Genomic DNA, 66,032 nt, shown 5'->3' with positions numbered 1-66,032 from the left:
TATGCACACAGAGACAAACACACATACAGACACATGCACAGACAAATCATATAGACACACCATATATATGTACATTCACACATATATACACTATGTATCATATACACACACATACAGACACACTCAGCCACACATACCATATATTTATACACACACGCACATTTATACAATGTACATTATACACAGAGACATATACACAGACACACCACACACCATATATATACATGCATGCATACACACATACACAACAGCACACATACACAGACATACCATATCCACACACAAACACAACCAGAACACACCCAAACATGCACATATACACACATATGCACACAAATACACAGGCACACATGCCATGCAACTGGGAGGAGCCCAGAGGGTGGGCATTTTCTTCCATCACCTGCTGCTGGCATGGCGAGAGCTGTGTTAGGGTATTCTTGCATTGCTATACAGAAATACCTGAGGCTTATAAAGAAAAGCCTCAGGTTTATAAAGAAAAGAAGCCTATTTTGACTCACGCTTCTGCAGGCTGTACAAGCATGACACCAGCATCTTTTCAGCTTCTTGTGAGGCCTGAGGAAGCTTACAATAATGGCAGAAAGTGAAGGGACTGCCAGTGCACCACATGGTGAAAAAGAGAGCAAAGTGGGGAGGGAGGTGCCACATACTTTTAAACAACCAGATCTCACATAAACTCAGAGCAAGAACTCACTCAAGAATTACCACGAGGAAGGCACCAAGCCATTCATGAGGGATCCACCCCATGGCCCAAACACCTCCCACTAAACCCACCTCCAATACTAGGGATTACATTTCAACATGAGTGTCAGGAAGGCAAACATCCAGATCATATCATTACACCCCTGGCCCCCAAAAAGCTTATGTCCTTACACTGCAAAGCACAGTCATCCCTTTTCAATAGTCCCCAAAGTCTAAACTCATTACAGCATTAACTCAAAAGCCCAAAGTCTCATTTGAGACTCAAGGCAAGTTCCTTCCCACCAGTGAGCTTGTAAAATCAAAGACAAGTGATTTACTTCCAAGGCAAAATGATGGTACAGGCTTTGGGTAAACATTCCTGTTTCAAAATGCACTTCCCTGTGCATACATTCTTAAAGGTTCTGAAGAGAAATAAAATCAATACATTCTGTACTACATTTCCCCATAGAGTTTCCTGGAACCTTATCAATTTTCCACTGCGTCAACCCAGTATTCTTAGGAGGCAGAGCACGAATGTCTGAAGACATTGACGGGGCAATAATTCTCACAAATCTTCCCACCAGTCCTCAGGATCAGAATCTCATTGTAGTTTTATAAATGACATGGCTTCCCCAAGAAAAGAAGAATGACAATTTTCTGGTTGCTTTCAGCCGGGGACCCAGCCTGCTTCCCCACACTCTACATTTTGTAGAGGTCTGTGCTTGAAGTCGGAGCATGTGCTTCATAAATGTTGGAAAGCAGGTTTTCCCTGAGGCTATCACCACCTGTGGCATGATTTACACACTGTGCTAGGCGAAAATTAAATATTTACTGTCCGCAAAAACACAGTTCCCTCCCAATGCGGCAGGGACAAGGGAAGCTTGCACGCATTCAGACAGCACAGTCTCAGTCCTAACAGCTGGGTCATGTCAGGTGAGGATGAGAGTGTGTGTGTGTGTGTGTGTGTGTGTGTGAATATCTCTATGAAGATAAGTGCCAGTAGGGACTTCAAGGGCCTGCCATCCAATTCCCTTGTTCTACTAAGATGGAAGTAGGCAACAAAGATGGGAGCTACCCAAGTTCAATGCAGCCAAATTCCTTTCCTCCCAGTGATGCTCTGTTGGGGCTCAGAAAACAATACCCCAAAGTGAAGGCCTCAGAAGGAGAAGTTTTTATTTGACCTCCTCCTGCCCTCTTGTCTCTCAGTCTCATTCTTTCCCAAGGCGAGCTAAAACAATAATCCCTCTTTCCCAAGGCAGGCCATAGAAACCAGAATTCCTTTTCTCTAAAGCCAGCCACAAAACTTAAACATATTCTACATAAAAACTGGCCATGAGGAAATTATCTGACCTATCTTGCTTGACTGCAGGTCATAAGACTCCCATTCCAGAGTGAGTCGCGCCCCACACCCAGCAGGAAGGAATGACACTCCGAGAGGCCAAGAAGAATCTAGGCAGACAGGTCATGCTGGATTTCCCACTCAGTCTATCAGCATTAGGTCTTACCCTTTCTGTCCAATCACATTTTTACATAGCAGTCTATACTTTGTTAAGCCTAAGCATAAAAACAGACAATTTCCCCTGCATCTTTGGGTCTTTGTTCTGAAGGCTCCCTTATACACACATTAAATAAATTTGTATGCCTTTTCTCCTACCCATCTGCAGCATGTAAAGGACTTTCAGCAAACTTTCAGTGAGCTGAGTTCTTAGCCCCTACACCTTTCTCAGTAAATGGCCTCATCCCTAAGGAAGGTAAGCAATGGAGCACCACCAGGCAAAACACCTTTCCTTCTGACTTTACACGGATCATTCATTCTCCTCCCATCCCCTTTACATTCTCCATTCATCAATTTCTCATTGCTAAATGCTCTGCCTGCCCCTCCACATCCATTTCCCACCTTCTGCATCCAGCACAGTCCTCCCAGGGGACTGACCCATATGGACCACACTGATGGGCTCCAGGACCTCTGGCTCTGGTTGGGTGTGATCAGGGGGAGGCACACGCAGGAGACTGAAAGGAGAGAATGGATGGCTGGAGCCCTGTCACTCTGACTCTCCACACTGGCCCATCATCCTCTCTCTGTCCCGTTGGTCCAGTGGATGGTAACAGCTCCCCAGGCCTACAGGCATGGCTCCCACCTTGCTGGACCACCTGCCTGTCAAGACCTTCACCTCACACTACCTTCCCCTGAACCCTTGCTTCCTGTCCTGCTCTCACCTGATTCTCCCATCTCTGAACTCTTCAAGTTCTCACGTGTCCCACAGAGCGGACCATCCTTCATCTTCACACAGGATGGTGTTCTTCCCCAAAGACATCAACAAGCACTTTAACAGAGGGGTTCAGGTACTGGCATGGTATCTCTTGTTTGCACTGAAGCATCTATTGATCTTTTTTTAAAATTTTTTGAGATGGAATCTCACTCTGTCACCCACGCTGGAGTGCAATAGTGCAATCTCGGCTCACTGCAACCTTCACCTCCCAGGTTCAAAAACTTCTTGTGCCTCAGCCTCCCGAGTAGCTGGGACTACAGGCACAGTTGGATACTTTTTATATTTTTAGTAGAGACGGGTTTCGCCATGTTGCCCAGTCTGGTGCCCACTTCCTGGCCTCAAGCGATCCGCCTGCCTCGGCCTCCCAAAGTGCTAGGATTACAGGCATGAGCCACTGCATCCAGCCTCATCCATTAACCTTTTATGTCATTAAACTCTTAGGAACATGTGACCAAACTTTAGTGTCCCTAACAGTTTCCCAAAGTCAGGGCCACACAGAGCAGAGGAAACTCTCAAGCTCTCCAGTTGTCTTCAAGGCATTGGCATCACCACTTAGGTCCTACCCTGAGTAAACTATGGAAGAGCCTTGATCGCATGGGTCCTGCTTGGAATCTGACAGACCAACTGAAGTAAAAGACAACTGGGAGGGATGGGCAGGTATGGTTTCCCTGGCTAGGGTTTTATGGCATAAAACTTTGAGGGGTATTTGTTTAAATAAAATTGCAGCCCCCATAGGCCATTCATTAGCAGAGAGCTGCATCTTCCTGAGAAACAACCTTGACCATGAAGTTTTGCTTTGATTGACTCCTCTCATCCCACCCCCTTGAGCCTGCCACAGCTCTCTGCATCGCAGAAGTGAGATGGAAATTTACCACATCAGCAAAACACCATTTTCTGTTGAGAGCTGCCTTGGGTGTTGCAGGATTCCTAAATAGAAACTGGCTGAGTGCACAGACATACACTGAAGAAAACATAGATTGTGTGTTTTTGTAAAAGGATAAAGCATATGAAGATGATATGACACATCAAGGTCATTTCCAAGTAGCTATCTCTAGATGAGCACTCCTGCAGAACTTGCTGCAACAATGGAAACCTACCATGTGCGTTGTCCAGTAGAGTAGCCACTGGTCACACGTAGCTATTGAACCCTTGCAGTGTGACCAGTGCAACCGGGAAAATGAATCTTATATTTTATTTAGTTTAAATAATTTAAATAGCCCTGTGTAGCTACAGTATTGGACAGTGCAACTCTAGATAGTTCTGTTCACGTAATGCATCTACCTAATGTGAAATAAAAACTGGCCAGAGGATCCCTTTGAGAAATCTTACTCCTGGAGTAAGATTCAGTAAGAAGAACCTATTCATAAGTGACACCACAAAAAAATCCCATAATCTGATAAATGAAGAATAGTTTGAGTGTGACTCAACAAGCATGTAGTAAGTTGGAGAAACTTCTGTGGAAATTATTTACCATAGTCCTCCAGATTTCAAAACTTCAATTTCAATTATATTTTATATGCAACCCCTTGGACTCTCAAAATTGCCACAAAATATTCTTCTTATAGCAAGCAAATCACAAATATTTATTGTATTTAATATATAGCCTTTCTTAATATTGACCGGTTTGATGTCAATATTTACTGAACACTTGCAGTATATGAGGTGCTGCAAAAGTTACAAAAGGCATAAATGACATGTCATTTGCCTTATCTTAGGATCTGACTTCTGTGGTGGTTTAAGGAGAATAAATTATTAAGTGAAGAGTATAGCATTCACCCATTAGCTCTGCCTAAAGAGACTCAATAACCTTCTTGTCTTTCTCTTCTCCTTGTATCCATTCAAGAATGATAGTGAAAAGTCAGAACCATTTTGACAGAGAATAAAGAAATTAGTATAATAAATGAGTCTCATTTTTAACCGGCTGAATTGGCAACTTTTTCCCTTGAAAAGACTCTTAGGAATATGATATAGCAATATTTATGGGTTTTTGAGATTCTGCATTTCAGTTCTACTCCCTAGAATCTAGGCAGCCAATTTTCTCACATTAGGGACATGGTCCTAGAAGAGATGACCTTTTTTTTTTCAGGGTCCTCTAAGCAGAGATGATATTCAAAATAGATGACAACCAGTAAGCCATGAATACTGCCCAATTAGAACAGACATTGTATGGGCACTGACCAATCAGAATGGATACAGTATGAGCATGAGCCTATCAAAACACCTGCCTAGCTCCACATGGTGCCAGGAAATACCCTTTGATATGGTTTGGCTGTGTTTCCACCCAAATCTCATCTTGAATTGTAGCTTCCATTATCCCCACATGTTGTGGGAGGGACACGGTGGGAGGAAATTGAATTATAGGGGTGGGTTTTTCCCGGGCTGTTCTCATGATAGTGAATAAGTCTCATGAGATCTGATGGTTTTATAAAGGGCAGTTCCCTCTTGCCTGCTGCCATGTAAGATGTACCTTTGCTCCTCCTTTGCCTTCCACCATGATTGTGAGACCTCCTCAGTTATGTGTAACTGTGAGTCCATTAAACCTCTTTTTCTTTATAAAATTATTCAGTCTGGGGTGTGTTTTTGTTAGCAGTGTGAGAACAGACTAATACATCCCTTCAGTTAGTTGTTAGTTCATAGGACAGTCCAGGGTAGGGCTGAATGTGATTTAAGATTATAAAAGTATTTTATAAATCATGGTAGTGTAAGACTTCTCTACCATTTGTTGGATTAGCAAGCAGGAGTGAGGGATGAGAAACACCATGACAAATTTGCATCTATTACTAAGTATCTGTAAGGAATTCACTAAAATCCTGACACATTTTAAAAGTCAAATTCTACTTTAGCAATAGCATGGTTGAGCTTGAGGGCCTCAAAGCAGTTGCTAATTATAACCAGCATAGAAATCTGCACCAACCAGTTCAGAGCACGGTCAAATCACAGTCTTGCCTCTAGGTTAAATATGAAGGGGTAGAACGAGCAGTGAAATTCACTGACTGTATCTACACGGAAAAAGAAAAATATTCGGCAAAGGCAGCAATTTATTCTTCATAACAACATTCATGTTAACTTTCAGTGAGGGGAATGTACAGTCAGCAAAGATAATTGTGAAGATGGGATGGATTTTTTGCCGAAGGCTCTTGTTTTCCTTCTCAGAAAAGGCTTGATTCCTGAACACTGATTCTTTAAACTACCACCTGAATAGTGAAGAGTTAAGAAAGGCAATACACATTTTTTGGTGTTTTTATAAATTAAATACTACAATGCCCATTTCCAGTTTTTTCATGGTGTGCAGAGTAGGTGAGGTCCATCCTCTGCAAAGCATAAGCCACATCTATTTCATTTGAGGAGATGCAAATAGGTTTGATAAGGAGGCAGATAAAAATGAATGTCTTCATGTAAATATTCAATCATAAGATATTTAGGAACATGCACATCCACGTTAGAACTGAATCTTACTTTAACTGAGCTCAGTTTTGAAGTCAATTGTAGATTTTTGGTTGACCCTAATTTTTATACTTGTTTTTCATTGATAATATGTAATAATACCCCTACATATTAAATATACATAAATATCATCTTCATATGCTTTAAGATAACAAAAACTTTTGAAAGTCATGGTAGAATACAGACTTTCATCTACCATTTGTTGGATTCACAAGTAGGAGTGTTGAGTGTTAAGAAAAATATAATGAATTTGCAGCTTTTACTTAGTAACTTCATGGAATTCACAAAAACCTTGAAACCTCTTAAAAGTCACATTCTACTTTGAAATCTGGAAAAATCAATTCCTTCTCTCACTGTCAAGTATCAGTTCTGATGACTCTGACATCTCCTCTTCAGGTAATGTTGGCAAAGCTGCAGGCCAGTCTCAGGATGGAAAGGAAGGATGTCATCACTGTGTTGTAAATTGTCAGCCAAGTGCTCAGTGGAGCTTGGGGAAGTCTTTGCTATACTACAATTGTATTCCTGACCTCAGGACTGGCCAGATTAAAAGAAGCCTGTGGATGACTTGCTGGCCTAGGTGGACATTGATCAGCCTCCTGGCAACAGAGGAGGAAAAAAAGTCAGTTTAGTGGGTTGAGATCACTGTAAAATGCATACTTGAAAAGGAAGCTTCACTCATCTGTTAAGATAAAATTAAGGTACAGAGAGGAACAAAAATGTTAAAATAAGCTCTTCCTTTCTTGCATTATTTCCGATAACACACAATATAGAAGTTTTCCAAGCTCAGGTCCTAAAGAGCAATCCAATTCCAAGAATCAGGATTTGTGAAGTTCTTGCTTTACTGACTAGATTTTTTATGAAAATATAAAATATTTCTAAACTTCTTAAAGAGCATGCATTGTTTCTAGAGGAGGGGGACAAAATTGAAGAACTGACTCCAGATAGATCACCCATCTGTCTCCTTTCCCTATCAGGGAGAAACATAGTCTTCCCTCTTCTCATTCAGAACTGTAATCCCAAACCAACCATTTAATCCTCCAGAGTAGCCAATGCCTGTCTCATAACATTGCCCTATTAAAATGTGTGTAACACCTTTTTCCTGCCAGTCCTGAGAATGGCAGCTCAGGTTCCAGGACACAGAAGCTGCATTTAACATATTAAATAATGTAACTGGGCATGATAAATTATTCAGATTGCGATGGAATGCTAGCAAGTCTTGAGGTTAGAATTACTCTGGTTAATGCTTTTAATTTGTTGACTCCCGGTAACACAGAGAAAACTGGACAGCAGATGGAACTATGTCAGCAATGCTTTAAGATGTGTGCCTTCTGCTGCGAATATGCTAGAGATTCCTGCGTTGTTTGCTTTTGTTTTCACTGCTGGGTTGTGCAAACATTGCTGTTTTTTAAGTTTATCAAGTATGTATTTCTGTTTGTTTCAATGAGGGGGTGATTTGTGGGGAAGACTTGATCCAGGTCTCAAGTTGTTCATATGCCCACCTTCCGAAAATGACAGAGACAGAGAATTTCCTAAAACAACCAGAAAAACACACTGACAGTGAGTTAAGGTACAGGACAAAGAGAGGAAAAGGAGGATTCTTTGTATTAAATATTGACTAAAATACAAAACATTTGCAAATCCCCTGGCTTCATATAAAAATAAAAAAAGCATGCCTTTCCCAGTAACTGATCATAAATTTTAGTAAGAATTTCTAATTTTACTTATTACTTTTACCCTAATGTGTTTGAGCTACAGTTACACCCAAATTCATTCTATTTAACCAATAGGGAAACTCTTGTCTAGAAAACCATGTCAGTACTACATATTCTAACTGTAGATTCAGTCATCAGAGAAATAATCAGAGAAGAAAAGTGTCATATTGTATATGCCAGTTTTGAAAATCGATCTCTTTTTTTCCTCCTGACCCTTCTTACAATGTAATCCACGATTGAGTCTCTACAGTCTAGGATTCTATTTTTTCATTTATGTTTAATGTAATGTGCTTTAGGACCCATCTAAAATATGGAAGGTTTAAATAAGAGTGTCCCTGGTAGGGTGCCACATGGACAGTAGAGTATTTGGTGTCAAGGCCTTTCATTTGGCATTGATCACGGCACCACCATAAGCATCTCAAACTCTTCTCTGTGCTTTGCAGCAAGGTCAGTAGAGCAGGGACACGAGGTGCAAGTAATTCTCAATGCACAGTTGCAGGAAGACTTCTAGATATCAGAGAACACATTCCCTTAGAAACAATGCTATACATGTCTGTGGAGTTTTCACCCTGGGACAAAAAGCAGATCACCTCAAAGCAGATCACCTGGAGAAAGTGATAAAAATACTCATTCTTTGGCCCTATCTCCCAGACAGTCTGATCCAGAAAGTCTGGCGGAGGCCCAAGAGTGTGCATTTTAACAAGTACCCAGTGTGTTCCTGGCACAGAGCTGTACTGGGAGCTGCTGCTATGCCAGCAGGGTACCAAGGCAGAGGTATTTATAGGCACTGGGTGCACCTCCGTGATCAGCAAGCATTCTTTGGGAAAACTGGAATAGAGAATTCAGGAAATACATCTACCATTTCTGCCAGGTGGTGGCAAGAACAAGGACTGCCCCATTTCTTGAGCAGGAAGTCTCATGTTCAGGGAAGAAATTGGCAGGAGAGCGTGCTTAGAGATGGAGATGAGCAAAAGAGGGAGCTCCAGGCAGCCTGGGGGCCAAGAGTTCTAGGAACTGGTGCCTCTTCCCATTGTCTACAACCCAGCATCCTCCTGAGGACCGGGCCTATGTCAGCCATTGTGCCTGTAGTTCCTGGCCACAGTGCCTGGTCCTTGGTGGGTCAAAACTCCAACCCCAGCCTGTCTCCCACGACACTGCTCCTGAGACATGCCCCCACTTTTCTGAAGTTTTCTAAGGGTTCCAGGCACTGGAAGCATCAGGGGATAACTAAGGTTTGAAAACATGGTTTCACCACTGCATCTTGTCTTGCTCGTCTCCATGGCAGTGTGTGCTTTTGGCATGCTGGCCCTTAACTGAAAGGATGCCAAAGGGGCAGGAGTTACGGGAGGCCGGGGCAGCAGCAAATTCTGTCCTTTCCTAAAATATTAAAGTTCTAGTTTCCTGTTTTAGTAACTGTCGGATGTTGTTACAATTGAGCTGGGTGATTCGTGACAAAGATGCTATATGCAGAGACCCACAGCAGCCTTGAGATGTAGACACAGATGTGTACAACTCAGGGAAGAGAGCTGGAGGGTCGTCATATTGAAGGTGGCGGTACAAGTAACCTGGAAACCTGCTGCTCCTCCTAACGCCATAGACCACCCTGAGCTGGGTGCCTTCCTAGACTCCGGACTCAGTGTCCAGACACTTCTCTACTTGCGGAAATACAGCTAACTCCTGGCAGAGAGAGCAAGAACACGGGCCCCACCAACCCCAGTAGCACCGACTCCAGGTGGGTAAGTACAGGCCATTATGAAGGCCTCAGGACGCTGAGCAAAGCGAAATCGCTGAGTCCCCGTCGGGCAGGGTGAAGTTATGGAGGAGGCAGACTGGTGCTTGGGGACCTGCCACTCTTCCTTTTCCAAAACTCCTGATTCACCTCTTGCTGTAAGGTAACCAATAACCCTTAAGTCTAGCCACACTGAGTTGAACTAAAAAACAGAGCTGCTTAAACACCTCCTCAGCCCTCTGAGTCCTGATGTCTAGAGGTGAAGACCATGAATCTGGACTTCCCAAGGGCCTCATCAGCGACCTGTGGGCCAACCCTGGCACATCAAATTTCCCCATCCTGGGGGCGTATTGAAGCAATGGACCCCTGGAGAAAACCAAAGTGCCCCCAATCACAAAGGGGCAGTTTGATACGAAATTATTTAACTTTTCTAAATGACCCAAAACATGATGCTATTTTTAGGTTGTTATCTATAGTGATCTAATCATATTTTTGTCATAACCAATTGGGATTAACAGTAAAGGAATTAGGGGTCAGGTGCAGTGGCTCATGCTTGTAATCCCAATGCTTTGGGAGGCCCATGTGGGAGGATCGCTTCAGGCCAAGAGTTTAAGAACAGCCTGGGCAAACAGTTAGACCCCCATTCCTACAAAAAAAAAAAAAAAGTTTAAAATTAGCTAGGCATGGTAGCAAGTGCCTGTAATTCTAGCTCTTCAGGAGGCTGAGGCAAGAGGATCCCTTGAGCCCAGGAGTACAAGGTTACAATGAGCTATGATCGTGCCACTGCAATCCAGCCTGGGCAAGAAAGCAAGACCATGTCTCAAAAAACGTTTTAAAAGGCCGGGCACGCTGTCTCATGCCTATAATCCCAGCACTTTGGGAGGCTGAGGTGGGCAGGTCACCTGAGGTCAGGAGTTCGAACCCAGCCTAGACAACATGGTGAAACCCCATCTGTACTAAAAATACAATTAGCTGGGCATGGTGGCAGGCACCTGTAATCCCAGCTACTCGGGAGGCTGCGGCAGGAGAATCGCTTAAACCCGGGAGGCAGAGGTTGCTGTGAGCCGAGATCACACCACTGCTCTCTAGCTTGGGTGACAGAGCAAAATTCCATCTCAAAAAAAAAAAAAAAAAAAAAGCGAAGGAACTTTGTCTGTCTGCACATGCATGCACCTTATAGTACCTTGCTTGTGACAGCATAATGCTCGGCATGGAAGGTATTCTCCACTTTAATGAGTAACTGTTTATTGAGCACCTAGAAATGCTGGACTAGCCTGTGTGTAGTCAACTGTCATCCATTAGTTAAGTCCTCCAGAAATTGCTGAGTGTTAACAGATCACCAGTTTCAGTAGAGGAGAATGCAGCATGAGCAGAGAGCAAGTGTATGTGATCAGCAGTTGCCGTCCTGTTCACAAAACTGACTATCCTGCTCTGAAATCTATTAAGACAAAGCAGGAGCTTTAGTTGCTATTATGCCTGCCATGTCTCCATGGATAGACCGTTTATCTGACCCAACTAGCTCTTCAGCAGCCGTGATCGGAAAAGCATTTGCGTCAGGCTGGCTCACAGCTTGAGATCTTTCAGTCTAATCTACAGGCTTTTCAGGACCTGAGCTTCATGCGGGGTGTCTGCAAAATAGTGCAATCTGTAGTCAACAACCCTGAACTCTAACAAGCCGGCTTCTCGGGCAGGAGTCCTGCTGGGCCCCAGCTCTGGGCCTGGGAGGCCTGTGTGCGGGAAACATGCGGCAGCAGCGCGGGAGCCTCTGACAAATTGGAGTCATACTGAGGCATGCCGAGAGGAGGATGAAAGGAAAACTGAGATGGCGCTCTGAATAGCTCTCAGCTGCGTCTCCTGGGCCCTATAAGGAACTAAGGCTTATTGCAGAATGGAAAAAGTTTTGAGAAAAGAAGGCACAGTTGCACTGTTTTCACACCTTGGAACAAGGAATTCAGAATTCGGAGGTTTTCGTCAGCCCACACAGCAAGAACCTGGCAACAGAGGCCTGGCAGGGCTGCAGGGCCTGGGGAAGTTCTTAAAAGGAACCTCTGTGCCAACATCACCTTGACTGCTTCTACAAGCTGTGGCTTCGCCTTTCTGGCAGCTCTCAAGTGGCCACTTGACCACAACAAGGTCTATGTCTTCTCTGGACCAAGGAAATGGAAGGGAATGGCTGTGTCCCCAGGCCCAGCCTTTCCCCTGTGGCCCATTTTGCTCATTCCTCCTCTAAGTGCCTCCCAGGAAACATGGCCCATGGTACATCCTGTATCCAGGCTCTCCAAATGGGCAACGTGGAGGCCGTGCCTGGGCCCATGACTGCAAAGTCCTTCTCTGGTCATAATCAAAGATAGACCTCTTCTTTAGTACTTTGTCCTAAAGTTCCCCCACAATGAGTAGAAAGATCCAGTTATTTAATAACCCTCACTAGTTTCTAGCCCAGCCAAAGATAATTCAACTTCCTAGAGTCCTGATTTGTTCCTTAAGGGCCTTGGCACTCTCTGATGAGGTGCCCGGCTCCCCTAGAAGACGACAAACCCTTCAGGAAATAAGAAACACGAGGATATGTTACCAGTCCCCAGGGCTCAGCACCTCGAGGGTCACTGTTCTTTTTCCACCAATTGATTATTTAGCTGGGTCCATGTTTCAGTAGCAGAAACCTCTTAAGTTTCTCCCCCTGTGTATGTTCAAAAGAACACTACAAGCATCAAGAAGCACCACTCCAAGTTCCAAAACATCATTCTCCACTCGGGTATCCAAATGTACCTCACATTCCCCTTCCTCCTCATTCATACTAGATGCATTTCAAAGAGAATTACATGGCATGACCCTGTTCTGAATCTCCTCTCAGCTTATACCCTCCCCACAGCACCAGACCTGAACACTTTGGCTTGTCTGATAGAAACACACTTCATAGACAAAGATAACCACAGAAGGGCTGTGGAAATCATGGTTGGCTTCAATGTGCTCTTGGCTGTCCGTGCTTGGAGCTGGAGAGAGCCCTGAGCCAGCCACCTCACAGCCCAACAATGACTCCCTTCCACCGCTACCTCTCACTCAGAGACTGGTCCTTCTAAAGGAAACCTGTTTGCATCACCTTCCCTTCCAGCTCCAAAATAAATGCATCAAAAGATATATGCAAATTAAATGCATCAAAAGATTTCCATCAGGGCCAAAGAGAGCGGCCCTGATGGAAAAAAACATTACCTCTCCATTTTCCCAACACCCAGCCTGAGGAAAGTCACTGGAACTTGTACCGGGAGCTAACGATTTGTTACTCAGGCACAGCTTCCTTTATGCCCCAGGCCCCCCATATGTCTTGTTGTCTGGCTACCTGTGTTGACACTAATATTAATAGTATCACTTAGGTTTCCCAGTACACGACTGAGCATCAATCAGCCCTCCCTTTCTCCCTCCAGGCCTGAAAAACACACATCACTTGCAAGATGTAGGTTATTGAGCTGAATCCCAATTGCAGGGAGGAATATTATTTCCCAGAACTCCCTGGAAACTCAGGTAAATACCTGTGCCAAGAAAGAATGATCAGGGGCCGCAGAGGCACCTGCTGAGCACCATCCCTTCAGGTAAAGCAGCTCCTAACAGAACAAACCCAACCCATCTGGCCCAGTGTGCTATCCGAAACCCAGTCTGCAAGTTTACCTTTTCCAAAAGCTAAAAGAAGATAGCATCTATACTTATTGGGGACAAAAATCACAGAATCGCATTGAAATACTTCTTGTTCGAAGTTGCATTTGTACAGGTCAGAAAGGGGTGTTAGTTATATATATTCTACCTAATTTATGATTCGGGATGTAAAATGAACTCTAGGCCGGGCGCAGTGGCTCACACCTGTAATCCCAGCACTTTGAGAGACCAAGGTGGGCAGATCACGAGGTCAGGAGATCGAGACCATCCTGGCTAACATGGTGAAACCCCGTCTCTATTAAAAATACAAAAACCTAGCCCAGCGTGGTGGTGGGTGCCTGTAGTCCCAGCTACTCGGGAGGCTGAGGCAGGAGAATGGCATGAACCTGGAAGGCGGAGCTTGCAGTGAGCCAAGATCGTGCCACTGCACTCCAGCCTAGGCGACAGAGGAAGACTCCCCTCAAAAAAAAAAAAAAAAAAAAAGAACTCTAATTCGTTCATGTATGATAACCAGTGCTGACTCTACATCAGCAAATTCACATACTATATTCTCAGTGCTGCCAGTTGACTGTTTAACTGAACCATCCTGTGAAAAGACAGTTCCCATTGAAACATTGCCAACCAACCAACCAGTATGTAAAGCTAGTACCTCTCCCTGGAACTGCAGACTGGTGAATTTAACTACACTTCCAGCGTCTCCATGTGGACATCTAACAGAGACCTTAGAATCTACAAGCTCCAAATTAAATGTCTGATCTTTCCCCCTAAACTGCTCCACCCATAACATCCCTTATCTAGGTTAACGGCAACTCCAGCCTCTTAGCCATTCTGGCCATATTCCTTAACCATCAAGGACTCCTCCTCTCTCCCCTAAAATTCTAACTGTGATAGGATTTTTTCAACCCTCAAGCTTATCAGCATAGAACGTGCATGCAGAGCAAACCACATTTTCTCTGTCCCGACCCTCAAACCCAGTACATCCTTCCATGAGCCCAAAGACCCCAAGGGTCCAAGTACAGATGAGCACCACGTGGGAGCCGGGTGACCAGCAGAGCAGAACGGACTTGAGTCCTGGGAGAACATGGCTCAACGAGAACAAATGGCACATTATATATGCTGCTCACTCTTATGCCAACTCAGGCGGATATGTCCCAAAGCAAGTCACATCCTCCCAAAATGTGAACCCAGAGCTGTTACCCAGAACCAGCCCTGATCTTGGAGCCACTGCTACTGAGGGCAAGAAACAGTCCATTTCTCAGCCCCATCTCTCTACGCTGACCAACTGATGTGGAGGGGAGGAAAGGCAACGTGCCGCCATCATGAATACACAACATGCACCGTTTTAGAATCACCCACCACAAGGTAAGAATTTTTAAACAGCCAAAAAAGTCCAAAAAGGGGGAAAACGGTCTAAACCACCTGTCGAGGAGGGCCACAGCTACTGCTTCTTTGTTCAGGATCACTAGATTCACAGGATTTTGGAGGGAGAGAAGCGGTTTCTGCAATAAAAGAACAATTTTAGAGTCATTAAGTGGCAAAAACCAAGCTGTGTGCTCTAACAATTCTGATTTATAAAGAAACACATTTGCTTTTATGTAGTACCCCTGGCATAATCCTTAACCATAAATACTTGTTTTAAATTCCCTTGAGATCCCATCCCTTTAGAACGTTATTTCTTTAAAGAAATAAAAATATGGAAAACTAACTCAAAATCGATTTCTTTCTCAACACATTAGTTTCACCCAGAGACAAAAATGATCTAAAGCTTCAATAGCTGATCAAGGAAGATAAATGCCAGACAAATGGAGATAGAAGAGACAGAGATGTTTGATTTGGGCCATGATTTTTGTCAAGATAATTAATTGCTCAAAATACTAATGAATAAATATTCACTCACAGGAACCTGCAAGAAGCTGTGGTCAGATTATCAAAGGAAACAGTCCATGCTCTCCGGAATTTTTTTAAATCTGAAAGATGCAATCTAGAATACACATGGGAGGCAGCCATGGTAAAATCAAAAACACGGGGCTGCTGAAAATAGAGCTCCAATTTTTGTGGAAAATGAAGGTGTTTAGGCCCTTCAGTAAGAATTGATTGGCTGAAAACCTTCCCATGGAATTTGGTGTTCCCAGCAGCCTGTGAGGGCAGGTGTCCCATTCATCCTGGAGAGGAGGGATGTGTTCGGCCTTCAAAACTCGACTGCTGCTGCTTTCTGGTGACATTGTCTTAGTGATGGCCTCATCCCATTATCACTCTGTATTGTCTCATGGCAAGAAAATGAGATACTACAGCAAGACTCTCCAAGAGTGGGTCTAGTTTTCCAGCATTCCCAACACCCTGTTACATTCAAGGGGAACAGATCTCTTACTTGACTCTACTTGAAATTGGGAGGAAGTTACCCCCGATGTATTAAAATACCTCCCAATGTTTTAATGTAGAGGGCTTTAAACAAAAAAGAAAGCATGGGGAAAAAACAAAAATTTTTAAAGGTTTCAGGGTTCTTCCTCACTTTGTTTTAAGCATTAGACAAATAGTTGGATTTTTACGGTTAACCTACTCCTAGAATATTCCAAGTTCTAGAATTTCTTCTAAAATTTATCCAGAAAATAATAACAACCATTGTCAAGCTGTCCTCCCTGTGCAGCTGGTATCTAGCAAGCCAGCCCTTCTTCCAGCTTTCTCTTTTCCAGGTCTTTCTACCACCCCGTCTTGTCTACTCACCTGTGGTCTTTGGTTCATCTGAATTGTAGCCAGAGTCTTCATTTCCACTTTCTGTCTTAGTTTGTTTGTCTTCTCTTTTTCAGATTTCCTACAATTAGACCACTTTAAGTTCATGTTAATTGTTTTTTGTTTGTTTGTTTTTGTTTTTTTTTCTTTTTGAGACGGAGTCTCGCTCTGTCGCCCAGGCTGGAGTGCAGTGGCCGGATCTCAGCTCACTGCAAGCTCCGCCTCCCGGGTTCACACCATTCTCCTGCCTCAGCCTCCCGAGTAGCTGGGACTACAGGTGCCCGCCACCTCACCCAGCTAGTTTTTTGTATTTTTTAGTAGAGACAGAGTTTCACCGGGTTAGCCAGGATGATCTCGATCTCCTGACCTCGTGATCTGCCCGTCTTGGCCTCCCAAAGTGCTGGGATTACAGGCTTGAGCTACCGCGCCCGGCCTCATGTTAATTGTTAACATTAACATTGCCAAACGTTAATTGGCAATGGATACCTATGTAGTTCACATGGTTACTCTCAAGAGTATGCTTATATGTGGAACTTAACACAGGCAACCTATAGCTCTGTCGCTGTGTGGCAGGTGTAGACGTCCGCCTATTCACACATTCCCATTATGGGGAGAGATGAAACTTTATCATGGTCCATGGACTCCACTCCCCAGTTGCTACTCAACTCTCAGAAACCATTCATCAAATAAAGCAAGAGTCAGTAAACTATGACCCACAGACCATATCTGACCCACCCCTTGTTTTTGTAAATAAAGTGTCATTGCAACACGGTTACACCTATCAGCTCACATATTGTCTACGACTACCTAAACATGTAGCCATAGTCATGTTATAATAGCAGAGTTGAGTCCTTATGACAGAGACCATATGGCTGGCAAAACTAAAAATATTTACTATGCAGCCCTTTATGGAAAAAGATGTGCCAACTGCTGAAATAAAGCAAAAGTCGGTGCAGCCTCCTAGGGTTTGGAGGCTGGAAGGAAGTCTGGCAATGGATAGCCAAAGAATTTAAAATAGTCATACTTGACCTCTAAGGAGGTATGCTAGGGAAACAATCAAGGATATGTACAAATATGTACTTGAAAGAATGTTGATTTGTGAGCTATTTATAAAAGCAAACCGCAGACAACCAAGTACCCAATCAGAGAGGACTTTTAAATAAATGACGAGAGTTCTCTAAATGGAATTCCATGGCACCTGTCAAAATTATGACATATGAGAGCTCTCACACACTGCTAGCTGGAGTGTAAGCCTGTACACCTTCTTTGGAAACATGTGGCACCGTCTAAAGCTGAAGATATGCTACCTTCTGGCCCAGCTTTTAGGACTAGATACAGTCTTCCTTGGTATTTGTTAGGGATTGATTCCAGGACCCCTGCAGATACCAAAATTTGCAAATGCTCAAGCCTCTGATATAAAATGGTGTAGGATTTGCATATGCATATAACCTACACACATCCTCCCATATACTTTGAGTCATCTCCCGATTCTTTATAATACCTAATACAATGTAAATGCTATGCAAATAGTTGTTATACTGTACTGCTTCTTTATTTTGTATTATTTTTTACTGTTACTATTTTTTTTCAAATATTTTTGATCCATAGTTAGTTGAATCAGAGGATGTGGAACCTGCAGATATAGAGGATCAGCTGTATTCTGTTTGGTCAGAACCAGAAATGAGTACTTATGTTCACCAAAAGACTCCTACCATAATACTCAGAATAGTTGTTGTTTTTGTTGTTCTCGTTGTTTCTTGGTGACAAGGTCTCACTCTGTCACCCAGGTTGGAGTGCAGTGGTGTGATCTCGGCTCACTGTAACGTCTGCCTCCTGGGCTCAAAGGATCCTCCCAAGTCAGCCTCCTGAGTATCTGGGACTACAGGAAAGCACCAACACACCCGGCTAATTTTGTACATTTTGTGGAGAAGGGGTGTTTCCATGTTGTCCAGGCTGGTCTCCAACTCCTGGACTCAAGGGCCTCACCGCCTTGACTTCCCAAAGCGCTGGGACTACAGGAGTGAGCCACCATGCCTGGCTGGAGCATTAGTGTTTGCAATGGTCCCAACCTGAAAACTATTCAACCACCCATTTAAAGCAAAAAGTAAAAACACATTGCGTATGTGCCCAGAACGTAGTATTACATAATAATGAACCACTGACGCCCACGTGCCACGGTATGGATCAGCCTCACAGTGAGAGGCTCACAAAGGCAGACATCAATGGGTATACACAAAATGACACCATTGACACATGCCCCTCATCTCCGGGGATGTGGGAAAGACGTCAGAAGAACGTCGCCTTTGGGGAGGAGGGGTAGGCAGCAATTTGACAGGGGTCTAGGGGACTTTGGGGATGCTGAGGATGTTCTAGCTGTGACTTTCAGCCATCAAGCCCAGGCGTTTGTGCTTTTTGCGAAACCTGATCAAGCTACACACCTGCCACTTGTGCACTTTTCTGTACTATCTGTATCTATCTAAAACTATCTTATACTTATTCTGTACTTGTAAGTATCTATCTAAAACTATCAAACAAATAATACAAAAATGCTGTGTGCAAGTATTTGTTAATAGAAATAATCTTCAGAATGTGCCAAGTGAAAAGAGCAAGCTATGGAATAATGGTTACTATGATCCAAATCTCACAACATGCTTTGTGTGCATACCTGTGGGTATATACATGAACTATGTATGTAGGTACATAGTTAGTTAACAATAATTTCTTTGGAACTATAGAAGTGTGGGTGATTTTTTTAAAACTATTTCTTGTGCCTATCTTTATATTTACTTTTTTCTAAAATAAACATGCATTGATTTTTTTCTATAATAAACATACAACTATATATATATATTATTTTAATTATTTTAATGCAAAAGAAATCCTTGAGCAGCTGGAGCGAGCACCATGGACATCGTGAAAGGGGAAAGCAAGTGGGGTTGGATTATCCAGTGGGCAACCCCCATTGTCCTTCTGGAGCTTAATGCAGTCTCGCCTAACTTTAAGGGCTGCATAGAGAAGGACCCAAGCCCTGAGTCAGGTCTGCCCAGTTCACATTCAGACAAAAAACTCTACAAAGCATACAGCAGTGAGTACCTGGCATGTACATCAGGCACTCAAGATACACTAGCTTTTCTCATGCACCCAGTGTCATTATTCTACAGTTGTTGTTATCCTCTACCCATTATCCTGACTAGCTATTGATCACTTTGCTGTGCTTTCAAATCACCTAAGACCCCAGAGAACAGAAATGGAAGATGTTGGCACAGTCAACAACGGTGAACCAAGAGTCCAGGCTTCCGTTCTGCCAGCGGTAGCAATCAAGAGAAATGCCAGAATAATTATCAGGGTCCATTTTTCTTCCTCTTCCCTTGCCCTAAGTCAGGCCTCAAAGGAGGAATATTTTCAGATTGCTGCTTGATGGTGTCCTCTCTCCAAACTTCGCGATCGCCAGGGGTCAGAGGGAGAAGGGATAGCCTCTGCCACATGGTGATGGTGCACATTCATTCACAGAATGTAGCCAAAGGGTGTTTTAGAATCTCAGCACTTAAAAATGTAAATATTCTAATAAAATACTGATAACTACATGTGTTCTTATATTACCCACAAGAAACAACAGCTGTCTAAAAAACCCTTCCCTTGGTGCATATATGGCTATGTTAATATTGCAGACATTTAAAAGGGTTACTGGCTACTTATTATAAGTCCTTGACACAGTTACCTTAAAAGTGTTTGTAGCTACTTCTGGGCAGCCTGGGAAGGAAAGGAATTTTTCAGTCCTGTCCACTCCCCATGGCTGAATGAGCACCGAACACTGCCTAATTTGTCTGCCTGGACAGTTTCACGTCTCTTGCAGGCATCCGCTTGGCTTATTGCTCTCCACTACCCCAGAAATTCCAGCAGGACCTCTGCTGGTGGCCCTGGCCTGCACCCAAAGCAGGCAGGATGACAGTCACGGTGCACAGTGTCCTCTTGTGGAAAGAGTTGCAAATGCCAGACACTAAGAAAATCTCCATTTCCCTAAGTGAACCAGAGCAAGTCAAAGGTAGGCAGTGGCAACCCACCTATTTCATTCCACAGTTAATGTTGCCCTATGAGTTTGCGATTGGCATACGTGTTTTTCAGCATTGTCTACTTTCAGTACTTAATTTTGGATCATATAAATCCAAAACTCCCACAGCTGTGTGTATGTATTGTTGTTATTATTGTTGTTGTTCAATTTTTTTTTTTTTCAGACAATAGATGTGGTTTCAAACTTACCTTTGAAATTGAATACGAAATCCTGCAGAAGAGAACAAAATTACATTAGAAAAATCAGGATACTTATTCTAAAAATTGAGTCCCATTAATTTTTACAGACTCCCTTATTTTAACAGACCTAACATTAGTACTTGTGACCCAACGGGTATTATTAAGTTTTCCCATACCAAATTATCAAACGACTTCCAAGCATAGGAAAGTAGAATTCACTGTTAACTATTAGAAAAATAAATAACTCCTAGGTACCTGAAATATAGACTATATAGTACTTACCATATTTCAGATACCTAGGGGTATTTACTTATTACTTTGTGAATATTGAATTTGACTAGTGAGACTATAAAGACTCCATATATCAAGAAGAGATGTTCTGTGTTAGCAATCACTGCTGCTCTTCATTCAATTCTTACCCTGTGCCAGCACCAGGCAGGCTCTGTACAAAGTACTAGCTCATTTAATTGTTACACTAACTCAAAAGTAGGTGTTACTGTTTTAACAGACTAGACACTATTATATTAATATTACCATATTTCTCTAATTCAAAGATACATTTTCAATCATATTTACCAATAGTATCAACTGATACAGTTGTGCCACCCCCCCAACAACAACAAAAAACAAAACAAAACAAAAAAAAACTGTCATTAAATTGCTAATGTTTTTAGTCAGTGGATTCATAGACTGACTAGAAGGAATCTATTTTGAGCTATGTACACATTGTGAAATGATTAAATCAAGCTAATTCATATAACCATCATCTCACATATTCATTGCTATTTTGTGGTGAGAATATCCAAGATCTATTCTCTTAGCAATTTTCAAGTACACAATACATCATAATTAATTACAGTCATCATGCTGTACAGTAGATCGACAGAATTTATTTTTGCTGTCTAACTGAAACTCGAACCCTTCGACCAACATCTCCCCAACCCCCATTCCCACTCCCTGGTAACACCCACCATTCTACCTCCTGTTTCTACAAGCTTGGCTTTTTTAGATTCCACCTATAGTGGAGATCATACAATACTTGCCTTTCTGTGTCTGGCTTATTTCACTTAGCATAATGTCCTTTAGGTCTCTCCAGGGTGTAGCAAAGGACAGGATTTTCTTCTTTTTGAAGGCTGACTAGTGTTCCATTGTGTCTATATACCACATTTTCTTTGTCTATTCACCTACTGATGTACACAGGTTGATTCCATATCTTGGCTATTGTGAACAGTGATGTAATGAACATGGGAATGCAGATATCTCTTCAATAAGAAGACGTCATTTCTTTTTGATATACACCCAGGAGTGGGATTGCTGGATTATAGGATAGCTCTATTTTAATTTTTTTGAGGAACCTCCATAGTGTTTCCATAAAAGCTGTAACAATTTACATTCCCACCAACAGTGTGCAACCACAGCTTCACCAACACCTGTTATCTTTTGTCTTTTTTATAATAGCATTCTAATAGAGGTAAAGTGATATTGTGGTTCATCTATCTTTTGAAAGAGCTGATGAGTTCATTAACTTCAACTGCTTGTATCAAAAGTTCAGAAGTATGTACAAATGTAAATGAACAAAAAAGTTACCTCTTTTTCTTCTGCAGCAGAAACAACAACGGCAGCAGCATTTGCAGCCACAACAGTGGCAGCAGCCGCAGTGTATTGTAAGAGCACACGTCAGCGTCAGAAGCATGGTGCCTGCTAATCCAAGTCCAACTTTGCCCCAAGTAGGCAATGAAAAACCTAAGCCTGGTAAACTTGATAACATACCTGGAATATTAATACCGCCTCCGGTGCCTAAAGGAGAAAAAAACATATTTTAGTGATACTTGCACTGCCTAGAATCACAGATTCTGCCCCATTACAAGTTGCATTAAGTGTTCTAGTAATATTATAACCATTTAGCCTGCTATGGCTAGGCGTCATAGGCCAAGCTTCTTTCAATGTGTTTAATTATTCAATACTCTACAGTACCTTCCATCACAATATTTATTTCTGCCAGTAAACAACTTCTTAGTAACCCAGTCCAGGTGTTGGTTGTTTAATGTCTCTAATATCCCTGAAAGGTAGATAAGGCAGGGCTGGGCTGACAATCCCCTGAGGCTGGCATAGTGATGGTCACGTTTGACATCCTTTATTTAATCAAGGAATACTTTTTGAGCACTAAAATGGACAAGACTGGAATAAAGACATTTTGTTCTCCTTTCCAAGTCCCCACTCGTTGAGAATCCAGAGCCCAGAGGAAACCAGGGTATTTTGAGGGAAGGTCACTTCTAAAGGAACTTAGGTTCATGGCTTTCACCCCTGCCCCATCCAACTCCCTGACTCCTCAAATTCATTCCTCACACAGTCATTGCGTTTTCCATAGCTTTTCAGGAGGCACCTTCCTTAGTGTGTATGTTTCCCTCTTACTTTACCTAGTAGTCATGGAGGCGGCAGGAAAAAAGGGTAAAGTGAGGCAGAGCAATGAGGAAGCAAGACAGATGTAGGGAGAGAAGGAGGGAGGAAAAAGCCATTTTGATTATTTTCCACCATGTCTTAGGCAGAGCTGTCGTGGCTTCACATGATTATCCAAATTCAAATTTAAGTTAATTAAAAGTATGAGTCATTAAATATTCAGTGCCTCAGTTGCACTCGCCACATTTCAAGTGCTCAGTCACCACAGATGTAGAACATTTTTATCATCACAGAAAGAGACAGTATGGGAATTACACTGATGTTCCAAGAGAGTTTTCATCCAGCCCTTCACTTCTCCCTAGCGCACCATGCTGATGTCAAACCACACACATTTAAGTTGATCTGTTTAATTGTGAATTGCTATTCAATGAAAGGCTGTCACTCAACCCTGCATCCTTGGGTAGTATCTTAATGTAAATGCATGCTATTTAGGTTCTAGAGAACCCTAATATAGGATGAATGGATGGATGAATAGATGAATGGATGGGCGGGTGGATGGATGAATAGATGAATGGATGGGCGGGTGGGTGGATGCATGGATGAAGGGAAAGATTAAGAGACAGTTCTCAACCCTGCATGCTTGGGTAGTATCTTAATGTAAATGCATGCTATTTCATTAGATACTAGTCATTAGAAAATATTGAAACAGTAGACTTCCTATGAAGGAACATGGGGTTTGCCTTGAAATCAATGGCCATCCACCACTTTGGAACCAGAGACTAGAGTTCAAAAACAGCTCTTAGATGTTCCTCCTTATAATTTTCCTGGAAAATTGACCTTGCAATAGTAGTTTGCTATTCCTGTGTCAAAGTTAAATGACTCTACATGGAGAAGAGAAGTCTATGCACCAGGCAGTCAGCTACAGCTGAACCAGGTCTAGGGATCACCTTTCTCCCCATAGTAAGATGCCCAGAGCAGAACTGTAGGATTGTAAGGAAGTCAAACTACTTTCCTAATGCTGTCTATCTCCACCTCTCCCACCATCCAAGATGAGCTGGAATAGATAGAGACTTGTAAAGGGTTCTCCCAAAAATGGTGAAGAGGGAAGGAACAGAATACACCCTTCCCATTCCACACCTTCCCAGTTCCAGAGTTGAAGCAGTGACACAAGGCAGACCCTTCGCATGCAAAGGAGCACATTTATCCCCTTGCTCCACAGACAGCAGAATCCCAAGCATCACCTGGAATATCACTGCACATGCAGATTCAAAGCCCACCTCAGGGGACACAGAGTCAGGATATCCCGAATGATACCCCCATGATTCTGAGGCAGACAGTCGGTGACCCCCAATTTGGGGATCCCTTGTATGCAGCCAAAATGTAAACACTGCCCAAGCTACCCATGACATGACAGGATGCTCTCACACTCCCCCTCCCACAGAAGTGATAATAAAATGATGAAGTCTAGGGTTGCATCAACGATCTTCACAGTCTTGAGTTGGAGGTTGGACCACCATGTGGGAGGTTTGTGACTGAGAAAAAACTTTACGTTTCCTGTGGATGGAACCAGTCAAATCTCATGACCAGCATTTCTTGCTGCATTACCTTTGGCCTCTGGCTCACTTGCCAATAATGACTCCTGTCCCACCAGGCTGTTCAGGGGTGTGCGTGAAAGTTCTGAGAATGCTGTAAGTTACAGCACACAGGCCCCAGTTGGCAGTGGTCATCCTAGTTCCAATTTAACGGACTCTTACCTAAACTGAAGTTTGCAAATATAACAAGTTTTCTTAATAAGGGAGCTGGCTGGGGTTAACCAATGAGGTCTGGCTCAAGATTTAAGAGACAGGCTTGAAATTCTCACTGGCATAAGACAGCATGCTTGTGGACTTACTCACACACTCCCTATCGGTAGACTTTTCTTCCCCTACTAGACAGAAATATGGTGTGCCAAACTTCCTGAATCTGGACGTGACATCTCCTCTAATCTAGCACAGAGACAGCCTGCCTTAATCTAGCACGGAGAGGGCCTGCCTTAATCTAGCACGGAGAGCCTGCCTTATTTTCAGGGAGTGCATGTTTAACAGAAGGGAAGGGACATTTTGCTGGGGGTGGTGGCTGAGTCAAGGGAGAGACTGAGGGCCAGAAGGACTTTAAACACTCTTTTGTCCCTTAATTTAACCACAAAGTTCAGAAAGTGATGCCTGCATTCAGTTAAAAGCCCCAAACTCTGACCAAAATGGAGCTGGTATTAGGAACCATATCACTCACTCTTTCGCTTCCTATTTGTTGTGACCACACTCCATTGGAAGGCAAATGTTCCAAGGAGTTTTATGCCTAGGTGAGACTTAAGCTGAAGTCTCCCTTTAATCCAGTGGAGCCCAAAGTGTAGTGTATAAGTCAGCAAGAGGCATGAGTTAGTGCTGGGGCTACACAGATAGCCCTTTCTTATTTTCATAACCATTTCAAATTTATCATATATAACACATATATGTATATACATAAGTATACCCATATTCATGGATATTTTTGTTTAGTATGGGGCTAATTTTTTTAAAAAAGAGTGCATTTACTGTAGATTGAAAAATAGATGGTAGCCATATATTATTGACATATCAAAAATCTGACAATGGACAGAAAACAGACTCTTGGAATGATGTCATCCATAATCCAATCTTCATGCAGACAAGATGCTCAGGACAGAGGAACTAAGTAAATGGCACAGGGAGCCCAGAACAGGAAGCCACAGGGCTCCTGGCTCATATCTTTCCATCCTGCCATGTGTTGTCTCCAACGTAGAATAATCCTTCTGAGGAAAAGATGGCCCAGAGATGACATAAACATATTTGCATAAAGTCTACAGCGGGGTGCTGGTCTGTGCCTTGTAACTTCTGGAGGGTGTGGGTGTGGGTGCGCCTGGCTCAGGTGAATGGCGGGTTTGCTGGAGAGGATGAGCATGCTATAGCTGAACAGTGACTAACGAAGATTAGCTCCAAGGTCAACGCCGCTTGCCTTTCTCCCTATGCTCCTTCACACCACTGTGTGCTTGTTAGGGCCTCATTACTGACTTTACCATGTGCTTTAACCTCTGCTTGGAGATTGTCCTTTTCCCATCTGTGAAGACAAGGAAAATAGCATTTCCCAGAGGCTTTCAAAGGGATGCATAGAGGTTTTAAAAGGTATAGAATTTCTTGAAACCAAATGTATTAATATAAAATGTCACCACCAACATGTGCCAAGTACATATGAATACCAAATGTCACCACCGTCATGCGCAAAGCACACCCCTGTGCCCACTAGAGGCGACACAAGAGATCTCTGAATCAATAGTGTGAATGATAACAATTACTCCCTTTCCAGTCCTGTGTGCTCTGGGACAAGGACTGTTCTAAAACTGAGGCTCAGAGAGGGTAAGTAACTTGTCCAGAAGACACACAGCTAGTGATTGGGTGAGCTGGGATTGGAACCCAGGTTGTCTAATGTCCAAGTCTGTGTAGACACAGCACTTGATCGGGCTGGATGGGAAGGTTGGACCTTAGAGATTTTTTTCAGTTCAGTAGCCCCCAATCCTGGCTGCCCATTAGAGTAACTTGGGAACATTTTTTACAATTGCAATTCCCAGGCTCCACAAAAACCCATGAAACAAAACCCCCAGGAGGCGCCCGAGCCTCAGTGTATTTATGAAGAAGGCTCCTCTGCTGGCTCTGACCCGCAGCCGGGAGAGAGGACTTCTCTATTCTTCTCCTACCCACTTTACAGGCGAGAAAACTGAGGCCTGAAGATTGCTGACTTGCCCAAAGTTGCACCATCAGTGCCAGGGCAAAGGCCCAGGACTGTCACTTCTACTACTCTTCTCTGTGCCCAAAATTGCCATTTCTCAAAACGGTAAGCTTATAACCAGCAATCACTACATTCTACAAGGTGCTCATGTGTCCTAAAAACATGACTTCATTTTAACCATTTCACAACCTACACACAAATAACTGCACAAAGAAAACCATTCCGACGGGCAGATGGCTCTGACAGTGCTTCTCCCAAGTCAGGGTGAGAGGGCCTCACTCTCTAGTTTTGGATACATCTGCAGTGCTGGAGGTTTGTATCACTTCTGTAGTTAAGAAAATCAATTTCTGGCCAGGCGCGGTGGCTCAAGCCTGTAATCCCAGCACTTTGGGAGGCCGAGACGGGCGGATCATGAGGTCAGGAGATCGAGACCATCCTAGCTAACACGGTGAAACCCCATCTCTACTAAAAAATACAAAAAACTAGCCGGGCGAGGTGGCGGGCGCCTGTAGTCCCAGCTACTCGGGAGGCTGAGGCAGGAGAATGGCGTGAACCCGGGAGGCGGAGCTTGCAGTGAGCCGAGATTGCACCACTGCACTCCAGCCTGGGCGACAGAGCAAGACTCCGGCTCAGAAAAAAAAGAAAATCAATTTCTAAAAAATAGTTCTGAACTGAGGGTTAGTCCTCCCAGAATGCTTTTCTCTAAAGAAACCTTTTGAACTATAAACCAGGAAGTACTTCATACAACCCTGTGACTTGCCCTGATTGGATAGGCTTCCAAAGCTGACGTCATTCTTCTTTCAATGACTTGCAGGGATATTTCAGAAATGAAAACAAATGCTTTGCACTTTTAGGAAATGGGGGGGAAAATGGATGTTTATGTGATTCCTGAAGAAGACTGAATATAGCCCCATTAACACTTGGCTCTCTGGAAACCTGGCTGTTCTCCTTACAGCCTCGTCTGGTCACCAGCTCTGCCAGCCAAGGCTGCAATGAGGTCTTCAGCTAATAAAACTTACATAAAACACATAACATGCAGCCAGCCCCCAGCTGCACTGGATCTTGATGAATAATTTAGAAACAAATTGCCCTTTTCCAAATGAGTTCAATAAAGCTAGACTCATTGCAAGCACCCTCTGAGCCTCCCTCTCCCAGCAGCCATGCCTCCAGCTGCCGTCATTAAGGCACTAGTCCTGGTCTAAGAAGAATTCAGCAAATTAAACCTGATGAAGGGAAATTAAGTGCTCCCTTTCCCTTCCACTGCAAAAGAAAACATTTGCAGGCAAGCCAGTCTCTAAAATCTGTCTCTCTAAGGTACCATCAATCAGGCCAGAGCTCCTGCTGTATCATTACCTTGTTAGGATATATGCTTTAACCAGTACATTTTATTCCATTTGGTGCTAACGGAATTTTAAAAAATCTTCTCTTTCAAAGCCTGGACCATCCTTTACCACATTTAAGTAGACTAATGTGTGATATTTAAGGTTGGCTCCCTGGAAAAATGACTGATTCCAGGTGGAGACAGGAGAGTACAAAGTGAGTCTGGGAAACCTAATGGGTCCAGGTGCTCGAAAACTAATAGGGGGAATGTCAGAAGGACGCCAGCACCAGCTTGAAGGGACACCGACTGGCCACGTCTGGAGCAATCTGAGTGTCAAAATGAAAAATGACAGGAATAGATTAGAATGTATTGAACAAAATTGAGTCCCTACTAAAACTGTGAGGGGAAAAAAGGAAGAAAAAAGAAAAGGAAGAAAGGGGAGGGAACTCTCTTGTTTAACAAAAGAAAGCCAATTAATAGATATGGAAAGAATAATGGAAGCAGGAAATCACTCTTTACAACCACCATAGAAGTCATTGATTCAGGCACTGATTCATCAATGAATGTAAAAGTTAGTAGGTGGAAAAAGAACAAAGTCGTCTCCTTTGCAAGGACATGGATGGAGCTGGAGGTCATTATCCTTAGCAAACTAACACAGGAACAGAAAACCAAATACCGCCTGTTCTCACTTCTAAGTAGGAGCTAAATGATGAGAACACATGGACACATAGGGGGGAACAACATACCCTGGGGTCTATCTGAGGGTGGAGGGTGGGAGGAGGGAGAGGAGCAGAAAAAATAACTAATGGGTACTAGGCTTAGTACCTAGGTCATAAAATAATTTGTACAACAGTCCCCTGTGACGTGAGTTTACCTGTATAACAAACCGGCATGTATAACCCTGAACCTAAAATAAAAGTTTTTAAAAAATTTTTGTATTAGGTGGGTAAACAGGATATTCCCACAATATCTACTGCTTACATATTAATTATAAAGGCAAAAAGGTACTTTTATGTTGGATCAATTTAGGGTATGCCACCTTCACCAAAGGGTCAAACTTACACCGATGAAAACTGCGATCCTGTGATCACATGATATTACCTATATCTTGCCAAAAATCTATAGCCTAAATCAAAGTATGCTGAAACATTTTAGACAAATCCAAATTGACCCACATTGAGAGGCATCGTGCAAAAACAACCTGTACCGTTCGAAAATGTTTATCTCAGCAAAGACCCAAAAAACTGGGAGAACACCAAGTGAAGATGAAGGCAGAGAGGAGGGTGACATTTCTACAAGCTAAGGAAGGTGGAAGATGGCCAGCAACCACAGGGAACAAGGGGAGAGGTAAGGGACAGAGGCTCCCTCCCAGCCCTCAGGAGGAACCAGCCCTGCTGACACTTCCAGCCTCCAGGACTGTGAGAAAATCCATTTCTGTTGTTTAAGCCACCAAGCCTGTGGTCCTCTGTTACGGCAGCCATGGGATCTCATGTACCCTCCAAGTGGCTCTCACATGGTGGGCGGAGTTGCCAGGTGAGCAGTTTCTGGAGACAGACTGCCTGTCATTTACTCACTCTACAGGTGAGTAGAGATTGCCCTGTCATTCACTCACTCTACAGGTGAGTAGAGGTTGCCCTGTCATTTATTCACTCGACAGACCTGGGCGAAATCCCAACAGCACTGTCCCTGTCACTTTGCCTTTACAATAGGAATAACAGCAACACTCACACGGCTGTTGGGCAGGTTAATTCTATGAATACTTGAGAAATGCTCAGAACAGTGCCTGCTAACTCGGTAAGTGCTATAGACTGCTGTTTATTATCGTTACCATTATTATTTGGCTTTGGCTATGGCTTTGTTCTGAACTTCGGAAGATGTCAGGTAAGGGTGTAGTCATGGTGGGAAAAGCTTTAGACGAGAAGAAAAGCTCTTCTCAGCTTCTAGACCCAGCTCTGCCACGTTGGCTGTGTGACCCGGATGGAAGCACAGAATTTCTCTAGGCCTCGCTTCCTCTTTTGTAAAATGTTAAGTTAAAGTCAGTCTCCAACACCCCGGGCCCACTCTGTCCAGGCTGACTCAAAGCACACAGGCTCTATGGGCCCCTTCAAGGAATGTGGTTAGAGTGTCTGGTACGCCAAAAAACCCACAGGAGATTCTTTAGAGGGATCTAAACTTTAAAGTTATGTCACTTAGTCAAGTTAAACTATATACATATAGACTTGACACTTTCAAATATGCTGTGGATTTGCTGGGGGAAAAAATGAAGCATTATAATTCCACTAAGATTGGAAGAAATTCAGGCAGATCTGAGGCTCTCCTGCAATAGGAGGACCTGCTTCATACTGGCTCAGTGGGTGGAATCCACCTGAAACAGTGGTGGGAAAAAGCTACAGAAAAAAATGTTTAACTCAAGCATTTCTCTCCAAACTTGATGCTCTTTGATGATAAATAATTGGCAAGATTCTAAATGGCTTTCAAATGTAATAAGAGAAAAAACTTTACGATGGAATTTTAAAAGCAGATGAGGCTATAAGATATTAAGCTGCATGATTTATAATCCTTTGGGTATATACCCAGTAATGGGATGGCTGGGTCAAATGGTATTTGTAGTTCTAGATCCTTGAGGAATCACCACACTGTCTTCCACAATGATTGAACTAGTTTACAGTCCCACCTGCTACAAAGACACATGCACAGATATGCTTATTGTGGCACTGTTCACAATAGCAAAGACTTGGAACCAACCCAGATGTCCATCAGTGATAGACCAGATTAAGAAAATGTGGCACATATACACCATGGAATACTATGCAGCCATAAAAAAGGATGAGTTCATGTCCTTTGTAGGGACATGGATAAAGCTGGAAACCATCATTCTCAGCAAACAAACTGATCACAAGGACAAAAAACCACACACCACATGTTCTCACTCATAGGTGGGAATTGAACAATGAGAACACTTGGACACAGGAAGGGGAACATCACACACCAGGTCCTATTGTGGGGATGGAGGGAGGGGGGAGGGATAACATTAGGAGATATACCTAAAGTAAATGACGAGTTAATGGGTGCCGCACACCAACATGGCACATGTATACATATGTAACAAACCTGCACGTTGTGCACATGTACCCTAGAACTTACAGTATAATAATTAAAAAATATATATATATTATTAAGCTGACAGCAGATGTGATTGGCCTTATCATCCCTACCCGAAATCAAGGTCATCATATGGTTTTTCCAGGCATCGTGGATGAAGGAGTATTCTACATAATAGTGAAGCATGAAATAATCACTCATTTCATATAAAGCGGAAAGTCTTCACTTACCTTGGGGACGCCGAATCACAGTGAGATTTACAGTTGCAGACTTGCGGGCCTTCAGGCTCTTCCAGGTAGCCACACATGTCAAAGTCCCATTGCTCTGTGGGGTCAGAGCCAGGATGCTCACTGCACTTTGAAGGTTGCTGGGCTCCGGAACAAAATAATAGCTTGAATGGCTGACCAGGAGACCGAGCTCCCAGGAAATATCTGGGAGCCGGGTCCAGTGCGAGGCTCGACAAGTGACTTTACGAAGCTCACTCTCAGCGACTACAAGATTAACATTGGGAATGAACAACTCTCCCATAACTAAAGAAGAAAAGAGACAAACACACTGAAGTCGTGACCGTGCCTCTCACTTTCTAAGTTTTCTTTTTCTCTCTTTTTTTTTTTTTTAAGTTTTGCTTCAAATTACATTTTGTGAGACCTATTTTCCCAAGCCCAAAGGGGCTGTGTCTCTACTGGGAAATCTTAACTCAGATTTTATCTGGGTCTTTTTTGCACACCTGCCAGGGTCTCTGAAGAAGGTGAGGTTGCTCACAAGAAAGCACAAAGTTACATAGAAAACGCTTCATAAAAGTCAGAAACCAGGGGGAAATAATCATATGGGAATGAAAAGGGAGAGTGCATGCCATAGGGGCTATGCAATCCCTGAAGTGAGCTACAGAATGATCTTGGGCTGTCCAGGGAGCAAAGCGAAAAAGAGAAACGAGCTTCACTTTCTTCTCACTGTGACGAGGACACAGCCCAGAGTGGGACACAAGTCTCCCCTGGAGTTCTGGTCAATCAGATCCATTTTTATTTATTTCTAGGGGCATATGGTCTTAAACATAACTTCCTGGGATATTGCGTTAACACAGGTTTCTCATTACAAATTAAATCAAAATCCAATCTAATATTTACAGAAATAACTAACCCAAATCATGTGTCAGAATAACTTAGATAAGTTATTTTTTATTTTTTATTAAGAACACTCTTGCATAGGTCAGCATTCATACTGAAAACAACCCATATGAAAATAATACTTGTTTTCACAAATGTGACTAAAACAACCTGAGGATTGGCCCCAGTAAGGACAGCATTAGTGAAATATACATATATTTTATATATATATATATTTATATATTTATATATTTTTTATATATATTTATATATATATATAAATGTCCAAGCAAAAACATGCTGAAACTCTGGACTACACAACATAATGGAAAGAATACTAAACTAAGAATCAAAAAATGTCTTCCCAATCTTGGTTCTGCCAGAAAATTGTCATCACTTTGGGCAAGTCACTGAATTTTTTTGGCTCTCTTTGTTGTACTTACTGAATGAGATAGTTTGACCAGATCAGCACTTCTCAAATATTTTGGTTTCAGTACCTTTTACACTCTTCAAAATCATTGAGGACTCCAAAGACCTTTCACTTATGTGGGTTTTATCTACCAATATTTATCATATTTTATATTAAAGTTAAACAATTATTTTAAAGTATATATTTAGAAATAATAATTTATTACATGTTAATTTTGATTAACATATTTTTATGGAAACAAATCATACTTTTAAACTAAAATAATAAGAGGAGTGATATTGTTTTATACTTATATAAATCTCTGCAATGTCTGGCTGGATTCTCATAGCTGTCTCTTCATTCAGTCTGTTGCAATATACTGCCTTGTTTGAAGGATATAAAGAAAACCTGACTTCACACAGATATGTAGTTGGAACAGTGAGGAGTACTTAATAGCTTTTCAGATAATTGTGGATATTCTTGAATACTGTACCAAAACTTACTTTTCTTTCTTTTTTTTTTTTTGGAGACAGACTTTCGCTCTTGTTGCCCAGACTGGAGTGCAATGATGCCATCTTGGCTCATGGCAACCTCCACCTCCCAGGTTCAAGCGATTCTCCTGCCTCAGCCTCCCGAGTAGCTGGGATTACAGGCATGCACCACCATGCCCAGCTAATTTTGTATTTTTAGTAGAGATGGGGTTTCTCCATGTTGGTCAAGCTGGTCTCGAACTTCCGACCTCAGGTGATCCACCCCCCGCCCTTGGCCTCCCAAAGTGCTGGGATTACAGGGGTGAGCCACTGTGTCCAGCACTTTTTTCTTTAAGAGATGGAATTTCACCATGCTGCCCAGGCGAGATGGTCTCAATCTCCTGGGCTCAAGTGATCTGCCCGCCTGGGCCTCCCAAAATGCTGGGATTACAGACATGAGCCACCATTCTCGGCTGAGGTTTCTTAAATGATTTTTACACAGTGGAATCTGAAATTCTATCAAGGAACTTTCATTTTCTGTTACGTTAAAACCCATTGCACTATCTGGCACTTTGAATGGACCTTTTATTCTAGGATGAATTTATTACACTTCAGTCATCTGGAAAATGCTGTTCTGCTGAGTCATGCAGACCTTCCCAATGTACAGTGGAAAGCTCTCCTGTGCACTTGTGTGAAGAGTGAAAAAGGCAACAATAATAGGAATCTTCATATTATTATGAAAATAATCATGACTTCACAGACCACCCTGAAAGGATCTCAGGGTACATCGAGGAGTCCCCAGACTACAGTGAACTGGGTCAGCTCTGAAAGATCTTTTTGCCCTGAAATGTTAGCTTCCCAATTATTCCTTCCTGAATATTCCCTTGGAATAAGAAAGGCAGTTTTGCTAATTCAAGGGCTACTGTAAATGCAACAAGGAGAGGAGAAAGCATTTGTCCCTTAAGTCTAAAGGATTTTGTGTTTGTTTTGTGTGACAGAGATGGTTTAAGGTGACAGAACTGGGAGGAATGATATTGTCTCAGTTAATAACAGAAGCTTTTGAACTCAAGTCCTTGCAGCCCTCAAAACATAAGAGGTCTAGAATTTGGTGTGTGATTGATTGGTGGATAAGGCAGCAAGTGGACCAACCCAGCAATCTGAAGGATTTCCTTTTTCTGTGTACAATTGGGATTCCACTTTCCCCCACCGGCTTTCACAAAGGTTATCCAGTAGCATGACGAACACTTTATACAAAAGTGATACTAGAATATTCCCATGGATTTCAGATGACTCAATTTCGAGTTATATCATCTCTATTTTGTTGACAAATAAGGAGGGGAAAAAATTATAGAATAATTCATGGTTGTTTCCTCTTTTTTCAAGATTCTTTCTCCCTTCAGGGAGACCCTGTTGCTCAGAGAACATTTGCTCCTCTAAGAACTACGTACCATTCAGAGCAATGAGACGAAGATAAAGGGACTCAGTTCTGTCCAAGCTCTATGGGTTCCTCTCGCAATATTTTGGAGAAGTCTTTGCCTCCTCTAGATGCTTGCTCTTTCATCTGTATTAAAACCAAAAACTACCATAATTACCAATATATAAAAAGTCATGTTAGGGGAATTCAGACAAATTTGTAGACTTGTGACTTTGGGAAAAGATGCTACAAAACCACATGGTTTCTGAATGTGATGTGTCCTAAGTATAGCAATAACAAGCCATGCCTGTGATCCTGTTTCCCTGCTCCAGCGATGCCCTCCTCCTCTCTTGCTTTCCCATTCTGTCTACCATCTACAGACCTGGAAAGCACATCTTCAATGGCACCTTGTCCATGAAATCATCCATGAAGGCTTTATTGACTCTGTCAGCTACCCTCTTGATTGGAACCCGAGTTTGCCTCCCTTCCATCTCACTTGCCAGCATCTGGGTGGCTGGCATCCCTATTATTTGTGCAACTTGCATTATCCACTCTTCTTGTGAGGTTCTAAAAGAAAGAAATTGTATCTTATTCCATTCCTCTTTGAGTCACTCTTAAATACCCAATACAATGGCATGCTTTTATTGGGAACACAATAAATAATAGCAAATGGCCATACAGTGATTGCTATGAGCCAGGTGTGGTAAAGGCTTTACATAGACCTACTCATTTGACACCATGGCAGCCCTATGATGAGGACACTAGGACTCAAAGTCATTAAGTAATTGTGTCCCAGGTCACAAATTGTCGTAAAGCGGTAACATGCACCCAGGCAGCCAAGCCCAAAGTCTGCACTCCTGACCACTAGAACACTCTGGCTCCCAACTTAACGTGCAGGGAATTAAATCAGACAGGACTTTGGAGTCATCAAACCATCTTTAGTCATTTTTTCACCTGATCCACACAGCAAACCCTTGAGGTGGGCTGGGAAGATTCATCTCCAGGTTAAAAATGAAGAAATTGAGCCATCACAGGGGTCTCACTGATAGATAACTGATGAAGCCAAAAGCAGAATTTATATCTTTGATTCTTTTTTCCTCTGTTCTTTCTCTTATATCACAAATTATCATAATAAGAATCTGGGCATGCAAAATAGGCCAACAGTCCTAAATAGTCTTATAAAATCACTTATTTAGAAAATACAATTGTGCCCCTAATTAAACTACACAAAATTAAAAACACACAAAAGTAAAGACACACTAATTTAGCTAAATTTCTAAAGTAAAAAAAAATTTTTTAAACACAAATAGAAATAGGTAAACATGTCTCCACCAAAGGTTATAAAATCTGATTTAATAGCAACATAAATATGAACAAAATCTTTGGGAATTTCTTCCAGACAAGTAAATACATAGAGATAAGAAATAATTTATAAGATATAATATATTCTCTTATAAGAAATGCTGCCATAGAAATCAGGAACTCTATATCTTTAAATAGAGTATAAATACACTTGTAAAGAATGCAAAGTGATTAAATTTTGGTAAGACTATTCCAAATCTTTGTAAAGCATCCTTTTACTTTTTTACTGTGAAACATTATCTTCAGCACCTCCAAATTACCTCTAAAATGAAAAATAAGCTATCTATTATTATAAATTTTGTTTATTCTTTCCTTTTCTCTCAACGACTTGATATATTTGGTGAACACACAACTTTGACTGTAATGACTTATCCCACTGTAATTGAAGGCAGGGTACAGAAATAAGTTGGGGGGATTCTGCTGGGAAGAGGAAAAAGTTAAAGCATCCCTCAGAGTTGATAAATGATGTAAGCAGAGAAATATGGTTATGTATGTGGAAAAACTAGAGAAAGGGCAGTGATTGCCAACTGTCTCTAAATCAAAGAAAAATGACTGCTACTAGCCCCAGAAGAATTCCAGGATATATTTCCAGAAAGGCTATTAAACACTGAAATGGATTCAAAGGGGAAGTGATAAAATCTGTCTCTACCAGTCTTAACCAGAAAAAAAAGAAGGAAAGCAAAGATGGAAGGAGAGAGGGAATGAAGCAGGAAAAAGGGAAAGAAGGGAGGAAGTGAGGAAGAAGGGGGATAAATCAACAAAACAATAAACATTAGTCCATCCAGAATAATTCTAAGCCTATTGCCAACTGAAGGCTAGAGCACATAGGAGGGAAGGAAGAGAGGGGGAGAAGGGAAGAGGAAGGGAGGAGGTAGGGAGAGCATGAGGGAGGAAGGAGGCGACAAACCACAAAGCATTCATCAGTTCAGAATGATTGTACGTCAACACCAACTGAAGGTAGACCACATCTGCCATCATACGCAGCATGAACTTTAGAAGGTTCTTCCTGCCCTCTGACATTTAACCCGATGGACTTCAGATGTGGCATTCAGAAGCCACCTGCATACACACCTACACAGCAGATCCATACACAGCAGATCCATGCAGGCGACTGTTCTGGAGGCTGCATCTGATGTTCCCCGAATCACTAGGATGCACATTGTGGATGATCATCTCCGAGGTGAAGTTCCCGCCCTGGTCATACCTCTGAGAGGTGAAGTGGTCATTGGTGATGATGGGCTCCATAGGCCTGATGCTCAGCACCACCATGTCATTGACAGCCCACATGATGAGCTTCCAGCCCTGGGAGACACTGCAGTTGAAGCGAGCCTGGGAGCCCTTCAGGACTGTTGCATTTTGGGGGCCTTCTATGACTTCATTACCAGATCCAGAACCTGGAAGGTAGCCAATGTTTCAAGTTGGTAAATGAATGTATCTCCATAAATCAACTGTGTGCTGTAACCTTTCTGTATTTATCAGTGGTAACCCCCAGGGTTACCATCCAGTGGCTCAGACTCTGTGTCTTTTGGATCCTAACACCAGCTCTCCCCAGCAGACCAGGAGCTTCTGGTGGAAGCCACTGCCATGCCCTCCTTTCCACTCTACCCCCTAACTCTACAGCTGTATTGGGTTGAATAGTATTCCTCAAAACACAGGTCCACTGGATCCTCAGAATGGAACCTTTGAAAATAGGGTCTTTGCAGATGTAATTAGGTAAGGATCTCAAGATGAAATCGACCTGGGTTTAGAATGGGCCCTAAATCCAATCACAGGTGTCCCTACAAGAGAAATGCAGAGTGAGATTTGAGACACAGAGGCCTGCAGAGAAGAACACCATGTGAGGATGGATGCAGAGACTGGAGTGATGCATCTACAAGCCAAGGAATGCCAAGGATTGGAGCAACATCAGAAGCTAAAGAAGAGGCATGGAAGACCTTCCTCAGAGTCTCCACAAAAAACCAACTCTGCCAACTGGTAACATCCCAGGATTTGCATTCACAGCAGTGGGGCTGGGACCCAAACTCAAATGTTTAACAAGCACCTCTGGAACACTTTGCTTTGCTTACTGCAGGCCTTTAGAATATCTTCATCCCAAACACATTTGGGCACCACATTCTGGTGCTCTTAGATTTAATGTATAAATAGACCCAAAGCCTAAACGTCACAAAACAGTTCTTAGGCAGGCAACACACTCTGATACTGCCCATTCTATTCTATTCCATTTTATTCTTTCAAACACTGTCATGGCCAGAATTGTAAAACACATTGTCTAGCCACCTAAAATAGAGTAGATATGTTTGTAAAGTACAAAACATGCAAAACGTGTCTACACAGTTAGAAGTCAGAATGACGGTCACTGGGAGTGGGGTGGAGTGCCTGGAAGGGAGCTGTCCATTGAAGGTTCTTGGGCTCAACGTCAATCATACAAATATGCTCGCTTTGTGAAAAGTCATCCAGCTATACCTTTATGACATGTGCCCCTTTCTGTACGTCTATTATTCTTCAAATAAATGCCTTCGAGTCACTGCCATCAGGAATGCAAGAGGAGCTTATAATCTAGTTCGGGACACAAAACTAATACCCCCGAAGCAATGGAAACTAAACAAACCTAATGAAAACCAAAGCTGGCTGTGAAAACCCCAGTTCCTCCCAGCATCCCAGACTATACTCTATGCCTCTCGCATAGAAAGTAGTCTGACCAGGAGACCCAGGCCTTGCACACAGGAGTTCACTCCAGCTGACACCGTTGGAGAGCGCTGGAGTGTGTCACACACAACAGAACCCTTCCCCTGTCAGTAAATGGAAACTGGGATTCTCACCCTGAAAATGGCAAGGGTTAGGAGGCTTCAGGGAGGAGGTGATTTCTGAGTCAGGTTTTCCTTGAAGGCCAGATAGAAATTGAGGAGGTGAGAAACCAGGGAGGGGAAGGGACATTTCAGCAGGTGCAACAACTTGTGGGAAGGAACGGAAGGCAGACTCCCAGGACAGTGATGGCCCCGATGAGGATGGGGGGAGATGCCATGCACCTGAACGACTGCTCTGGGAGTCGAGTTGATGCAGGAGGAAATGAGTCACACAGAAGAGGTGGCCATGGGAAGGTCTGCAGTGGGAAGTGGCTGAGAAAGACTCTTCTGGCAGCTGTGTGTTCCAGCGGCCTCCTGTGGCCCTTGTCTTCCCCCAACACTCCAAGTAGACATTGGTGAACAGCCCACAAAGCTCAGGCGACCCCTACCTGCCAACCCAGCCAGGACGACCAGCACGGTCAGGACAGCTTTCCCATAGCTCTGCACCTCCATATGTTCTTCCTGGCCCTGGGAAAATAAAGCAAGCAGTTAACCGCCCATCACTGACGAGCATCTACTGTTCAGAAGTCTTCTGTGCCACCCCTCCCCCGCCCCCCAGCTGGTGTGTGCCCGTGGACACATTAGATCGGCACATCACAGTGTAGACAGTGGCAGCCTCTCTTGAGAAGTGTTAGAAAGCACAGGCCGGGTGCGGTGGCTCACACCGGTAATTCCAGCACTTGCTGAGGCAGGTGGATCATCTGAGGTCAGGAGTTCGAGACCAGCCTGGCCAACATGCCGAAACCCCATCTCTACTAAAAATACAAAAATTAGCCAGGTGTGGTGGTGCGCACCTGTAATCCCAGGTACTCAGGAGGCTGAGGCAGGAGAATCGCTTGAACCCGGGAGGTGGAGGTTGCAGTGAGCAGAGATCACGTCATTGCACTCCAACCTAAGTGACAGAGCGAGACTCTTAAAAAAAAAAATGCACAGTTCTGGGTCCACCTCAGACCTCCTGAATCAGAAACCCCTGGGGTGGGCCCAGAATTCTGGATTTAAAGAAGCCCTCCAGGTGATTCTGGTGCCTGGTCAAATTTGAGAACAACTGGATGAAATGGTCTTACCCCACCTGCAAGCCCACCTGCATCATGAAGGGATGCAGATGGTGTAGACTCACCTCTGAATGACTGACCAAAATGCAGAGCGTGGGCTTATTACATTTGTTTCAGTCACTAATCATTGAGAAAAAAACTCCTGCCTTCATGAGCTCACATTCTCAAAAGGGAAGACAGGCAACCAAATGAATACATAGACGACATGGCCTATTAGAAGGTGGCAATAGCTGTGGGGAAAAACAGGACAAGGAGGGGGACCAGCTACCACTTCAAACAGGGTAGTCAGAGAAAGGCCCCCGCGAAGGTGCACCACGCACAGCATATGAGGTTAGACAACACCGCACTGGACACCTACAGGAAGAACTTTCCCAGCAGAGGAAACAGCAGGTGCTAAGGCCCTCAGGGGGACTGTGCCTCCTGTGCTTGGCCAACTGCAGAGAAGGCTCTGTGGCAGAGCGAGGGGTGGGTGGAAGGAGTGAGGTCAGAGTTCAGGGAGGTCAGGATAGATGGGGTAAGGCCTGGCCAGACCACCGACGGCACATGAGGATTCTGCCATGTATACCTTTTATTCCTTCCTTCCAACCCCCTTTGTTGGTTGATGCCCTCTTGGTCACCCTCCAACCTTGCATTTTTTTCTTTTTGCTTTTTTCTCTCCCCTAGGAGAGGCTTATCCAAGACACTCACCAGTACTGGAAGATTCAGGGTTAGATCACCTACATGCTGAACATGTCACGAACCACATGCAAAACAACACTCCTTAGCCTCAGGAAAGGGTCACTTTATTGCAAACATTCCTCCACAGCACCAACGAGTGGAGTCCAGTGACCCGAACGGTTCTCATTTCAGCTTTGGCATCTACACACATTCCACAGCCCTGTGAGGCTAGTCCACCCATCCCTCCAGAATATAAGGTGCCAGGTCCCATCAGGGACTTTGAGGAGAGACTTTATAATGTGCTGACAACACACATCCATGGCTCCAGTCTCCTTTCTTTTCTGATAGGCCCTAGAAGGCAGATCCCACAGCTCACCCAGAAACAAAAAATACAAGAATTGAAACCGCGATGGGAAAACAACTGCCACACCTTGATCTGCGGACATCTCACCCAAGTTACTAAATGAAACCCAGAGTGTCAGCATGAAGGACAGCAAAGATGCTCAGGCCCATGACCCGCGTTTAGCATTTAAGTGCATTACTGGTATTCACACTCTCGAGAAAGAATGTGGGGTTTCCACCCCTTCGTTTCTCCGAGGTCTTTGGAAAGCAAAATTCAACATGTGCATCAAACTATAACTACTCGTGTCTATAATTTTTTGTTTGTTTGTGTTTGTTTGTTTAACACCAAGTCTCGCTCTGTTGGCCAGGCTGGAGTGCAATGGCACGATCTCGGCTCACTGCAACCTCTGCCTCCTGGGTTCAAGCAACTCTCCTGCCTCAGCCTCCCAGGTAGCTGGGAGTACAGGCACCCACCACCACGCTGGGCTAATTTGTTTTTGTATTTTTAGTAGAGATGGAGTTTCACCATGTTGGCAAGGCTGGTCTCGAACTCCTGACCTCAGGTGATCTGCCTGTCTCGGCCTCCCAAAGTGCTGGGATTACAGGCATGAGCCACCACTCCCAGCCTGTAATTTAATATAAGGTTTGAAATACGTGTGCTGCAGCAGCATTTCATTGTGGGACCCAGCCCCTTGCAATAATCTACCATAGACTCAGCAAATCCCTACAAATATGCCTCAGTAGCAAGTTGTACAACAGCTGTATACAAACCAAAATGAAATCACAGCCTTCCCAGATTGATCCAAAATCTGGAATTATGAAGAGTCAAATAAATCATTCACTAATTTTTAAGGTTCGATTAACACAACTCCACAAGTAGTCACCTGGAACGTCAGGCTCTAGCAGAGGATGAAAGAGAAATTGAGTCATCTAGTTATTAAAAATTACATATTTTACCAAAAGCAGTCACAGCCAAGTGTGAATCCAGTGTTATAGAAAACAATGCAGCAATAGATTAAGGTATGTTAGGAAAGATTTCTAGTCCCTGACAAGCAGGTAGAGTCAGGCAACAGACTAAGAACAGATTGCTTAACTTACTCAACACTCCATTCTGCCAACATCCTCACATGTCATCTGCATTTCATCTCTGTATGAAAGAAGAGTCTAGCAGAATCACAGGGCAGGCAGTGCAAAAACACCCTCAGAGCTCCAGGAACCAAGCAGTGAGGTTGCTACAGATATGGATTTGAGAGGTGATAGCATTTGAAGGGCGTATGCAGTTGCAACACTGTCATAAAGCTGATTTCAAGTTTAACTGAAATCAGACAAGCTGCTTTAACTAAATAAAGACATATGCCAGGTATTGTTCATTAATATCCCTGTGGGGTAGTCTGAACAGGACTTGAGATTTAACTTCTCATTCATTTCATTATAGCAGACTTGAATTACCTACACTTAGTTGAAAAATCTTTTTTTCTTAGTCTTTAGCCTTATTAAATTGTATTAAACAGACAGGATTAGCCACCCACCAATTCCTCCCTGTCCTGACAAGAGGCAAACACACTCAGAAGATCAGCCAGGACTCACCAAGCTAGTCCTCTCAGAAAGAAAATTGGTGCATTTGAGATCTCACTTAGCCCCTTATTTTTGGATTATTGGAAACAGCTTGATAATGGAATCTTCATAAGTGCCAGAAAATGTCCTGTTTGGGGCAACAGCAAGAAGCTCAAAAACAAACAGAATAAGGGACAAGTGCCTGCTCAAGTTTGGTGGGAAATAGCCATACAGATTCCTCAGCAGAAGCCTTATAAGCCAGGAAGGGATTGAAGTCCTATCATTAGCCTCTTTAAACAAAATGATTGTCAGCCAAGAATTTTATAGCCAGCAAAATTAAGCTTCATAAATGAGAGATAAAGTGTTTTTCAGACAAACAAATGCTGAAGGCATTTGCCACTACCAAACCAGCACTACAAGAAATGCTAAAAGGAGTTCTAAATCTTGAAACAAAAGTTTGATATGCACCAAAATAGAACCTGCTTAAAGCACAAATCTCAGAGGGTCTATTAAACAGTAACACAATTAAAAATAGAAGTATCTAGGTAACAACTAGTATGATGAATACAGCAGTACCTCACATCTCAATATTGACCTAATGTAAATGGCCTGAATGCTCCACTTAAAAGATACAAAATAGCAGAATGGATTAAAAAAACAGGCCGGGCGCGGTGGCTCAAGCCTGTAATCCCAGCACTTTGGGAGGCCGAGACGGGCGGATAACGAGGTCAGGAGATCGAGACCATCCTGGCTAACACGGTGAAACCCCATCTCTACCAAAAATACAAAAACTAGCCGGGCGAGGTGGCGGGCACCTGTAGTCCCAGCTACTCAGGAGGCTGAGGCAGGAGAATGGCGTAAACCCAGGAGGCGGAGCTTGCAGTGAGCTGAGATCTGGCCACTGCACTCCAGTCGGGGCGACAGAGCGAGACTCCGCCTCAAAAAAAAATAAATAAATAAAATAAACCAACCAAATATCTACTGTCTTCAAGAGATTCAGCTAACACCTAAGCACTCACATAAACTCAAGGTGAAAGGTTGGAGAAAGATATTTCACACAAACGGAAACCAAAAGCAAGTAAGAGTAGCTATTTTTATTTCAGACAAAACAGACTTTAAAGCAACAACAGTTGAAAAAAAAAGACAAAGAAGGACATTATATAGATAAAAGGATTAATCCAACAAGAAGATATTACAATCTTAAATTTATATGCACCTAACACTGCAGCACCCAGATTTTAAAAACGGTTACTACTAGACCTAAGATATTAGATAGACAGCAACACAATAATAGTGGGGGACGTCAATACCCCAGTGATAACACTAGACAGATCATCAAGACAGAAAGTCAACAAAGAAACAATGGACATAAACTATACCCTAGAACAAATGGACCTGACACATATTTACAGAACATTCTTCCCAACGACTGTAGAGTGTAAATCTGGAGTCTTCATATTACCTGACTTCAAATTATACTACAAGGCTACAGTTACCAAAACAGCTTGGTACTGGTATAAAAATATGCACATAGACTAATGGAACAAATAGAGAACTCAGAAATAGAGCCAAATACTTACAGCCAACTGATCTTCAACCAAGCATACAAAAAAATAAATTGGGGACAGGACACCCTATTAAATAAATGATCCTGGGAGAATTGGCAAGCCACACGTAGAAGAATGAAACTGAATCCCCACCTCTCACCTTATACAAAAACTAACTCAAGATAGATGAAAGACTTAAATCTATGACCCGACACTCTAAGAATTCTAGAAGATGGCACCAGAAAAATGCCCTGGACATTAGCTTAGGCACACTCAAAAGCAAGTGTGCCTAAGCTCAAGACCTCAAAAGCAAATGCTTTAAGACCTCAAAAGCAAATGTAATAAATAAATAAATAAATAAATAGGACCTAATTTAAGAAGCTTCTGCACAGCCAAAGAAATAATCAGCAGAGTAAACACACAGCCCACAGAGTGGGGAAAAATATTTGCAAACTATGCCTCCAACAACTTTGTTTGTATCCAGAATCTACAAGGAACTAAAACAAATCAGCAAGAAAAAAAATAAAAAAAGAATAAGTCCATCAAAAAGCGGGCAAAGAACATGAATAGACAATTCTCAAAAGAAAATACACAAACAGCCAGTAAACATTTGAAAAAATACTCAACATCACTAACCAGGGAAATGCAAGTTAAAACCACAATGAGATGCTGCCTTACTCCTGCAAGAATGATCATAAAAGAAAAAGCTATAAATGTTGGTGTGGATGTGGTGAAAGGGAATATTTTTACACTGCTGGGAATGTAAATTATATAACCACTATGAAAAACAGCAGGAGGTTCCTCAAAGAACTAAAAGTAAAACTACCACACGATCCAGCAATCCCATTACTGGGTATCTACCCAAAGGAAAAGAAGTCGTCATATGAAAAAGACTCTTGCACATGCATGTTTATAGCAGCACAATTGCAACTGCAACAATATGAAACCAACCTAAATACCCATCAACCAATGAGTGGATAAAGAAAATGTGATATATACGGACTACTACTTAGTCATAAAAAAGGAATGAAATAACGTATTTTGCAGCACCTTGGATGGAGCTGGAGGCCATTATTCTAAGTGAAGTAACTCAGGAATGGAAAACCAAATGTCATATGTTCTCACTTATAAGTGGGAGCTAAGCTATGAGGACACAAAGGCATAAGAATGACACAATAGACTTTGGGGACTCAGGGAGGAAGAGGGTGAGGGATAAAAGACTGCATATTAGGCACAGTGTACACTGCTCAGGTGACAGGTGCACTAAAATCTTAGAAATCACCATTTAAGAACTTATTCACGTAACCAAAAACCACTGGTACCCCAAAAAACTATTGAAAATTTTTTTTAAGTAAAGGAAAAAAGAAGAAGGAAATAGCTGTAACAAAAACCATGTAAGGGGCTAAGGGGCTCCCTGGACACCTCCACGGCTCAATAAAAAGGCGCTGGCATTTCTCCTGCACTCGGAAGACTCCAGCTCTGAGCACCTTGCATTCAGGGCCTGCCTTCTTGGAAGCTCCAGAGACTTCGGGACAATTCTACTTTCCCTAAGGCATCTCATTAGAGGGTGGAAAAGGCATTTACAAGCTTGTCCAATGAATGGCAGACGTCATGAGTCAGTCATTTCCAAAAGCCCAGACTTTCCCACTGCACAGTATCTCCATGTAACAAAACTGCATTTGTACCCTCAAAGTCTGTAGAAGCTTTTTAAAACTTTCTATTATTTGAATCCCGACTCCCCCAGCCCACCAAATTTCAGCCAAGTCTCAGCTTTCAACCCATCCCAAGAACAGTTCACTGTGAAAGCGACACTCACTGATTAGAAACCATCTGGAATTTCTGAACTCTCAGAGAAGTCCACGCTTGTAGTTTTCAACTCTGTGGAAATTGGAAAGCGAAGATCATGTGTGTAAACGTCCAGCACTTTCCTGGGAAACTCAGGTAACGGCCTGTATGGGGCTTGAGGGGCCCTGTGGAGAAACTCACTTGACAAACACCTGTCACAGGGGAGCCACAGACTGGAGTTGTCTTAGGCCAGATGACAGGTAAACCCTCTGGAGGGCTTCAGCAAAGGCGCTCCATTTCCTGAAGGCTTCTTCGTGGCTGTTGTCCTCCCTCCACACAAATGTAGGAACACACTCTTGTCTGGCTTCTAGAGAGTCCTGATGCTGCCTCACCAGAACCAGAAGTTCCTCACGAAATGTCTCTGTCACATCACAGGCTGTGTTATAAACACAGACGTGGCCTCACACTCCAGGGAGGTAGAAGCTCTTCAGAATGCGTATTTTCTCATTAATCATCAGCCAGCTCCAAACAGCAAACACAGGAAGTCCAGGCCCCGGGCTGGGAATGCAGAGGCCTCAGGGCCAGTCCATCCTCTGCACTCCGGCCTCCACTCCCTCTTCCTCCTCTTCCAAGTCCTTCGGAGTCAGGGTCCTGCTCAGGCCCCACCCTGGTCCTCTTCCACCAGCTGCCTGGCTGACTGACCTTGCCTCCAGCAAAGGCCCAGAGGCTGGTGGAACTGGCTCCTTCTCCCAGCCAGGCACCTTGACATCCACAAGAACAAATCCTCTTAAGAAAGAAAAAAGTCCTAAGGGTGCGTCCTCTGGATGAGACAGCCATTAGGAGTGAGTGTAGTTTCCTTGGCGTTTGCTTGAGGACTGGTGGGTAAGGCAGAGCTCCAACTCCCCACCCCCCAATGCTGGGAGATGAACACAGGGACATGGCTTTGCAGAGCACTGTGACAGTTCTGGAAGACTGTGTCCCAAGATCCTGATGTTCAGCACCATACTGAACTGTCTGCTTTTTTTTTTTTTTGGAGACAGCGTCTTGCTCTGTCACCCAGGCTGGAGTGTGCAGTGGCGCGATCCTAGCTCACTGCAGCCTTCAACTCCTAGGCTCAAGCGATCCTCCAGCCTCAGCCTTCCAAAGTGCTGGGATTACAGGTGGGAGCCACCACACCCAGTGAAAAGTCTGCTTTTTTAATGGTCCTTTTTGATAATCTTGTCAGAGAACTCAGAATCAAGGATTTCTGCATGTAACAGGCACCAACGGAAGATACAGCTCATATATTTAAAGACCAAGAAGCAAACAAATGGGGCCGGGGAGGCGGAGAATGCTGTTGCTTCCAGCTGAAGGTGTGGAAGGAAAATAAATCACGGGACCTCAAAATCCCTAAGCCAAAGGGAGAAAGGCTGGGAACTATATCAGGAAGACCCGCCTCCCGTTTTATTCCTAAATAATGTAGCCATAAAGATGAAAAAGCTACATACATCCCTCACAATTTGCCCATGACAAAAATTCCCTTGTGGGCCTCAAGATCTTTACCTTAAAAACAGCTCTGTTGAATTTCACTCTGGCAATGTAAATTGTAGCTGATCTTCACAGGTATGGAGCAAAGGACAGACCTCAAAGTCCTCTCTCTGCTCACCTGAGGCAAATGTGTATCTGATTGCTTTCTCTGCCCTCTTGCTTACATAAAAATACAGATTCATTGAGTCAGACTAAGGCATAACTGACTATGCCTCTACCCCTCTCTCAGGTGTAAATTGTGTATTCAATGAGCGGCTGATCAACCTTATGTCTCTTATCTACCTATGACTTGGAAGCCCCCTCACTTGGAGTTGTCCTACCTTTCCAGACCGAACCAATGTACATATGACACTCATCGATTGATGTCTCATGCCTCCACAAAATGTACAAAACCAAGCTGTGCCCTGACCACTTTGGGCACATGTTGTCAGGGCGTCCTGAGGCTGTGTCACAGGTGCGTCTTTAACCTTGGCAAAATAAGCTTTCTAAATGGATTGAGACTGGCTGGGCCCGGTGGCTCATGCCCGTAATCCCAGCACTTTGGGAGGCCAAGGTGAGAGGATCACCTGAGGTCAGGAGTTCGAGACCAGCCTGGCCAACATGGCGAAACTCCGTCTCTACTAAAAATACAATAATTAGCCGGGCATGGTGATACGGACCTGTAATTCCAGCTACTCGGGAGGCTGAGGCAGGAGAATCACTTGAGTCCAGAAGGCAGAGGTTGCAGTGAGTGGAGATCACGCCACTGCATTCCAGCCTGGGTGACAGAGTGAGATTCTGTCTCAAAAAAAAAAAAAGAAAGAAAGAAAAAATCATTAAAATAAAAAAAATTATAGTGTGAAAATCACTCCTTTTCACAACTAGCACATTATTTGCTAGCTTCTATAAATGGACTTGTGTTCCCCCAAAATTGCTATGTTGAAGCCCTCACCCACAATGTCCTGGTATTTAGAGATGAAGCCTTGGAAAGATCATAGGTCCTCAAAATGGAGCCCTCGTGATGGCACTCGTGTCCTTATAAGATCTCGTTCTCTTGAGAGGCCGTGGTGGGCAGATCACAAGGTCAGGAGTTCGAGACTAGCCTGACCGATATGGTGAAAGCCCGTCTCTACTAATAACACAAAACCTAGCAGGACGTGATGGCAGGCGCCTGTAGTCCCAGTTACTCGCGTGGCTGAGGCAGGAGAATTGCTTGAACCCAGGAGGCAGAGGTTGCAGTGAGCTGAGATTGCGCCACTGTACTCCAGCCTAGGCGACAGAGTGAGACTCCATCTCAAAAAAAAAAAAAAAAAAAAAAAAAAAAAGATCTTGTTTTTGTTTTCTCTTCACTTGCACACTCCAAGGAAAGGTCATGTGAAGACACAGCAAAAAGGAGGCCACCTACAAGCCAGGAAGAGAGCCCTCACCAAGACACTGACTCTACTGGCACCTTAACCTTGGACTTCTGGCTTCTGGAACTGGGAGAAATGAATGTCTGCTATTTAACCCACCCTGTTTGTAGGATTTTGTTATAGCAGTCCAAACTGACAGACAGTAGCACTTCTTCCTCCACAGAAAATGGCCATATCTCTGAAAATCTGGTATAGTCATCAGTTCTAAATTATGAGTATTTAATCCTTCAGTGCTTTAGTGTTAAAAGCCATTTTTAATAGGAATCAGTTTTTTTGTTTTTTGTTTTTTGTTTTTTTTGCCTGAGTTTTTCATGTGCACTCTGTGTTTCTCTGGTTACTCCTCACTTAAACCATTTTCTTTCCGGGGTTACCTTGTCCTTGGACACTAGCACTTAGCTGAAAATATCACACATTTAGGAGTTGTCACCCTAGCTCAACTGAATCAGAAGAAAAATGTAATAGGAAGCCTATTGGAAAAATGAACTGAAAGCACAAATTATTTTAATGACCTAGACTTCCTATCTATTCCTATTAATTTAAAATTATACAACCACTCATTTGGTTTGCTCAAAGAACTCTAGAATTTTAGGTGAACAAAATTTTAGGTGGTCTTTTGCCTGGTTCTGTGGGTTTCCTTGTGTTGAATTTCCATCATCCTCATTAACTTGGCAGTAACTCCAATCATTCTTAAGTAATTAATTCATTAAACAGTTCTGCTAAGTCAGTGTTGGAAGAAGAGCCTCCTCTTTAATATTACAGTTAAGTCCACTTCCAGGTTCCTGGCACCCACAGCCATGTGGCCTGGTTTGACTCTGTCCCCACCCAAATCTCATCTTGAATTGTCCTCCCATAATTCCCACATGTTGTGGGAGGGACCCGGTGGGAGACAACAGAATCATGGGGGAGGTTTCCCCCCATACTGCTCTCTGGTAGTGAATAAATCTCATGAGCTCTGATGGTTTTATAAGGGGAGATCCCTTTTGCTTGGCTGTCTGATTCTCTCTTGCTGCTGCCATGTAAGAAGTGTCTTTTGCCTTCTGCCATGATTGTGAGGCCTCCCGAGCCACATGGAGCTGTGAGTCCATTAAAACTCCTTCCTCCCGGTCTCAGGTATAACTTCAGCAGCGTGAAAACAGACTAATTCACCAGGTTAGTTGTGTTATCCACTAATTTCATGCAGTGGCTGTTCAGAGAGCACTTAACACTTAGCCTAGGCAGGAGAAAGCAACTAACCAAGCCAAGTGCCTACCCTTGCACTGACCTTCCTCAGGGCATGGTGGGGTCAGCTCTAGACCCCCTTACCAGCAGCCTGAACTTCTCCAAGGTGCTTTTGCCAGGCAGGGCCTGAGGAATGTTTCACTCACTTGAAGGGCGAATAGAGGCATGTTAGAAATTATAACAGTAGGCAATAATAACAATGATAGTTAATAATAATGATGGTAACAATGGTAAACTCTGAGAGCCCTGACAGTGTGCTAAGCCCGCATTCTGAAAGTGTCTTGCTATTCACTGCATGCAAGCTTCATGAGTCCCGTGAGCTGATTAACTGGGTTCTATCGGCAAGCAAACAGAACCCAGAGCATGCTGGGAGACCACCTTCTTCAGAAGACCCTTCTGAGTTGATGAATCATTGGGTTTTAGTAAGAATATGTATTCCTCAGTTATTGATTCAAAAAAATAAACCTCTATGCTGAAAAGGATCAGAATATGCCACCCCAAAATATGCCATTTTGCCATAAGAATTATTTTGAGCTGAAGATAATTGAGAAAAAGTAGAGACAGAAAAAGGGGGCCAGATTCGATGGCTCATGCTTGTAATCGCAGCACTTTGGGAGGCCGAGGTGGGCAGATCACTTGAGGTCAGGAGTTCAAGATCAGCCTGACCAATATGGCAAAACCCCGTCTCTACCAAAAATACAAAAATTAGCCAGGTGTGGTGGCGGTTTCTACTAAAAATATAAAAATTAGCTGGGCATGGTGGCGGGTGCCTGTAATCCCAGCTACTCAGGAGGCTGAAGCAGGAGAATTGCTTGAACCCAGGAGGTAGAGGTTGCAATAAGCCAACATTGCACCATTGCACTCCAGCCTAGGTGACAAGAGTGAGACTCTGTCAAAAAAAAAAAAAAAAAAAAAAAGCTTCTTTCCTCCTCCTATCTGCCAGAGAGGAGGGCATAAATTTCCCTTGTGAAGATGTTCCCTCATCCCTCCTACGAGGGAGAGAAGAACAACTTCTATCACCAGAGAGGGGAGACAGCACCAAGATGAGTCTGCATGGATTAAACCTTGCTAAATGACCCAATCTTTCACAACTTTCACCTGAGTGTTTACTTTCCCACAGTGACCGCACCTAGAAGCCCAAACTCCTTTTCCTTGGTCACCTCTCCACAATGTACTGCCCTTTGCTAAAATGGTATCCAAGCTCCCAAATCTAACCACTTGTTTGGGTCTCCACTTTCTTTGAAGACCTCCATGCACATAAAAATTAAAATATTATTATCAGGTAAAATTTGTATGCCTTTTCTCCTGTGACTCTATCTTTTGTCACTTTAATTCACAGTTGTCAGCTGATATGGTTTGGCTCTATGTCCCCACCCAAATCTCATCTTGAATTGTAGCTCCGTTAATTCCCGCATGTTGTGGGAGGGACCCAGAAGGAGATAATTGAATCAAGAAGCTGGGGCGGGGGTTGCCCCATACTGTTCTCGTGGTGAATAAATCTCATGAGATCTGATGGGTTTAAAAAGGGTTTCTGCTTTCGCTTCTCTCTCATTCTTTCTTGCTACTGCCATGTAAGAAGTGCCTTTTGCCTTCCATCACGATTGTGAGGCCTCCCCAGCCACCTGGAACTGTGGGTCCATTAACCTCTTTTTCTTCCCAGCCTTGGGTATGTCTTTATCAGCAAGGTGAAAACAGACTAATGCATCAGCTGCTGAATGTAAGAGGGTAGAAGTGTGATATATACATAGAAATAGATATAGATGATATAGATATATACACACAATAAGTTTCCACCCATGGTTCCTGGCTCCTAACTCCCATCGCCCTTCTGTGTACTCTCTTGAGTAAACATAATCTCTCTCTCTGACCTACTCCCACTCGCCTTTCACCTTCCCATAGCCAGACTCTAGCCTGTTTGTGGGTCATAAGACCCTCATTCCAGAAAGGGTCCTGCCACATCCCTTAGAGGAAGGAATGCTGCAGAGGGAGGCCAAAAGAATCTGAACAGACAGGCCCTGTGGGGTTTAGACCAAACCCTTTTTGCCCAATCTCATTTCAACACACCCATCCATGCTGCAACGATATATATCCAATGACGTCTCCAGAACACATGGAGGTTCCTGAAGGGCCACACACCCAGTGGAGGGCATGGAAGCTCCGCGCCCCTTCCCACATCCCTGGCCCTGTGCATCTTCATCTGTATGCTTTGCAATATCCTTTATAATAAACCGGTAAACGTAAACAAGCGTTTTCTTGAGTTCTGTGAGTCATTCTAGCAAATGGATCAAACTGAAAGAAGGGACTGTGGGAACTCCAGCTTGAAGCCGGTCGGTCAGAAGTTCTGGAGGCCCGGTCATGCAGATCGGTGGGAAAGTACGGAAGGTCTGTCTTGTGTAACAGAGCCCTCGCCCTGTGGGATCTGAGCTGTCTCCAAGTAGAAAATGTCAGAATGGAATTGGAGGACACCCAATCAGTGTCCAATGCAGAGCTGAGTGCTTGCTTGGTGGTGGGGAGAACCCCACCCCTGCCCATTTGTGTTGGAGAACCCCAACCCCAGCCAGAAATCTGTGCTGGTTGTTACAGTGCTGAATGAGAGAACAGGAAAAAGCACAATGATTGGTGAGGGTTGTTTTTTTATCCACACAAACAGAAGAAATATTTTTTTCTCTTCTACTAGGAGCTGGTAAGAAAAATGGTGAACAAAGCAGACAGATCAGGGAGACAACATATTAGTCAAATAATCTCACAAATATACACAGGGTTGTCACATCTTACCCACAGCCCACGTCTCTGCAAGCCTAGCATAAGTCAAAATTCAAGTAACTCCAGAACAGTGTGCCACAGGAATAGAAATCTGAGGTCAGGGTAGCGCATTTTTGCCCTGTGTGCTTTGTATTCTCTTGGCCTCTGTCATCATGCATCAGTCGGCACCAGGAGTTGTGAGGGCTGGCCAGGAAAGCACTGACCCCATCACCAAGATGCCTGGCCTCAGCCTCAGCACCACTACTGGAGAATATTGTTAGAGCTTCTGGAAGATTTTAAGTTGTCATAACAACGAGTACTACAACAGCAATGCATATGCCTTAGTAATAGCCACTCTCGGAAGTTCCATAGCAAGTACAGGGTCCCCCACCCAGTGACCCTGGGCCGGGATTGTTTCTATAGACTGGTTACAGAGAGGCCACACTGGGGCAAGAGTGGAAACCCTATTTACAACCCTTTGGAAATGCAGCTTTAAAAATGTACAGTCCTGGGAGAGACTTTTGCTTTGAGGGGTGGGGCTTTTTTTTTGTTTTGTTTTTTCGTAATTTGGGGGACTGGCATTATTTCAAAGTTTGAGCATAAAGAGAGACTTTACTAATATTTTTAGCCTATGCTATTTTAAAATCACAAAGTTCAGATCTGCATAAAACATATTCATGTTGTAATTCAAATTGCAGTCGAGGCCCTGAAGGAACTGCTGACGGAGTGAGAGAGGCCCTGGGAATTCCTGAGGAAAGTGGGTTTGTACTAGGTGAGGGGCGGATGTTAGGCATTAAGCGGGTAGGATGGTGGGGCATGGGGAGGACCACCTCTTGGGGCAGAGAAAACGATGGGTATCCAGGTAGCAGGGTGGGTACAGGGGCCCTGGAACCCCTTAGGAAGTTAAAGAGGCTGGTGCATCCTGAATGCAAGGAAGTGGGAGTGAGGGGTGGCCTTAGATGACCCCACAGAGGGGCCAGGCCCAAGCACACAGTCAAGAGTTTGCCTTTTATCTTCAGGTGTAAAAAGGAACATCAGGAAATTTGTGAAAAAGAAATTGAAATGGCAAAAGATTGTGGAGTGATCTGATTTCATAGGGCCTGAGCTGCTCTTAAGGGATTTACAACTCCAAGCTGTAGGGAGGTGAGAGCAATGCAGATAGTTTCTACACCTGGAAATGCAAGTGAACTTTGGGGGAGACGTCATCGATTTTTGCCCGGCAGATATTGACCAATTTTGCTTCTATTTGTAAATGTTTCAGTGTCCATGATGGCGTATATATGCACGTTCTTTGAGTTCTCCATTGAATCTCTTGTAACATCTTGCCCGTTCCTTCATTCATGACTTAAATCCTTGGCAGGAATTTATTTCAATTTGCATGAGAACCATGATGTTATCTTTTTAAAAATCCTTTAACAAAAGGCTTTTGAGGAATTTCAAAAATGTAGGTACATGAGGAATTTAGGCATATTTCTATAGAATATTTAGAAAATATTTTTAAAAGTAGTTTAAAGGGCCAATATTTAACTTTTTGTAATCTATAGAAATAGCAGTTTTCTTTCTTTCTTTTTTTTTTTTGAGACGGAGTCTCGCTCTGTCACCCAGGCTGGAGTGCTGTGGCCGGATCTCAGCTCACTGCAAGCTCCGCCTCCCGGGTTCACACCATTCTCCTGCCTCAGCCTCCCGGGTAGCTGGGACTACAGGCACTGCCACCTCGCCCGGCTAGTTTTTGTAGTTTTTAGTAGAGACGGGGTTTCACCATGTTAGCCAGGATGGTCTCGATTTCCTGACCTTGTGATCTGCCCGTCTTGGCCTCCCAAAGTGCTGGGATTACAGGCTTGAGCCACCGCGCCTGGCCGAAATAGCAGTTTTCTATTAGACCCAACATAAGGAAGAAAATAACAACCATTTGTAATTGCAATAGCACCCATAGTTAAGCGTTATGAATTTTTAATGACTAACTTTTATGATTTTCTTTATTACAAAAGTGATACATAGTCATTATATAAAAATTAGGAAAAGAAAGCAAAAAGGAGGAAAATTTTAAAACAGATTACTCATAAGACCATCATACAGACACAAGCACTGTTGCCAGCATGGCATATATTTGTTTTTTAAAAATGATTATACTTTGGCCAGGCACGGTGGCTCATATCTGTAATCTCAGCACTTTGGGAAGCCAAAGTGAGTGGATCACTGCTTGAGGCCAGGAGTTTGAGACCAGCCTGGCCAACATAGTGAAACCCCATCTCTACTAAAAATACAAACATTATCCAGGAGAATCGCTTGAACCCAGGAGGCAGAGGTTACAGTGAGTCAAGATCATGCCGCTGCACTCCAGCCTGGGTGACAGAGCAAGACTATGTCTCAAAAAAAAAAGACTATATTTTACCTACTGTTTGACAACCAGATTTTATTGACTTGATGTATTAGAAACCTTTCAGTAATATTGTTCATAATATTGTTTAGTGACTTAAAATTATTTCATAAGAATACCTATCAGTAAGTACATTATGTTTAGTGACTAAGTGTAATCCCATCAATTTGATAACATCACTTGTAAGTAGCTTTCCATAGACGAAATTCGGTTGCTTTCAATTTCTACCACTACAAGTGGTGGCGAACACCAGCATCACTGAATCAAAAAGGATACACCTAATGAATCCCTTAGAATCAGTTCTGGAAAATGCAATTGCTACCATGGAGTCAGTTTTTTAAAAATCAGTGGTTATCAGGAGCTAGAAGAGAGAGATAAATAGGTAAAGCGCAGAGGATTTTTTAGGGCAGCAAAACTATTCTGTATGATACTATAATGAGTAATGGGTGTGTGTGTGTGTGTGTGTGTGTGTGTGTGTGTGTGTGTGTGTGTTTATTTATTTATTTTGAGACGGAGTCTTGCTCTGTCACCCAGGCTGGAGTGCAGTGGCACGATATTGGCTCACTGCAACTTCCGCCTCCCAGGTTCAAGTGATTATCCTGCCTCAGCCTCCCAAGTAGCTGGGACTACAGGCATGCACCACCACGCCCAGCTAATTTTTGTATTTTCAGTAGAGACGGGGTTTCACCATATTGGCCAGGCTGGTCTCGAACTCCTGACCTCATGATCCACCTGCCTCAGCATCCCAAAGTGCTGGAATTACAGGAGTGAGCCACCGCACCCAGCCATCATTTTTAACTTTGTATTGAAGTAGTACAAGTAATTTTACATATTGAAAATCTGTTTTTTCACTTCATCCACTAGGTTGAATAGTATTCACCTCAAATTCTTATCTACCCAGAACCTCAGCATGTGACTTTATTTGGAAACAGGGTCATTGCAGATGTAATTCATTACATGAAGGTGAGCTCACCCTGGAGGATGGTGGGCCCGAATTCAATATGACTGGTATCCTTATAGGAAGAGAGAAATTCGGTCATAGAGACACTCACGGAAGGCAGATATTGTAAAGACACACAGGGAGAAGGCTGTGTAACAAAAGAGGCAGAGATTAGAATGATGGCCAGGGAAGGCCAAGAATTGCCAGCCACCACCAAAAACCAGGAAGGAGCAAGGAAGATTCATCCTTAGAGGCTTCAAAGGGAACATGGCTCTGCCAATACTTTGATATCAGACTTCTGAAATCAAGACTTCTGGCCTCTAGAACTGTGGCAGAGTGCATTTCTGTTGTTTTAAAATTTGTGGAGCTCTTCCCAGGCAGCCCTGGGAAGCTAATATGCCCACTTAACCAAGTAGCCTAAATGTTTTCCGTAAGTTTCTGTATTATTATGAAATAATTTTGAGTCACTAAACAATATTATGTTTTATGGATGTACCATCGGTTATTTAAAGAACTATTATTAAACACTAAGTTGCACCACTTTTGCTATTAGAAGCATTTTACTTGGACACCCATATAGACTTTCATGTATTATATAGTAGAATGTAATTTGTATATACAATTTTATATCCTTTTTAATTTAACACTATATTATAAACATTGTTACATATCCATTAAAAACCATTCGTGAACATTGCTTTAATGGCTTCATAATAATATGCTACATTTATGATACAAAACCTAATATCATTTTAAATACATTGTAAGAATACGCATGTGGTTAAGCATTATGCCATCTGCCATTTTTCAATATTGCAAATAATACTGAGATGAATTTATTTAGGCAGAGAGGGTTATTATTTTCTTTTGTCTTTGGTATTATATCTTTTTTCTTTTTTCAAATATTGCATTTTAACTTTTTTAGTTTTTTAATTTTATTATTATTATTTTGAGGCAGGGTCTCACTCTGTCACCTAGGCTAGAGTGCAGTGGTGTGATCATGGTTCACTGCAGCCTTGACCTCCTGGGCTCAAGTGATCCTCCCACCTCAGCCTCCCAAGTTGCTGGGACTACAGGCACATGCCACCACACCCGGCCAATTTTTGTATTTTTAGTAGAGACAGGGTTTCACCATGTCACCCAGGCTTGTCTTAGACTCCTGAGCTCGAGCAATCCACCTGCCTTGGCCTCCCAAAATGTTGGGATTACAGGTATGAGCCACCGCTCCCAGCTTGAAATTATATCTTAATTAGATTCTTTAACTCTTTTAATTAGAATTGTATGTCAAACCATTGCTCACTTTACAATTATTGACAGAGTTAAATTAGTTTCCAGAACTATGCCAATTTACAATCCCACGTGTTGTGTCAGAGATGGCTTACTTCATTACACCTTCAACAGCAATGCTTATTGTCATTTTCATGAGGGTGGTATATTTGGGTACAAAGTTGATAAATCCTCCGGTATCTAAGAATTTGCAAAACATTCTCTGTCCATTGCAGTCCTTGATTCACAAAATCCCATGAAGAAAGCAGGTTAGAACAATATGTCCTTACGGTTGCAAGAGCTGTTTTTCCCCTTGGGTAGGGCTGTCACATTGTCACTTAATGTCTCATTTAAGTTATCTTAGATATCAACCATATTACTAGAGACATAATTAGCAATTTTGGTATGAAGATGAGCAGCAGAAAATTTGCACTCTATTTAAACCACCCCAAAAGTTAGTGGTTTCAAATAAGAATAACCATTTATTTTGCAATCTGGGCAGGGCTCAGTGGTAATGGCCTGTCCTGCTTCACACGGGTCAGCTGGAACAGATCAGCTGGGACTACAGGATTCACTTTCAGGGTGGCTCATTCACAAGGCTGGAAAGTCAGTCCTGGCCATTGACTAGGAGCTTGGTTGTGGCTGAGCTGAGGGTCTTACTCTCTTTGGACCTCTCTGTGAGCTGCTTGGGCTTCCTCATAGCATGGCTGCTGGAATCCAGGAGCAATTGCCCCAAGAAACAAATAAAAGCTACAAATCTTTTGCAGCCTGGACCTAGAATTGGGCACAGTGTCACTGTATTAGTTTTCCATCGGCAAATAAACTATTACAAATTCCACGCCTTAAAACTATACCTATTTACTATCTCTCAGTTCTGTAAAAGCCTGGGAACATTCTCTTCTTAGGTAGGGTCTCATAAGGCCAACATCAAGGTGCCAACTAGATGAGTCCTTTTCTGGAAGCTCTGAGAACGATTCCACTTCCAAGGTCATTCCGTTTGTGAGCCGAATTCACTTAGGGGCTGCTCTCAGCTTCTAAAAGCCACTTGTACTGGTTGGCACATGGCCCCTCCATTTTTTTTTTTTTTTTTTTTTCTTTGAGACAGAGTCTCACTCTGCCGCCCAGGCTGGAGTGCAGTGGCCGGATCTCAGCTCACTGCAAGCTCCGCCTCCCGGGGTTTATGCCATTCTCCTGCCTCAGCCTCCCGAGTAGCTGGGACTGCAGGCACCCGCCACCTCGCCTGGCTAGTTTTTTTGTATTTTTTAGTAGAGACGGAGTTTCACCAGGTTAGCCAGGATGGTCTTGATCTCCTGACCTCGTGATCCGCCCGTCTCGGCCTCCCAAAGTGCTGGGATTACAGGCTTGAGCCACCGCGCCCGGCCTAGCCCCTCCATTTTCAAAGGCAGCAACAATGCACCCTATTCTCCTGCTTCAAATCTCAGACTTCCTTGTTTGCTGGTAGCCGGAGAAAAACTCTGTTTTTTAAGAAGTCCACGTGATTAGACTAGGCCCACTCAAATCATGTCCCTTTTGTTCTAAATCACGAGAGTGACAGCGCAGCATTCCCAGACTCTCCCCAACTCAAACGGAAGCGGATATGGAAGGACATCCATCCTCAGGACTTACACCACAGCCACACCCAAGGTACTCTATCAGGCACACGGTCACAGAGTTCAGATTCTGGGAGAGGAGACTTAGACATCTTAATAGACCTAAAAACAAACTGCGATAAACCGACCTCTCGACAGAGGAGTGCGCAAGAACTGGGGGATTATCCTAGATTGTCTTATAACACCACCACATCTTCAAATTATTTTGGTTGTGAGGGGAGGCTATGGGGGAGTGGGAGAGGATAGCCCGTGCTTCCAAAGACATTCCAGACAAGCAAGCTCCCAGCCTGATAGGCCTCGGGTGTCAGCCGTCCGCCAGGGAAGAGGAGACCTTGCAGGGCAGTCTGGTTTGTCCATGGAGAAACAGTGGTGTTTGCTGATGGGCGAGAGGGCTTTAAAACATGCGCAGTCTTTTAAAGCATTCATTTTGAGGCCTTCTGTTGGTTTCTTGGCTCTAAGCCAGGAGTTCTCATTAGTGACTATCCCATGCATTGCACACAAATAGTTGAACAAAAAGCAGACTCAAAGGGGCCTTGAACGTAAACCTGGATTTTCAAAAATTGAACCATGTTTTGAAAATGAATCCCAAAGCACAGCAATGTATACATTGCCTTCGGAGCATTACAATCTAATTTACTCTATTTTATTTTTACTAGAGAATCCTCATTTCTGGTATGTCAACATGACTTGCCACATCACACGTGTGCATGGCTGAGAAGTGACCACGCTGGCCTTTTGTGGCAATTCGTGCTGTGCAAAGGGCTGGTCGTTGCTCAGGAAACGAACTCCCTGGATGTGATTGTTGGCCTTAGCTGTGGAATCTTTCTTGCTTCGGGGATGAGAATTAAATTTACTTTGACTTTGGCTGTGAGTATCCATCAAGCAAGCTGGTATGGGTTGAGTTGTGACCCCAAAAACAGACATGTTGAAGTCCTAACCCACAGTTCCTCAGAATGTGGCCTTATTTGGAGATTCTCGGGGTCCTGATAGAGGAATCAAGTTAAAACAAGGTCTGTAAAGTGGACTCTAATCCAATGTGACTGGTATCCTTATAAAAAGGGGCAATTTGGACTCAGAGGTAGAGGCTCAGAGAGAAAAGGCAATATGAAGAGACACAGGAAAAACACCACATTAAGACAGAGGCAGAGGCCAGAATTATGCTGCCACTAACCCAGGAGCATCAGGGGAGAGCAGAAGCAAGAAGAAACAGCGAAGCATCCTTCCCTCCTAGGTTTCAGAGGGGCCGTGACCTTGCCACACTTAGTTTCTAACCTACGGCTTCTGGAACTGTGAGCGAATGCCTTTCCGTTGTTCCAAGCCACCAGGTTGTGGTGCTTTGTTACGGCAGCCTAGGAAACTGATCCACACGGTTGGCTGAACTCACACCTCCTCCAGTTGCTCTGTCCAAGTCCTTGAAAGGCTGGGGTCCTATTCACCTTTGCCGGCCTCCTTTCTCTCGTGTCACACTGCTTTATTCACCTGGTGTGTTTCCTCCAAAAATCGAAACCAGGCTCAGTGGTTGTTGGGATCTTTCTCTAATATCCCAAGATTTCAAAGGACTGCTTTTTAGAAGAGCTGTAATCCAAGTCTTGAGCAGTCTTAATATTACTTTCCCTTCCCCTCTTTACTTATTTATTTGTTTATTCTACCTATGCTCCTGGCCAAGACCTGCTGACCGATCACACTTGGATATCTGTGCTCCGTCTTTCACAGTATTCTCACCATTCTGTAGATCAATCGGCAATCTCCACCTGGAAGGAAACTTCACCTTTGCTGTCTGCTTCTTTTGAAGTCGGAGACTACAATGTGCTCCTCTTCGTGTTCTGCATAATGCCCGATCCACTGTCAAAGGCAAAGGGTGCCCCGTGAGCACCAGCTGCCATGCCCCCATATCCACTTTCCCCAATTCTATGGCAACCACATCCCTACATTTTAGCTGGGCACAGAATGCAGACTGCATTTCCCAGCCCCTCCCCTCACCTCACCCCTTGAATCTAGGCATGGTCATGGCGGAAATTCTGATCAGTGGGATGTAAGGAGATCCTGCAGTGAAGAGAACTCTGTTCTTCTCTTTCGCTTTTCTCACCTTTCTACTGGCTGGTGAGTGGAAGTGGCATTAAGCCACCAAAAACAACATCTGGCAGAGCAAGTAGACAGGAGGAATCTGAGCTTCCGTGGGCCCTGAGGAGCAGGACTGCCCCATATGCAGCTTTCTGTAAAGAAAAATAAATGTCCATCTTGTTTAAGTCACTCATATTTTGGTCTTTGTCTCAGCAGCCAAACCTAGATATTAACTAATCCAGGTGGACACATAAAGAAAAGTTGGAACCTACAGAGAAAGTAAATTATTGGGCAAAGATTGGGTCCTAGGTATTTAGAAAGAATGTAGATTTGGGGTCACAAATAGTGCAAGTCTCCCAACCTCCATCAGACTCAGTTTCCCGTCTACAAAATGGTGATAATAGCGGTCACCGCATGGGATGATACTGGATTAGACTTGATACGTTTGTAAAGTGCCAGGCACATAATAGGCGGTCAGAAAATGGTAAATTGAATTATGATTAACTGTATCACCAAAAAAAGAGTTCATTCAAAAACTAAAGTCTCCTTTAGGCAGCACTGTCCCCCTCTTTGCACAGTGTGGAGATTATCCTAGCTTGGGTTTCTAATAAAGAAAACTCTGGACAAATGGATGGTGATCAGGCACGTTATTGGAGAGGTGACCCCAGGGAGCATGAGAGAGGAAGCAGAAAGAGTGCGTGCGTCATCTCCTGAGGCTGCCATGACCATCACTGGGCAGCTCAAACAACAGAAGCTTGTTCTCTCACATTTCTGGAGGCTGTGAGTCCAAGATCAAGATGTGGGACGGCCAGGCTCCCTCTGAAAACCATACGACGGAATCCTTCCTGGCCTCTTCCTGGCTCAGGTACTTGTTGTCAAACTTGGTGCTTCTTGGCTTGAAGCTGCATCGCTCTGATCCCTGTCTCTGTCTCACCATCACATGGTCTTCTCCTCATATGTCTTCACATTGTCTTTTTATAAGGACACCAGTCATACTGGATTAATGGCCCACCCTAATCCAGCCTAACCTCATCTTAAATTGATTACATCTGCAGAGACCCTATTTGCAAATAAGGTCATATTCCCAGATACCAAGGGTTAGGACTTGAACATATCTTTTCGGGGACACAATTCAACCTGTAACAGTGAGACTGGGGAGGAAAAAGCAACAATATTGCCAAGGAAACTGCTGTGAACAATGGGCGCTCCATTCTGCTTAGACATCATGAGAAGGACACAGAAAGCTCTAGAATGGTCCCCAAAGAAAACAGGAGGTTTGAGCCTTGACTCACCAGCATTTTTCTCTAGGTATATCAACTCCTATAACTGTAAACTTTCCCCATTCGTGGCATGAGAGGAATCCTGATGTAGAAAGTAAAACCTTGCAGCCCATGCTTGAAGTAAGCTGCTGTGAGCATGCAGCGACTTAACCACGGAACAGAAACACACCCCAATCCCTGCTGAAATTAGAAGTTAGGCTGAGAGGGTGTGAGTCAGAGCACCACACGGGTCTGCAGCAGCCCACCCCTCGTTCTTCTCAGATTGTTCTGTCACTAAGCCTGCAAGATCATGGCCAGCCACCATCTCCAAACGACTCCATAGAGAAGGCGTGGTGGACATGCCGCCTGCAGCTAACCAGGGACCGTGCTTGGGACGTGTCATCTCCCTCCTCCACCGCACGTCCTAGATTTCTATCAGCGCTTATGATGGTCCAGGCCATCTGCTTGAGCACTGGCTGGCCTTTCACCGCTCAGGGTCTGAGCTCTTGGCTGCCTTGTGTTTATCAGGCCCTGATGGCTGCAAATGCCCAGTCATCATTAATCCCAGACTTGGAAGCACCAGAGGAAGCCAACGACAATCTCCTCGGTCTCAGCCATGTTTCAGCCCCCTGGAAGCAACCATAGCCCCATGGAGAACTGGAATTATCTGTCCCCTGATGGTGGAGTAACTTATTTCTTTGCCTGCTCATCCAATAGCAGGCCCAAAGGGTCCCAGTGACAGTCACATACGGGTTCAACAGAACCTTTACTGTGAACCTCAGGGGAAGCTGCCCTGCTTCATCCCAGGAACCAGGATCTCTAGTCCTGTGGAACAAAAGTTCTCAGGGATAGGAACCAAAATTCAACTAGTGGGTCACTAGGAGTTACAAGGAAAGCAACCAATCCTACTTCCAAGATTTGGCTTCCAGACCCGTGTGTTCTGACAGTTGGTGTCAAAGCACCTTAAGTAGGCTGTAGGTTCAGCACCCTGTTGCCTGTTGTTACAGCACTGTAGCCACCCTCGAGGCCAACCCCAGGGAGTACTGGCCCTGAGCTGGCACCTTTGCTGAGCCATCAATGGCCTTTTCCTTGTTCATGAAGGCTGGCAGCTTTCAAGTCATCCATATGTGGTCAAAGTAGTGGATCCCACAGTCATGCATTCATGGCATACCTCTTTGACGATAAAATGGGTCCTTGGTTTTAGCTGATGTTATGCAGGTTTCCATTTGAGACGTCATTCCTCCTGGAGGCCCTCAGGTAGGGGTGCTGGCAGGAGAACAGGCAGAAAAGGCAAATCTGTATTAGGAGTAGGTGTCAATTCCAGTAAGGGAAAATTACCTCCAGCTGCAATTGAGGGGGACAGATATAATCAACTTACTATCAAGTGTCTGCTGGTCCCCCAGGGCTGGCAGCACAGGACGGACACAGCATTCAGTGGAGGCAGCAGCTACATCAGCCTTGGCGAAGGGCATGCACCCCCTCCACCCTGTCCTGCCATCTTGGCTCCTCCATCCACAGCCACTGCCTGAGCACTGGTGATTGAGGAGAGAGGCCAGCTAACACCACCGGATGCGGCACCTGGAGGCCCTGGTGGACCCCAGCATGAGACAGAGGCCTGTGTGCCTTCTGCGCACTCCAAGCAGCCTATCCACATGCCACTACCCCAGCCTTTGTAGACTCTAATCTTCCGATCCTTCTTCTCCCAGGCCTCCACTAGAGGTCTCCATCTAATTTCTGAATTTCTAGTTAATTTTTCAAAATGCTGCAATCCACAGGCTAAATGATGCAGAAAACTCTCTCAAAGTGCACACTTAGGAATCAAGGTCTGTCTTCGTGGTCTCTCCTCCTACCCTAGCGAGCTCTGCCACCCTGCCCATGAGAGTTGAACACACATAGATACACACACAGGTAAAACTGACAGTAACAAGAGGGGGTTAGGAACCAGACAACATACAGTGGAGGAAAATCACAAGCCCCACCTCTTGTTATTCAGATGGGCAGACAGAGACTTCACACATCAACCACTCCCTGAGACCCTCCTTGACTTTGCCACTTTGCCTCCATTGGGACCTGCAGGTTGCTGGAGCCCAGGTTCCTGAGGCCATGCTGTGTGCCATCTTGCCCCAATTTCATCTTCCAGTCCAGCCTCTGAAACTTCCATCAGTCACCTGCAGCCAAGATTTACTGAGGATTACTCTTTAACTTAATCTCCTGCTTAAAACACAATTAACGGTTGTTAATTGTACACAATTAATTAGACCGCCTCCTAAACAGTAAGATTTGTATAATTATGAGCATGATGTGCTAGTTATGTTTTTCCAGATCCACACTAAAGTCAAATCCTAATAAATAAGATCAAAATTAGGTGTTTGTGTTTCCTAGAAGTACTTGTGCACCCCCTGTGGGAAAAGTTGTCATCTGCTTCAAAGTCAGGTTTTATAGACTGAGCCCTGTTTTTTCTCTGGAGGAGGAAACTTGTCTTCATTCGGATTTGCTGAGGTGTTTAAAAACCTGGGGTTTTGGTTCACATTTCAAGACTGTCTGTAGCCCTTTTGTTTTAACCAAATCCAAGAAGAAGAAAGAGGCCCTGCTGCTTTCAAATGCTGATAACCACTCTGGGGTATCTATGATGTTAGAGGAAAAAATGGGCTTGACTTCACACAGAAAAAAGAAAAATATCTCTGTTCCATTTACATAAGTCTAGTGACATCTGAAGTGATGAACAATAAGTAGAGTTTATGAACTGCTACCATTTCCTACATTAGCCATGTTTTACAACTTTCCAAAAAAATATCTAAAATATGTTTAAACATCTTGGCACTCCTACAAACAGCAGAGTTTTACATTTCAGGGTTTTACATGTCAGATGGGCAAGGCAGACTCTGTAGTAGAGCCATGGGGCAAGGGAATCCTGATCTCTTTATTTGGAATGACGGGACATAACAATGGATAAATCCGGCTCATTTAGCAGAGAACAGAATAGCATCCGCTTGAGTTTTACTGAACACTGTGTGTCACTTGCCAGCCTGATGAGATGGCAAATAGGTTCTTTAGCACAGCTCTCAAGGGTGTAAAGACTTTCTATTGTGTCAGGATTCGTTTCAGCCACCAGCAATCCAAATGCATATAAAAGAAACCTCAAATAACAGATTCATGCATGTAAGGCATTACTCTCTTGCACAAAGAAGTTGGGAGGTACAGTCCTAGACCACTTCACAATGTCTTCAGGCCTAGACTCCTTTCATCTTTTTCCTCTGCCATCCTCAGCATGAAAATTTGTTCTCAGTATCCTCTCCCTGCCTAGCTGGTGGCTGCAGCAAGAAGAAGGGAATCTACAAAGAATGTGATGACCAGCTGATCACCCAGTGTACTAGTCCATGTTCACGCTGCTGATAAAAGACATACCCGAGACTGGCAATTTACAAAAGAAAGAGGTTTGTTGGACTTACAGTTCCACGTGGCTGGGGAAGCCTCACAATCATGGTGGAAGGTAAGGAGGAGCAAGTCACATCTTACGTGGATGGCAGCAGGCAGAGAGAGAGAGCTTGTGCAGGGGAGCTCCTCATTTAAAAACCATCAGATCTCATGAGACTTATTCATTATCACAAGAACAGCATGGGAAAGATTCGCCCCCATGATTCAATTACCTCCCACAGGGTCCCTTCCACAACACGTGGGAAATCAAGATGAGATGTGGGTGGGGACACAGCCAAACCACATCACCCAGCTATAAGGAATCTTCCAAGAAGCCCACACAACACAATAGCTAGAATTTAGTCAAATGTCTACACCTCCTGCAAAGAAAGATAAGAAATATATTCTTTTAGCTGGATACATTGTTGCCCCAAATAAAAGTACTCATATAAAGAGGAATAAATGAAAATACTTCTACTTAATTCTATTATTAATACAGAGATAAGAATTTATTGTATTACCTGAAGAAACAAGACTTTATTTTATTTTATGTTATTTTATTTCATTTTATTTTTTGAGACGGTCTCACTCTGTTGCCCAGACTGGAGTGCAGTGGTGCAA

The 66,032-nt window shown here is 43.5% G+C and overlaps 1 protein-coding gene across 1 annotated transcript; it reads right to left on the bottom strand.

Annotated features, from left to right (window-relative positions):
* Positions 1–6,184: 6,184 nt before the first annotated feature.
* On the bottom strand, positions 6,185–40,619 carry IGSF5 (immunoglobulin superfamily member 5). Its single transcript, XM_030915321.1, is given in 11 exon segments — positions 6,185–7,009; positions 14,916–14,995; positions 16,218–16,280; positions 16,283–16,305; positions 20,481–20,502; positions 22,059–22,268; positions 31,299–31,598; positions 34,847–35,031; positions 36,902–37,220; positions 39,059–39,137; positions 40,503–40,619. Coding segments are annotated over 11 exon segments (1,491 nt in total). The 3' UTR covers positions 6,185–6,916.
* Between the last annotated feature and the right edge of the window lie 25,413 nt (positions 40,620–66,032).

Source organism: Rhinopithecus roxellana, chromosome 13 (genome assembly GCF_007565055.1).
Source record: "Rhinopithecus roxellana isolate Shanxi Qingling chromosome 13, ASM756505v1, whole genome shotgun sequence".
In the NCBI taxonomy this organism is placed as follows: Eukaryota; Metazoa; Chordata; class Mammalia; order Primates; family Cercopithecidae; genus Rhinopithecus; species Rhinopithecus roxellana.
The sequence above is the reverse complement of the archived record's forward strand: the minus strand, read 5'-3'. Positions and strand labels throughout refer to the sequence as shown.